At 41.7% G+C, this 72,089-nt stretch overlaps 1 protein-coding gene across 2 annotated transcripts; it reads left to right on the top strand.

Annotated features, from left to right (window-relative positions):
• The first annotated feature begins 38,340 nt into the window (after window positions 1–38,340).
• NLE1 (notchless homolog 1) lies at window positions 38,341–58,988 on the top strand. 2 transcript variants are annotated; one of them, XM_089676622.1, is made up of 13 exons: window positions 38,341–38,473; window positions 40,124–40,268; window positions 41,615–41,832; window positions 42,386–42,465; window positions 45,660–45,736; window positions 47,525–47,622; window positions 48,531–48,723; window positions 51,503–51,638; window positions 54,164–54,210; window positions 54,351–54,553; window positions 54,755–54,914; window positions 55,002–55,072; window positions 56,001–58,988. In XM_089676622.1, exons 2-13 carry the CDS (start codon window positions 40,134–40,136, stop codon window positions 56,011–56,013), a joined length of 1,431 nt encoding a protein of 476 aa, XP_089532748.1. In that variant the 5' UTR covers window positions 38,341–38,473; window positions 40,124–40,133; the 3' UTR covers window positions 56,014–58,988. The 2 variants fall into 2 exon arrangements, with proteins under 2 accessions (XP_089532748.1, XP_089532749.1); XM_089676623.1 differs by having other exon boundaries at window positions 38,353–38,459.
• The last annotated feature ends 13,101 nt before the right edge of the window (window positions 58,989–72,089 follow it).

Below are 72,089 nucleotides of genomic sequence, written 5' to 3'. Positions count from 1 at the left end.
AATACAAGAAGATACACAAATGACTATTCACTATAAAATAAAAGGGAATAAAAGACAGAAGTAAAACTTTACCGAGATTTACCCTGCGACTGGAGCAAGTCAGAAAAGTCCGTAATCCGTTAGTCCATCAACCAGCTCCATACGAAATACCATATCCCAATGCCAGGTACTCCATTTATTGGGATATGGACGTAGGCGGGACATTAGTCCTAGGCCAATTGACCCTGGGGGGTGTTCCTGTACCTGCCCACAGGACGTTCTGGGTGCTGACCTGCCCGAGTTCAATCGGACCAAGACCGACTTGAAACACCAAGTCGGGGATTGGATTTCTGACACCAGCGCATCAGTCCGATCGCGACAGTACCAAACACTGTTTGATTGTCGCACTCCAGCGCCACCTAACCATTTCCTGCATTTTCCTGGCCTTTTACCTATGCCACAAATATGGTTTTATACGTCGGTGTGACGCACAGCGTGCCCCATCAAAAGGAAGTATTTTTATCTCTCTGCAACTAATATTTTAGCTGTTATGAGAGCTGAAACATACTTCTTTGATGTATGTATATTCCTTTTAGAGCTTCCAATGTCAGGTGGACAGTCTGTCTACAGTCATTTCCTTCAAACCGGTTTCCCCAGAAGGTGACAAAACCTTATTAGCCCCAAGGTGTCACTTCCAGAGGAAACTAGGCTTTTCAGACGCTAATTGATGACCATCTGTGTCTGAGTACCTCATTTCCCCAATGACAAGGACTGAATATTTCTTTAGTGACAAGGACTGAAACTACATCTATGATTACATTGCCATATCTTATCTACTCAAAATCTGTACATTCATGTCACATGTACGTTACAGAAGGGTTCCATAGGATTTAAAGGGATGCCTTTTTCATGCATTTTTCCTCTGCTTTTTTAACTGAAAAATTGATCAAAAACCGATTAGTGTGAAAAGGCCCTAACCAAAAATGGGCACCTATATCTGTTAATTCAAACCATTTGTGATAACCAGGGCTTTTACTACTCATCTGTTTTAGATACTAATTTTTTTTTTACATGTTTCTTTGTTTTGTAATCACTATCTTTAATTCAAAAATTTGGAACACCAGTCCAGAGCCACTTGTAATGAATTAATAAAGACACATAAATATAGACAATAAATATCAATTTTATTCATAAGATATTATTCACCAGTGTTTCATGCCTCAATTTATCAGCTATGATATTATTAAACTTGCAATATCCTGTATATAATTTATAATGCACCACACAATTCTTTTACAATGACCTACATATCTTCATGCATTACCCCACTCAGTATCCTGATGCTGAAATACTGTATGTCAACATAAAATCAACCTTAAAGTGTTACTAAACCCACAACAGTAAAATCAGTCTGTATATGCAGCAAAGCATGCTTGTTATACTCACTGTGAAATCTAAGGAGGTAATCCTCTGCATTGTTAATCCTCTGCATCATAAACTTTTACAACTACCACAGGGGCATAAACTAATAACTTACATACCTCTTCCTATTATCCTGAAATAAGCTTTTTCGTTTTCAAGTATATAATTGAAGTGATGACATGTACATAAAATACTCTCTATTTTAAAGTGATTAATTAACTAAAAAGGAATGTTAAAGTATTACTAAACCCACAACAGTAAAATCAGTCTGCATATGCAGTAAAGCATGCTTCTTATACTCACTGTGGAACCTAAGGGGTTAATCCGCTGCATTGTGTAAAAAGGCTGTTTGATCTTTTCTTCTCTGCCCTTCCTCTTATTCAAATGCCCATGCTGATAAGACTGACTGAACCGTCCCCTTTTGCACATGCTCAGTTTAGTGTGTATTACTACAGAGGGTGTTTTTTTCTTGGGAGAGTGCATGTGATCAGCACAGGGCAAATCAGCGCTCTCCAAACAGAGGTCAGGGGATTTCCATCCTCCTACAAGCTTTAACCAGTGCTCTGCTGAAGTCACAAGACTGCTCTAACTGCTGATGAGAAAATGTATTTAGCAGTTTATATTTACTAAAATAATTACATTTCCATTTTCTGTGTACTGTGGGAGGCCAGATATAGTGAATGCAGGGTCCTGGATTTAGTAACACTTTAAAATAAAAAGGTATCCAAAATATGTGACTTGAATATCTCATTTCATTGTTTACAGTCAGGCCATATAGTATAGTCAAATTTGCAATATGCTGCATACCTAAGGGAAATCATTTTAAACCGGGGTTACTATCCAGCAGCAATGGGGTTGATTTACTAAAATTGGCAAAATCTGGTGCAGCTTCCAGGTTTTATTGTCAAAGCTTAATTGAACAAGCTGAAGTTAGAAGCTGATTGGCTACCATGCACAGCTGCACCAGATTTTGCACTCTCCAGTTTTAGTAAATCAACCCCAATGCATGCCTGAATTCACCAAGATACCAAGAAACAGTATCCTTAACTATAATACAGAAAATGATTGGATTCAACAATCACCAATGGAAATATTAAAGAAAACAATCAACCAATTACAATTAAAGTGGTTGTAAAGCCTTAATGTCTTTTACCCTAATGCATTCTTTGTATTGCAGTAAAAAATAACCTTCTGTGCCTGGAATGCCCCCAACCTGAGCCCCATCACGATCCAGCTCTGTGCAGGAGAGCAGCAGCCATCCCGCCTCTGTCCCTCCTCACAGGGCAGATTGACCATTGTCTCCTTATGCTGTCAATCACACTCTGTATCGAGGGAGTGGGGGCCGGGGCCAAGCCATGCTGTCAGTGTCTATGGACGTAAGCAGAGGGGCTCGGGAGCGAGCCAGCACAGGTGCCACCATAGGAAGCTGCTTCCAATGGGAGCACTAGATGAAGAAGAGGAGCCAGGAGCACCAGCGGGGACCTGAGAAGAGGAGGTAAATATGACGTTTATTAAGGATGCACCAAAATATAGGCGGACAAAATGTATTGTCCGAAAATAGTTTTATGGGCATTTTGCCGACAGGTAAAAAGTGGCACTGAAAATGCAAGATTTTGCTGCAATTTTATCACGTTTAGGGTGCATTTTTCATTGGTCATGTGACTCAAAAAAATGCAACACTTGTGCGTTTTTGATGGGTTTTCAATGCATTTCGGCCTGGTTCACACCAATACAGTTTGCGTTTTGTCCATTTTGCAGTGCATTTTGTGTTTTTGCATGCGTGTTTTTGAAACATTTTGTGATGCGTTTTTTAAAAACAATTTTGCAACACGTGCGTTTTTGATGCATTTTTGCAACATTTTCAATGCATTTCGGGCCTGGTTCACACCAATGCAGTTTGCGTTTTGTCAGATTTGCACGCACATTTATGATACGTTTTTTGATGTTTTACATTTTCTTTAATTTTTTTTGCCCAACTTGTTGCTGGGCAGATGAAATACAAAAAAAACACTTAAAAAAAAGTGTGCATTTTTTATGCGTTTTCAATGTATTTCAGGCCTGGTTCACACCAATGTAGTTTGCGTTTTGTCCGTTTTGCGATGTGTTTTTTCATGTGCGTTTTTTGACGCGTTTTACTTTTTTTTCAACCACTTCCCGTCCAGCCCATGTCTATAAACAGCCAGACAGGAACGCTGCTGAAGCATGTTGACGTTTCTAAATGTCATCTGCATTCACTGTCTGTGCGCACTCCCTGGGAGCGCGCGGCACCATGATCTGCAGCCAGAGAGAAATAGAAATTATTGCTTTTACAGCCTTTATGGGTGTAAAAGCAATCAGTGTAAGCAAAGAAAAAAAATCTTCATCACCCCCCACAAGTAGTACAGTGTCTCTATGGTGACACTGTACTGCTAGGGTGACAGTATGTTAAAAGAGAAAAACATAAATAATAATATAAAAAAATAAAATAAAAATGTAAAAAAAAATGATGCTAAATTATAATTTTTGGTTATAAACTAATTTGGGATATTTTTTTTAGTAAAAAGATAGCTGAATACATTTTGACCAAGATTTATGAAGAAAGATTATTTATTTGCACAATTTTATAAAAAAAAACACTTTTTTTCAAAATGTGTGGACTTTTTCATTTATGTAGCAAAGAAATAAAAATCCCAGTGGTGAATAAATACCACCAAAATAAAGTTTTATCTGTCTTAAAAAAATGCTAAAAAAATCATATGGGTACAGTGTTGCATGACCGCGCAATTGTCATTCAAAGTGTGATAGCACTGAAAGCTGAAGATTGGCCTAGGCAGGAATGGGGAGAAAGTGTCCAGACTTGAAGTGGTTAATGTTTGGGGGGTTTTTGGCCACTTGTTGCTGGGCAGAATAAAAATGCAAAACGCATCAAAAACATGGCAAACACGGCAAAAATGCACTACATGCATTTTCTGCAGCATCTCCATTGAAGTATACTGAACCAAAATCGCAACCTTTTGTGTTTAAAAAAAGTCCCTGACCTTTTCCAAAAACGCAGCAGCTCAAAAAAGCATAGATGTAAACGTGTCCCATAGGAAACCATGTTAAATGGACTGTAGTGCGTTTCTGCAAAAAGCCCTAAAAAACACATTGGTGTGAACCAGGCCTCAATGGGGAAGTGTTTTTTTTTTAACTCACCAAATATGCACCAAAAATGCGGCAAGCAGGATTTTTAACACGGCAAGGAGAGCTCAACGGACCAGTGTGAAGACATACATTGAATTTAAAGGGATGCATTTTTCTTGAGTTTTCTTTGTGCTCTTTTTTTTTTTTTGAACACAATGGCGCTGCAAAAACTGCTCAGTGTGAAAGCAGCCTATTGGCCGAAAGGTGCTGAAAATAAATTCATATTAATTTAAATTCATGATATTAATTTAAAAATAGAATATAATACAATTATATATATATAAAAAATATTTTTTTTAAAAAAAAGTGTCCATTTCGGTTTCGGTTTTCGGTAAAAATCCAGAATTTTCAGTTTCGGTCCAAGAATTTTCATTTCGGTGCACCACTAACATTTATTATTTTAATAAAACAAAACAAAAAAACAAAGCTTTACAATCACTTTAATGCTGCACAAAGACAGTTATCTCAAGACAATATTCCCAATGCACCTAACCTTTTAAAATTTCACATAGTCTCTAAACAGGAAAAAATTTTTAGATGTTTTTGGCTAGTGTTTCAAAAACAGGCATATCCAAATGGAATTTAAAACATCGGTTTACTATCCCTTTTAAGTTTATAAAATTTTGGGTACTGCTGAGTAACATGCAGGGTTCAATGTTGATACTGAACAGGGTTGACAACAAAAATAAATACTTGCTTCCTTCCACACAAAAAAAAGCCATGGTCAAAAGGAAATAAATATTGCCAATTACGTTTCCAACCATAATTACAGCTACAAAGATATTGAAGTTGTAGTACATAAAAACGGTTGACTAGTCATAGAAAGGGGAGCCTGTAAATACCAATTCATTATATTATTACAAGTGAATCAATTTATCATATGATCTCATGTCATTTTGTGACATTTGTGCAAACAAATCTACAATCACCTTAATCACCAGTGCCCAAACAAAATGAAAAGGTCAGAAACTTTTACAACTACCACAAGGGCATAAACTAATAACTTACATACCTCTTCCTATTATCCTGAAATAATCTTTTTGGTTTTCAAGTATATAATTGAAGTGATGACATGTACTATTTTAAAGTGATTAATTAACTAAAAAGGAATGTTAAAGTGTTACTAAACCCACAACAGTAAAATCAGTCTGTATATGCAGTAAAGCATGCTTATTATACTCACTGTGGAATCTAAGGTGTTAATCCTATGCACCCTGTGTAAAAAGGATGTTTGATTCTGTCTTCTTTTTAAATTGCATTTACTTTCTGTGTATAAACTGTCAATGAGTTTGTTAGCTCTCACATGGATGCACTGTGCAGGCTACATACTGAGCCATGGGGAGCAGAAAAGAACTGTCAAAAGACCTACCTAACAAGGTAATGGAACTTTATAAAGATGTAAAAGAATATATAAAGATATCCAAAACCTTGAATATTCCATTCGGTACTGATCAATAGCTTATAAAGAAGTGGATCTCTTGATACCAAGCCAAGGTCAGATAGACCAAGAAAGATTGCAGACACAACTGTCAAAAGAATTGTTTGGGATATTTAGAAAAACCCACAAGTAACCTCAGGAAAAATACAGGCTGCTCTGGAAAATGACATTGTGGTTGTTTAGGGATCACAATGTGACAATACTTGAACAAAAATGATCTGCATAGTGGAGTTGCAAGAAAGAAGCCTTTACTGCACCAAAGGCACAATGCCGCCCGGTTACAATATGCCCGATACCACCTTGACACACCTCACTGGGCATTTTCGTGACATTAAAGTATTACTATACCCACCACAATAAAATCTGTATATGCAGTAAAGCATGCTTGCTTTACTCACTGTGGAACCTAAGGGGCTAATCCTCCGCACCCTGTGTAAAAAGGATGTTTGATTCTGAATTCTCTGATCCTCCTCTGCTTCCACAGTCCCCAATCCATCTGCTCATAGAACAGAGCCTTGAAGGCAAGCTGCAGATGCTCAGTTTGGTGTGTACTGCTAGAGAGTTTTTTTCTTTGGGAGGGTGCATGTAATCAGCACAGGGCCAATCAGCATTGTCCAGACAGAGAGTCAGGGGTCCTGCAGTCCTTATAATACAGTCAGAGGAGAGTGAAAACTCCTCCTACAAGCTTTAACCAGTGCTCTGCTGGACACTGAAAGAAGTCACAAGACTGCTGTATACTGCTGATGAGAAAAGGTATTTAGCAGTTTATATTTACAAAAATAATTACATTTCCATGTTGTGTGTACTGTGGGAGACCAGACATAGTGAATGCAAGGTCCTGGGTTTAGTAACACTTCAAATAGCAGATGTACCTGTAAAGAAATGAGTAAATACCTTTTTCTGTTGTGGTGCTGCTGAACATTACCCAATTGAAGAGGAATCACTGCCTTAAATTGTATTCAGGGTTCTTTCCAACTACCCCAACATCAGCAATTCTCTTACACTGAAGCAGTGTTCTGCATCTTGTGCAGAGGAAAAGGTAAGTATTTACTCTCTTTTTTACAGGTAGATCTGCTATTTAACATTTTATTTTTGTAAGAGTTACTTTAACTAGCCTGAATTACTCTTTAATTACCAGGCCATTTTTTCCATTTTTAGTGCTCTGAGAGTTTGAATGACAACTATTCTGTTAGATAACATTGTACCCAAATTAATTTTATTTAATGTTTTTGTGATTGAGCTTTTTTGGGTGATATTTAATAACCATTTTTTTTCTTTCTGGTGAAAAAGGGAAATATGTTTTTACATTTTTGGGAAAAAACAGTTTAACTTACTCTCTATTATAAAACATATAAAAAATGATGCTCCCCATGGCTCATTAGTAGCCTGCTCAGTGCATCCATATGAGAGCTAACAAACTCATTGACAGTTTATACACAGAAAGTAACTGCAATTTAAAAAGCCACAGATGTGGGAAATGAACATTTAATCGCCATTTTAACCTATGTGTGTCACCTTGTGTGTATTTACCAAAGCCAAACATTCCAGGGTATGTAAACTTTTGATCATGGCCATTTGGGTCATTTCTGTTATCATTATGATTTAAAAAGGAGTCAAACAACTATGTGATAATAAATGGCTTCATATGACCACTATCCTTAAATAAAAGGCATGATCGGTCATATTTAAAGTATTAATGCCAAACTTTCATGATTTCTGCCAGGGTATGCAAACCCTTTGAGCACAACTGTAGATGGATACATAGATTTAGCTAGGTGATCACACCTATGATTTTTATTCCTGCCTTTAAGTGCAAAATATTTTTGTCTAACTACTGTCTAAAATAGCATGAAATCTTTTATTTTGTGTGATTATCACAATGCACTCACACAAAAGTATATTTGTTTATGTGTAAAGGTGGAATTATCTACTCTTCTCTGCTTTTGTTTGCTAAGAGATCCATACATCCATATTGGATTTTAGTCATACCATGATGGATTTTTGAGTGTATGTTACACAGACATGTTCACTTGTGTCTACTACTACTACTGAAGCATCAGAATAAAGGGATTTGCATACTTTTGTATATCTGAGGACAGTAACAGTATAGCAAACGCTTGGATCTTTCATGACCTTGTGGCTAATGGAAACTATTACGTAGCAATGGAGTGAGCGGCTAACATCCTCATCTGCTCCTGAACAGGTTGACACTATCAGCCACAAGGTAAATCATTAACATACCAGGGAATAAAGCATTATCCACATTATTTACTGTTTTGGAGGGTTTTTTTTCCTGGAGCATTTGAAATGGTTTTACCCTAAACATATACAGAAATGTAAACATAGCTTTTATTTCAGCTTTAAAAGTTTGTGTATACCATACATATTGATTGTTGATACAATACTTATAATAGCTGAAAACATGGGCTTAAACCGGCCATACATGATTAATTTTTTTTCATTCAACCAGTAGGTAGAATAAAAAGAAAAGAAAGAGCTGATTTCCCCATCCACCTCCCCCCCTCCCATGTGGATGGAAGAATCCTTCCCGCCAAGCTATTGCATTCTCGCAGCCGGGAAACTTCTTCACCATCAGAATACAATGTATTGCCGGATATAGCTGGCGACGATGATCATTTTGAAAAATCCTGACAGGCTGGTTGTATTGGCCAGTCTCTGCTGGACCAGCCAAATTTTGATTTAAAAAATGGCCGGCCTTTAGCCTTCCAGACTTCCATTGCTGATTGGGTGGGTCATTTTCTTATCTCAAGAAAAGGGGCTCTGCTTTCTTTTATGAGGCAGTGGCATACACACTTGTGGTGTCCATACCTCTGGCCTGTAGATGTCACTCCTTTTTGTTTTTAGGTGTACAATACTTTCTATACTCTGTACAAGTTAGTTCTAGTTACTGTTCCTGTTACGGTATACTCATGGATGTGGAGTTTGTTAATAAACCACTCTATAACTACTCTATTCCCCAAGTTACTGGACACAATACAACTGGTGACAAGCATGGGATGCTGTCTCCGCAGTAACCTCCACCTTTTCGTCTACATCCTGATGAGCCTGCAATATATTTTACTGCTTAGATGTGTATGTTTGAGACTGACATACTTACTGCTAATCAGGAGGATCAACTTAGTCACTGCCTAAGAGCAGAGGACAGCATATTTCCTATACACTACCAGCAGCAGATAACACTTATGATACAGCTCTCATTGCTTGCATTAAAGAACTTTAGAAGCATTTACTTTTAGAGAGTTGCTTGTTACCAGTGCGCTTGGTGCTCTAACTGCTGCCCAGGGGCCAGATGCAGCCCTTTGCTTGCCTTTATCTGGCCCTTGGGGCACTATTTCATCCACTGATATCAACAATGGGGCATAATCCCCCCCTCCCTTACACCAATGAAGGGGGCACAATGCCTTCCAATGACACCAGTGATGGGGCACAATTCCTCACAGTAACACCAATTATGGGGCACAATTCCTTTGACTGACACAAACAATAGGGTGTTATTTTTTCCCACTGATGTAGGCACCTTTTCTACTCCCACTGGCCACAGTCTGGCCCTCCTAAAGTCTAAAGAACAGTAAACTGGCCCTTTGTTTAGAAAGTTTGGAGACCCCTGCTCTAACAGATGAAATTATTAGATACCAACTAGTGGAAAATCAAACTCAGCAAACATTAGAGAAAGATTGCTCTTGGAACATGATTTAACTCTAGCAGAGGCTTTAGAAATTTCTATCCAAACTGAAACTGCTGTTGCTGAAGCAAACACCCTCAGTCAGGGGACTACTGGCACCATGAAGCCATTGAATTCAGAATCCATCTCTCATAAGGCACATCAGACCCAATACAAAGATACAAGAGATTCATCTAAACTCCAGAGAAGAGAAGAAAAGGGAATGATAAAGAATAAAGAAAAAAAGAGTAGAAAAAGAGAGAGAGAGTCAAGTCAGGGCACATTAAGGTACAGAAATATACCGAATCCATGAGTCCCGTGTTTTATCAAACTTTTAACCACTTACTGTCCGGCCGTTGTATATAAACGGCCTAACGGTGGCATTGCAGGGTCGGGTAGCCGTTTATAAACAGTTTTCCCGGCCCCCTGCTTGTGCGCGCTCCCTGGGAGCGCGCAGCACCGTGATCCGGTGCCCGCTGTGTCCTCCGGACACAGTGGAACACCGATCGTCGGACGGGACCAATCAGTGATCACATGCAGAGTAGTAAGCAAGATGTCACGTGTGACTTCGTTGCTTACTACGTGTGAAATCTGTGAATGATCACAGAGGTCACATGGTACAAGGCTATTCACAACAGCCTTGTACCATGTGACAAGCTGTGACCAATCACAGCTCACACAGTAGTTCTCAATGGCTGCAGGAATGCAGCTAGAAAGAAGGAGAAATGATTGCTTTTGCAGCCTTTATGGGTATAAAAGCAATCAGTGTAAAAAAAAGAAAAATCTTCATCACCCCCCCACAAGTAGTACAATGTCACTATGGTGACATTGTATTGCTAGGGTGACAGTATGTAAAACAAAAAAAAACATAAATAATATTAAAAAAAAAAAATGTAGAAAAATATGTTTCAAAATTATCATTTTTGGTTATAAACTAATTTGGGTTATTTTTTTTTCACTAAAAAGATAACGGAATAAATTTTGGCCAAGATGTATGATGAAATACTATTTATTTGCAAAATTTTATAAGAAAAATATGTTATTTCAAAATTTTTGGACTTTTCATTTACATAGCAAAAAAAATAAAAATCTCAAAAAAATGCTTAACAATTCATATGGGTACAGTGCTGCATGACAGCGCAATTGTCATTCAAAGTGTGATAGCACTGAAAGCTGAAAATTGGCCTGGACTGGAAATGGGTAAAAGTTTCCAGACTGGAAGTGGTTATGTATTGTTGTGTAGAGTACAGGTGAGTTTGTTGTTAATAATAATCCAATTCAGTTTATTCTTAACATTGTCAAGTGGGATGGCCCATTGCTTCCAATGTCTAACTATAGTGATTCTCGCTGCCAACAACATATAGGTTATCAATTTAAGTGAACATCGTCTGGGAATTTATTATTATTATAATTTATGAAAGAGGGCCGTGTCCGGGGATCTGTGAATATTCACCCCGTCACCAAATACATTGAATTGAACATGAGGATCCAAAATTTGGTCGCTATTGGACATTGCCACAAAATGTGGTACATAGTTCCCATCTGGCTGCAACACCAGAAGCAGTCAGTGAAACAGATGGTGAAGTGGTGAATTTAGCCAAATATTTCAATACATATAACAATGAACAAGTGTTTACCTCTATGAATCCTGCATCTCAGAATAATTTTTTGGGACCTCAAATCTCCAGCTCAAACCTTTTTTTTAGTTTATATGGAGAAGGATTGAGAAAGTTTACATTCTATTATTTTTTTTAGAGATTTCCCCTCACTTTCTTTCACACAAGAAGTTAGAGAAAAATCCTAACAAGGGCAAGGCATAAAAACTAGCAGATGTTATAATCCTTTTGCCCTGCTCCAAAAAGTAGCATTGTTGTTTGTGTCCCACTTGAAGGAACTCTCCTAACCTATTTCTTAAGTGACAACACAAGACGTGAATTGAGATTTTACCAGTGAGGTCATAGACAGCAATTTGCTTGAAGTTGTTACCCTTTCTCACTCTAAAACAGTTTTGCCAGGGATAAGGATTCGAAAGTGCCACTAAATTGGCCTATCGTAGCTGAGCTACAAATCTTAACACACTCAACCACTTGCCCTTCTAAGGATTTACCCCCCCCCCCCTTCTTGACCGGGCCTTTTTTTGTAATTCAGCGCTGCACTATTTCAACTGGCAATTGCGCGGTCATGCAATACTGTACCCAAATGAAATTTATGTCCTTTTTTTCAAAGACAGCATTCTTTTGGTGGTATTTGATCACCTGTACGCATTTTATTTTTTGCGCTATAAACAAAAAAAAGACTGAAAATTTTGAAAATAAATTTTATTTTTTACTTTTGGCTATAAATAATATATAGTAAAGTCAAAGTTAGTCATAAATTTAGGCCAAAATGTATTCTGCTACATGTCTTTGGTAAAAAAAAATCCCAATAAGTGTATATTGATAGCTTTGTGTGACGTTATAGTATCTACAAACTATGGTATAGATACTGCAATCTATGCCATTTTTTGCTATACCCTTTCTAAGACGGGTATGCCTGGCCATGGCAACAGAGAACACGGGCATATGATGAATCAGGTCTGTTGACCAATACAAACGCAATTCATTTTTTTTAGTAATGCCCATGTTGAGGGTTAGGCCCAAAAAACTTTAAATTCGGAAACTGTAATGGGTTTCCATGCGAATGGTCTGTCAAGGTTTGAACTTGGGTTGGGGGTGATAAACTGTTGTGCATATAATTGCTTTGATCCACAATCAATGCATACAGATCTACCGTGAAAAACAGCTCCAAAAAATCAAGGGTAGTAGTTAAATTTGCTGTTTCCACCTGAATTCTGGGTTGGGCAGTGAATGGGGGAAGTACGGGTGCTGCAGAATTTGTGGGCTGCCAATCGGGATTTGCAAGCACATCTGGAAGGATACTATGGGCTCTACAGGCCTGTGTGCAAATTCTTGGTGGATGCGGGACACTATTTGTGTTCGCCACCGCACCAGCTTGTACTGCACTTATCGGACTCACCACGTCACCAAGTGATACTGCAGTGCTGGTATGTATAAGACCAGGATGTACTAGGCCGCTGGTGCTCGCCAGTTCACCAAAAGGTAGTGCGGCACTAGTACTGACACTCTGCTGCATATGAGAGTCATCATGTGATTGTAACATCTCAGCAACCTGGGAATGGGGTCAGGTATGCCTGAACTTAGCAGGGTCCTCTTCTCCATCGTCTGATTTATCTGTCAGGATGCTGCTGCTGTCTACAGGTTCGTATTCTGAGGTTGATTGTGTCAGTGAGTTCCCCTTCACTCTCATCTGACATGCTCAGAATCCTGTAGGCTTCTTTACATTTACATTTTGGCCACTATTTAGCCACTAATAGGTACCTAGTGCGACTCACAGGAAAAAGAGCACCTGGCTGTCAGGGACTGCTTGAACCACTCCAAAAAAAATTATCGGCAAGTGCTAACAGAGATCAGGCCTGATTCTGCTAACACTGCTGTTTTGTGTGCAATGTATCAAGTGACAGTGATCTACTGACACTGCACTTCCTGGGGGAGAAGGGGGGAGAGGAGGTTAGCGTAAGGGCTAAATGCAGGTACTGGAAGGTTTCCGGGGCTGATCCTGCTAACGCTGCATTTTTGGGGACACTATTCTAATGTGAAGGCTTGCATAGTGCTGATCTGATCAAAGATATGGATCCATGCAGACACTATACTAGCAATGGAGGTTTATTGTGTATGTGAGCATGTTCCTGGCAATCAAGGGGTTAAATGTGATTACTGGTGTACTGACGGGCAATCTGACGCTATTTGGGAGGGGCACTAACTGATGCTAACGCTATCTGAAATAGCCGGTGACACTAATACAGTGATCAGCAAAAAATCTGTACACTGTACTAATGACACTGGTGACAGGGCAGTGAAGGGGTTAACTGGAAGAGGGGCAGATCAAGAGGTTAAATGTGTCCTAAAATTTTTTACACTGTAAAAGTGTGCTGTTATACTCACATGTGTCTTGATTCTTCTCTCTCTGGGACAGAATGTGCCAGATTCCATCACTTCTTGTACCTGTGTAAGTGTACACACAGGTACAGGAGGATCCCTGATAGGACAGGGATCGATAATCTGACTTAGGCCGACCATCACTTACCTAAATCGGATGATTGACCCCTAGGAGAATAAATCACGGCACCTGTGGGAGTGTGAATCACGTATATATACGTATTTCTGCTATAGGGTGGTCGGGCAGTGGTTAAAATCTCGGGCATTATTATTAAACGCATGGCATTGTGCACTATACTTTGCTGCCCACTTTTAACTTAATGTTGTAAAATGCTGCTCCTCCACCATGTAATTACAGTAATAATCTAGACATGACACAATTAACACAACTGTTATTAGATCTATGACCCTTTCTATTGGAAAAAGGTTTACATCTCAATCCTCACATGGAATAGGTATTTGTCATCCTTACTCCAGAAAACCTTTGCATGCAGTAACTGATTGCTGTAATAAAATCCCTATGTTTTGGCTTTACTCTCCTTTGAAGGTATATGATAATAAAGTTTGAATTTTAAAACACTACTTAAGTGCAGTGTATGCTGTACAATTACAAGACCATTCCCTACTACAGTCTACTTTACAATTACTACCACTAATAGAAAATGAATTTACCATACCCAAAACAAGACCAGTAGCATGCTATTTTGCTGAAAGGCAAAGAGTTCATTAAAGTATTTTCTTTATTTAGGTTTGCCCTTTAGAAGGCATTTTGTGTGTATCCAAGCATAGTGATTTTTGACCTATGCTCTTAAAAGGCATTGTGTGTGCAGTAAACTTAGCTGGTCAATACAGCTGGGCTTTATACTGGTAACATGATGTTTTACATTGTGTGCATTAGTGACTACCTCAACAACGATTCACATTGTACACAGGGAGAAGGTCAATGAACAGGATACCAAAATAAAACCAGGTACTATAAGCACAATCCAGTACCTATATATAGACACATTTTTTTTCCAAGTAAATATGTGAATCATTGTTATGGATTTGGACAGCCAATTCTCTCAGATACTGACCTGAATAGGGAGAGTATACCGGTCAATTTATTTTTGAAAGTGAACAAGTGATACATATATATATAAATATATATATATACATTTGCAAAAAAACATTTATACAGGCGATATACAGTACACTTGAGGGTTGACTTACTAAAACTGGTGATGCAACTGTACATGGTAGCCAATCAGCTTCTAATTTTAGCTTGTTCAGTAAGTTTTGGCAATATATCCTTGAAGTTGACTGATTTCTATGCAGAGCTGCACCAGATTTTGCATTATAAAGAAGTCAATATGACTTTTTATCAACCATGTTTTAAAATTGTATTGCTTGATTCACTGCCAGTGAATGTTTGGTGAAAGTCAAATTCACTGTTTTATAAATACACACTTAGTTTTCACAGCATGCTGTGATGTCTAATAAATAGCCCAGCATTTCCTGCATGCTTGTTGACTTTGTCAATAAATGATTACCAATTTCATTTCTAGTTTGTACAATTAGATAGACTTTGCAGAAAATAAAATCTTTCTAATTGTACAAACTAGATAGGAAATTGCCAATATTTTTTGGAGTTTGGGTCGTACAACTACCGTCAGCCACCACGGCTGACAGCTTGTCATTCACAATGAGCTGCCAGGGCGCTGGGGGGCACTCTTGTAGTTTATTGATTCCTTTTGCAATTTAGTAACTACCTGCCTGTATGGGAGGTAAGGGCAGATTGTGTACTAAGAGTCTGCAGGAGTCTGGCATTGCACCTATGATCTGTTGATTGCGGGTACAATGCTTTACAGGCTCCAGTGTAAAAAAAAAAATGATAAACTAAGTATATAAATTGCCTGCAAAAAGATGTGCATTTATTCATTTTTTTTAAAAAAGGTGAACTTATCTTTTAACCATAACCACGTATTATCAGGACCTACCTGATCTATCTAATAATTTTGTATCCAAACAGGCAGGCCCTTGCACTACATAGTTAGTCTAAAGGAGATTGTACAGTCAGATTGTTTTGGATAGTTTTAGAAACTGACATAAATTATTTTGCAAAAGGAAAATAAATCATTAATGCTTAGAAAGGGTATCTGATATTAGAAGTCACCAAATTTCCCACCCACCTAATCTGGCATTCAGTGTATGGGCTTAGACATTGGAAAAACACTACATCTGATAGCAAATCCTAATATGTAAATTATCAGATAGCAGGCAAAAGTTAAAGGCTAAAAACCTCCCGTAAATTAAATAAGAGAACACACAGGATTGTACATACAGTGTCTTGAAAAAGTATTCATACCCCTTGAAATTTTCCACATTTTGTCATGTTACAACCAAAAGAGTAAATGTATTTTACTGGGATTTTATGTGATAGACCAACACAAAGTGGCACATAATTGTGAAGTGGAAGGAAAATGATAAATGGTTTTCAACATTTTCTACAAATACAGTAAATATCTGAAAAGTGTGGCATGCATTTGTATTCAGCCCCCGAGTCAATACTTTGTAGAATCACCTTTCCCTGCAATTACAGCTGCAAATATTTTTAGGGATGTCTCTACCCGCTTTGCTCATCTAGAGAGTGACAATTTTGCCCATTCTTCTTTGAAAAATAGCTCGAGCTCTGTCAGATTGGAGAACATCTGTGAACAGCAAAGTTTCCGGTCTTTCCACAGATTCTCAATTGGATTTAGGTCTGGACTTTGACTGGGCCAGTCTAACACACAAATATGCTTTGATCTAAACCATTCCATTGTAGCTCTGGCTGTATGTTTAGGGTCGTTGTCCTGCTGGAAGGTGAACCTCTGCCACAGTCTCAATCCTTTTGCAGACTCTAACAGGTTTTCTTCTAAGATTGCCCTGTATTTGGCTCCATCCATCTTCCCACCAACTCTGACCAACTTCCCTGTCCCTGCTGAAGAAAAGCATTCCCACAACATGGTGTTGCCACCACCATGTTTCACGGTGGGGATGGTGTGTTCAGGGTGATGTGCAGTGTTAGTTTTCCATCACACATAGCATTTTTATAGGGTTTAAGCCAAAAAGTTCAATTTTGGTCTCATCTGACTAGAGCACCTTCTTCCACATGTTTGCTCTGTCCCCTACATGGCTTCTTGCAAACTGCAAACGGGACTTCTTATGGACAGATTCTCTGACCTGAGCTGTGGATCTCTGCAGCTCCTCCAGAGTTACCATGGGCCTCTTGGCTGCTTTGCTGATTAATGCTCTCCTTGCCCGGACTGTCAGTTTAGGTGGACGCCCATGTCTTGTTTGGTTGGTTTGCAGTTGTGACATACTCTTTCTATTTTTGGATGATGGATTGAACAGTGCTCCATGAGATGTTCAAAACTTGGGATATTTTTTTATAACCTAACATTAGTTTAAACTTCTCCACAACTTTATTCCCGACCTGTTCGATGTGTTTCTTGCCCTTCATGATGCTGCTTGTTCACTAATGTTCTCTAACAAACCTCTGAGGGCTTCAGAGAACATCTGTATTTATACTGAGATTTAATTACACACAGGTGGACTCTATTTACTAATTAGGAGACTTCTGAAGAAAATTGGTTCCACTAGATTTTAGTTAGGGGTATCAGAGTAAAGGTGGCTGAATACAAATGCACGCCACACTTTTCAGATATTTATTTGCCAAAAATTTTGAAAACCATTTATCATTTTCCTTCCACTTCACAATTACTGTATTTTTCGCTCCATAAGACGCACTTTTTTCCCCCCAAAAAAGAGGGGAAAATGTCAGTGCGTCTTATGGAGCGAATATGGAGCGGCCGGTCCGGTATTTCCACTGCCGCCATGTCAGAATACCGGGCCGGCCGCTCAGCTCTTCTCTGCAGCAGAACCATATCTGTTCCTCGGTCCAGCGCTGCGTAGTCTTTTTAGTGTGGGCTCTCGGCTCTGACAGCCGTGTGCCCAGTGCACATGCACGAGAAGTGCTGCGCTTTGTGAATGGTACCGCGTATTCTGGGACACATGACAGGTCCCAGAAGACGCCGGACCAATCACAAAGTGCAGCGCTTCTCGCGCATGCGCACTGGGCACCTGGCTGTCAGCCGGGTGCCCACACTAAAGGGAGGACAACTCCACGGAAGTGGGAGCGGGTACCTGTCAAATTCAGGTACCCACTCCCCCTCCCTCCCAAAGGTCAGCAGTCTCTTAGTCATCCCCTTTACTGTCCGCAGTCTCTGGTCATCTCCTGTACTGTCTGCAGTCTCTGGTCATCTCCTGTACTGTCTGCAGTCTCTGGTTATCCCCTGCACTGTCCGCAGTCTCTGGTCATCCCCTGCACTGTCTGCAGTCTCTGGTCATCTCCTGTACTTTCTGCTGTTTCTGGTCATCTCCTGTACTGTCTGCTGTCTCTGGTCATCCCCTGCACTGTCTGCAGTCTCTGGTCATTTCCTGCACCATGTCCGCAGTCTCTGGTCATTTCCTGCACTGTCCACAGTCTCTGGTCATCCCTTGCACTGTCCGCAGTCTCTGGTCATCTCCTGTACTGTCTGCAGTCTCTGGTCATCTCCTGTACTATGTCCGCAGTCTCTGGTCATCCCCTGTACTGTCCACAGTCTCTGGTCATCCCCTGTACTGTCCACAGTCTCTGGTCATCCCCTGTACTGTCCGCAGTCTCTGGTCATCCCCTGCACTGTCCGCAGTCTCTGGTCATTTCCTGCACCATGTCCGCAGTCTCTGGTCATCCCCTGCACTGTCCGCAGTCTCTGGTCATCCCCTGTACTGTCCGCAGTCTTTTGGTCATCCCCTGTACTGTCCGCAGTCTCTGGTCATCCCCTGTACTGTGTCCGCAGTCTCTGGTCATCCCCTGTACTGTCCACAGTCTCTGGTCATCCCCTGTACTGTCCGCAGTCTCTGGTCATCCCCTGCACTGTCCGCAGTCTCTGGTCATTTCCTGCACCATGTCCGCAGTCTCTGGACATCTGCTGCACTGTCCACAGTCTCTGGTCATTTCCTGCACCATGTCCGCAGTCTCTGCTCATCCCCTGCACTGTCCGCAGTCTCTGGTCATCCCCTGTACTGTCTGCAGTCTTTTGGTCATCCCCTGTACTGTCCGCAGTCTCTGGTCATCCCCTGTACTGTGTCCGCAGTCTCTGGTCAGCCCCTGTACTGTCCGCAGTCTCTGGTCATCTCCTGTACTGTGTCCGCAGTCTCTGGTCAGCCCCTGTACTGTCCGCAGTCTCTGGTCATCTCCTGTACTGTCTGCTGTCTCTGGTCATCCCCTGCACTGTCTGCAGTCTCTGGTCATTTCCTGCACCATGTCCACAGTCTCTGGTCATCCCCTGCACTGTCTGCAGTCTCTGGTCATTTCCTGCACCATGTCCACAGTCTCTGGTCATCCCCTGCACTGTCCGCAGTCTCTGGTCATCTCCTGTACTGTGTCCGCAGTCTCTGGTCATCTCCTGTACTGTCCGCAGTCTCTGGTCATCTCCTGTACTATGTCCGCAGTCTCTGGTCATCCCCTGTACTGTCCACAGTCTCTGGTCATCCCCTGTACTGTCCACAGTCTCTGGTCATCCCCTGTACTGTCCACAGTCTCTGGTCATCCCCTGCACTGTCCGCAGTCTCTGGTCATTTCCTGCACCATGTCCGCAGTCTCTGGACATCTGCTGCACTGTCCACAGTCTCTGGTCATTTCCTGCACCATGTCCGCAGTCTCTGGTCATCCCCTGCACTGTCCGCAGTCTCTGGTCATCCCCTGTACTGTCCGCAGTCTTTTGGTCATCTCCTGTACTGTGTCTGCAGTCTCTGGTCATCCCCTGTACTGTCCGCAGTCTCTGGTCATCCCCTGTACTGTGTCCTCAGTCTCTGGTCAGCCCCTGTACTGTCCGCAATCTCTGGTCAGCCCCTGTACTGTCCACACTCTCTGGTCATCTTCTGTACTGTCCGCAGTCTCTTGGTCATACCCTATACTGTCCACAGTCTCTTGATCATCCCCTATACTGTCCGCAGTCTCTGGTCATCCCCTGTACTGTCCGCAGTCTCTGGTCATCTTCTGTAGTATGTCTGCAGTCTCTGGTCATCTCCTGTACTATGTTTGCAGTCTCTGGTCATCTCCTGTACTATGTCTGCAGTCCATTGGTTCAGAATATTTTTTTTCTTGTTTTCCGCCTCTAAAACATAGGTACGTCTTATGGAGCGAAAAATACGGTATGTCCTAATAAAATACATTTATGTTCTTGGTTGTAACGTGAGTATGTATACTTCTTCTAGGCACTGTCGCTTACCATACAGAGCTCAGTGCTGTCAATCTTGACATTAACGTAAAAGCCCCTAAAAATAAATGTGTTTTAAAAATGTGTTACTGTCTCTTGCTCTTTAAGGATTGTTTGATTGGAAATGAAAAATGGTGTAATTTGTGTGACAGTACAGAAGTGGAGTGAAGATGTTTTCTACTTGAAAGTTCTCATGCTTAGTCAAACAAAAAAATATAAAAGTGCCATGATAATAGTTCTATGCTATAATAAATCAAACAGCAGTAAGAATTTTGCTCTGTGAAATTATAACTTTGTGTGTGGGAAAATGATCATCTAATTACTCATCCTCAACCAGATATCATTACCTAAAAGACATTTACGGACAATAAATTCCTTGTCTGGAGGAAATATTGTCTGTCCTCTGAACACATACTCGTGATAAATTAACGAGTGACAGCTATATGGTACAATGGCACATAAAGTGCTGCAATTATACAGACTTGGAAAGAAACCTAACTGCTGAATGCCTCTGTTTTAACTACAACATTCATTGCTTGTGCTTGGATGCGCTGCTGGCTAATCCTTATAGCTGGTAAAAAAAATGCATACCAATTGAATGTTACATAGATGAAAGCATCATTCTCTATGATCACTACAACATAACTTACACATTCCTTAGGAAAGAAACAATGCACATTACAGAATCATATAACAAGAAGCTGCAGTCCCCAGAAGAGCATGAAAATCCAGATGATTCTGACTGGTAAGGATAATAAGTAAGGTTATTAACCATTTCACTGCCACTGTATGTTTAAAGTGATATTAAAGTGTTTCTAAACCCACAACAGTAAAATCAGTGTGTATATGGAGTAGAGCATGCTTGTTATACTCACTGTGGAACCTAAGGGGTTAATCCTCTGCATTGTGTAAAAACACTGTTTGATCCTGACTTCTCTTATCCTCCCCTTATTCCAGTGTCCCTCCTTAATCCCTGATAAGACACATCATATGGAGTCACTCTGCACATGCTCAGTTTGGTGTGTATTGCCAGAGAGTTTTTTTATTGGGAGAGTGCATGTGATCAGCACAGGGCCAATCAGCACTGTCCAGACAGAGATCAGGGGTTTTGTATCCTCCTAGAGCAGAATGAAAACTCCTACAAGCTTTAACCAGTGCACAGCTGGACATTGATATAATTCACAAGACTGTTTTAACTGCTGATGATAAAAGGTATTTAGCAGTTTATATTTACTAAAATAATTGCATTTCCATGTTCTGTGTGCTGTGGGAGACCAGATACAGTGGATGCAGGGTCCTGGGTATAGTAACACTTTAATGATTTACTAAACCCACAACAGTAAAATCAGTCTGTATATGCAGTAAAGCATGCTTGTTATATTCACTGTGGAACCTAAGGGGTTAATCCTCTGCATTGCATAAAAAGGATGCTTGATCCTGTCATCTCTGCCCCTCCTCTTGTTGAAATGACCATCTGATACAGGCTAAACCTGTGGTCACATGAACATGCTCAGTTTGGTGTGTATTGCTAGATTTTTTTTTTTTCTTGGGAGGATGCATGTGATCAGCACTGTCCAGACAGAGGGTCAGAGGTTTCACATCCTCCTAGAGCAGAAAGAGAACTCCTCCTACAAGCTTTATCCAGTGCTCTGCTGAAGTCACAAGACTGCTCTAACTGCTGATGTGAAAAGGTATTTAGCAGTTTATATTTACTAAAATAATTGCATTTCCATGTTGTATGTACTGTGGGAGACCAGATATAGTGAATGCAGGGTGCTGGGTTTAGCATCACTTTAAATGCATTTTTGTTTTTAAATAACAAACATACTTACCTGTTCTGTGCAGTGGGTTTGCCGCGGCTCGGCCCTGTCCCCTCTCTTTCCTCCATGGCTCACTGGCTGTGATTGATAGCAGTGGAACCAATAGTTCCTGTTGCTGTCAAGCCAAGGGAGAGTCTCGAGGCTCTCGCACACATCACTTGATCACGATGGGGCTCAGGTAGGTATAAGGGGAGGGGGGCTGCTGTACACAGAATGTTTTTTACCTTAATGCATAGAAGGCATTAAAGGAAAAACCTTCTGCCTTTAGAGCCCCCTTAAAGAATGGTGGAGTGTTGGACATGTACAGTATTTCTGCTGTGCTGTTTACGTACGGCATTGCAGAAATAAGGCATGGGTGGCCATGCCTTTGAGGGGTCATTGGATGGCTCAGATCAGACACAATGTACTGAGCCGCTTGGATTGGCTCTGTACATTGTGATTGCTGTGATGATCAATCACAGCAATTGCAAACTTAAGTGCTATAGTGTTTTACATTTGAGAGCCCTCCTGTTGCTCGTACAATGGAAGAAAGAGAGGAAGTGAGTATAGGGCAATGAAAATTTGTCAATGATGGGATTAGCAGCAGTAGATGATTCATTTTCATTGTGAGGGGTTGTAATTGACTGTGGGATCATTTTTTAACCATTTCACCCCCTCCTCCCCTACACCTCTCATCTCCATGCTGTCCTGTGATCTGAATATAAACGCTTTCACTTCTCTTAGCCTGCACAATAACTTATCTTCATCTTCCCGCTATATGGGACCTGTACATTAACCCCCTTCACCTCCTCCTCCTCCTGTATATGACCAATACATTACTGATGCCCTGTATCTAGCACACCAATGCCAAGTTTCTTGTTTTAACCACCTTGATACGTTTTCATTTACAAAGAATTGTGGCTAAAAATTAGATTAGATCACCTTGGGGTTCACTTTCCAAAAATGAATAATTTGTATGTTTCTTGCATTTTTATTTCATATATTTTTTAACGTGAAAATTATGTTTTTTTTCTCAAAATGTTTTTCTATGTATGGCAAAAAAAAACCCACCCAGTGGTTACTGAATACCATCAAAAGAAGGCTCTATTTGTTTGAAAAATTGGTATAAAAATGTATTTGTTTACAGTGTTGTATGATGGAATAATTGTCAGTCAAACCTACCTGTGGTCAGCTGCAATGCTTCAGCCAATAACAATATACTGTCAGGGTGCAGTGCATTGTGGGGCGAAGTGGGCGAACAGCCCGCCAAACGCCTAGACCGTTCGTGTGTTCACCGAATTCACTAATTGGGCTGGCGTGTGATGGCCTTTTAGTTGAGACCCGACTAAGGTTCTGGGCTCCACCCCAGCAGACAGAGGAGATTTCTGCCAAGGAGTCAGGAGGGCTCCACTTAGTAGAGAGTTTGAAGCCAGAGCAGCAAGGGGCTGCTGGCTGTACAGACAGATTTGAAAATCTCTGAAAAAGGTCTGTTGCAGACAGACAAGGGCCTGAAGTCTAAGGCCAAAACAGCAGTGCTGCATGGGTAAGTCAGGAGGCTGGTGATCCGTTTTTTTGGAAATCCCTGCGAGGGAAAAATATTGGTCTTGTTTATTGCCCATGCACGTTTCTTCATGCTCCTAGGAAGAAAAAAAAATCACAGTATCTCCCCTTCACTATTTTTTTTTGAGAGTGGGAAAATGGTTCATTAAAAGGTTTTTTCTTATTTCTTTTTTTTATTAAAGAAGTACAAGCAACTGGCTGTAAAAGTTCAGTTGTTGGGTGGAGGTGGTATAAGCTTCTCTGAAGACAGATTGAGGTAGAGAATTCCAGAAGTTAGGAGAGGCTGTGGAGAAGTTATGGAGATGAGCATGGAAGGAGGAGACAAAGGGAGCTAGAGAACAGAAGGTCTTGAGAGGAACAAAGAGGATGTTTTGGGTGATATTTTGAGAAAAGATTGATGATGTAGCTTAGAGCAGAGTTGTGAATGACTTTGTATATTGTTAGTATTTTTAATTGAATTAGCTGGGCAATCAGAAGCCAGTGCAAGGATAGGCAAAGAGAGGTGGCGGACACTGAGCAGCTGGTAAGGTCTGGCAGCAGTATTCATGATAGAGTGAAGAGGGGATAGCCTGTGTAGAAGTAGGCCCATGAGAAGGGAATTGCAATAGTCAGGGTGAGAGATAACAAGGAAGTAAATAAGTAGCTTGGTGGTTTCAGTGGTAAAAAAAAAGGGGGCATATTTTAGAAATGTTGCGGGGGTGAAGTCTGCAAGCTTTTGACTGTGATTGGATTTGGGGCTGAAGAGACAGGTCAGATTCTAGGATTACACCTAATACCCTGGCATGAGGGGAGGGACTGATAGTTGTATTATTGATCTTGATGGAAAAGTCAAGTAAGACTTGGGGTGTGTGGGGAAAGGGGGGGGTGATATTACAAGCTCTGTCCTAGAAAGATTTAGTTTAAGTCATTTTTGCTGATATGTGAGATAGTAAGCTAGTAATGTAAGAGGATGTAAGAGGATATTGAAAAAGTGAGGTGAGGAGTAGAGATATAGATCAGAGTGTCATTAGCATAGAGAGGGTATTCAAAGCTATTATCAAGTGGAGATGTAGATAGAGAAGAAAAGGTGTCCAAGGACAGATCCTTGGGGTACACCTACAGAAAGAGGAAGTAGAGAGGAGGGTACAGAGTTGTAAGTAACACTGAAGGAACACTGTGATAGATAGGAAGAGAACTAGGAAAAAGCAGAGTTTTGGAGGCCAAATGGAGTGGAGCTGGTGGTCTCCAGTATCACTGGAAGCACAAAGGTCTAGTAGTAAGGGTATGGAGTAGTGGTTTTAGCAGTTAGTAAATTATTAGTGAGTTTTAGTAGGGCAGGTTCTGTTGAGTGCTGCCAGCAAAAACCAGACTGTAAGTGGTCAAGATGGTTGTTATTAGTGAGGAGGCATTACAGTCAATTTTACAATAGGCAAAAAGTTTAGAGGTAAATGGGAACAAGGAGATGGATCTTAAGTTGTTCAAGCTGGCTCTAATGAGGTCCAGTGAAGGCTTTTTAAATATAGGGGGCATCTGTGCATGCTTTAGAGGGGAGGGGAAGGTGCCAGTAGAGAAGGAGAGATTGAAGATGTAAGAGAGCACAGGATAGAAGAAGAGGGTGACTGTAGTAGTTGTGAGGGAACAGGACTGAGGAGACAGGTGGCTAGGTGGCGGATTGAGAAAGGTTTGGTAACCTCTTCTGTAGTAGACAAAAACAGGAAAGTACTGAATGTGCTGTTAGACAAAGTATGTTAAAGTGGTTATAAACCCTCACATATACCCAGTGAAGTGAATAGACTCAGGTGATACACAGAGATGAAACAAATCCTCCTACATAGGTTTTACTTGTCTATCCCTTCAAAAGTGCTGATTTTAGATAAGATCCTTCTGAATTTGTCAGTATCACAGAGGTGGGAGCAGGGAGCTGCAGTTGGAGCTCTGTGAGAGCTGATTGGAGGAAAGGGACACACACACACAAACACACACACAGTACACAGGAGCTATGTTGTGAATAGACAAGCTGTCTGCTGAGCTCTGCCCCCCCCCCAACATAAATCTATCTCATGTGTTGGTAAAACTTGTCACAAGTGATTCTGATAACAGAGGAATGAAGCACCAGAGAGAGAGACAAGTAAACACTACAGATACCTGTGCTTTGCTAAGATTCCATGACTGAGGTTTACAACCACTTTAAGTGGAAAAATGTCTGTAATAGTGGAGATGTCCTCACAAATTGCATCAATCTTGTTTTTGAAGCAGTGAGTGAAGGTGGTGGGGGACAAAGTAGAGAGTGGTAGAAAGCCAACAAGGACTGGATGACAGAATATTAATAAGGGACAACAGTCAAAAACTTTTCTTATGACTATGAAATATTTTAGATGGTAATATACATAAAAAAAGAGTTGACAGACTGGAAAATTTCAAAGGAGAGACAGAAGTCATATCATAGTTTTTATCGCCATACAAGTTTTGTATTCTGCTTACCTGTTCAATTCATAAGCTAAGAACTACAAAATGTGAGGTAGGAAGCTTTGACTGTTGTATAGTATATATCTTGCAGAGTGATAAATGTCACCATGTGATGTGTACTTATGAGCTAATAAATCTGAGCAGGGCCTCTTCTTCAGTTATTTTATTCAGTGACTAAAATGTCTAAACACGATGAGAAAATTGGATAAAAAATACCGCTTTCGGTGTGCTTGTCCGATAATCTGTTTGTTAGTACCTAGCTTTCGAGAGATGATCACGACAATTCATCAACAACATCTGAAGGGACAAACGTGAACATTTTTCTCGTACGATACCAGAACTAATGATTTTTGTTTAATCAGTACAGTAGCAGTCCGAAAAAAATCGGAATTCCAAGACCACAGATGCTCAGAAACTAAATAATACATTATAACACATTACATCACTTCCGAAGTTGTATTCTGTCATACAAGAATTTTTGTAACTTTAGTAACCTCTTCATTTTCGATATGAGACAAGCATGTGAAAAAAAACGGATGATCATTTGTCTGATATTCTCATCGAGTGTACGAGGTTTTAGGCAGTATTAATAATTCTACTCCCATTTGCAGCCTACTTTAGGCTAGCTTCACATTTCTGCAGATGCGGAAATGTGTGCTATATTGGCACTCCCACATGTCTGAAAATGCAGTGCAGGTGGGTTTTTTTAGAATAAGATTCGGGAATTGTTAAAATCTATGCATTTTGATCAGCACTTTATTAACCACATCTGTACCATGCTTTAGCCGAATTATGGCTACAGCGCGGTTGTCCAGTTCTGGTAGGGCACCATATGACATCCTCCCAGAATAAGCCCTCCCGTGCCCCCAGCAGCGCGCATCCATGATTACTGTGTCCTACAGACACAACTGATCACATGATGAGGTATAAGGCCAATCACAGCGGCCTTTTACAACATGATCAGCTCTGTCCAATGACACAGCAGATCACAGAGTAAATACAGTTGCCGTTTATCGGCAGCACTTTCCTCACACTGCCAAAGCGTGAGGAAAGTACTGCCGGTAACCGGCAGCTGTCACAGAGCAGATCGGCACAGATGATCAGTGGTCTGCAGTGCCACCCACCAGCGCCCAGCAGTGCCACCCACAAGTGCCCATCTATGCCCAGCAGTGCCACCCAGCAGTGCCCCCCATCAGTGCCACCCAGCAGTGTTGCCCATCAGTGCCACCCATCAGTGCCACCAGTAAGCAGTGTCAGTCAGCACCGCCTTTCAGTGCCGCCTATCAGTGCCCATCATTGTTGCATATCAGTGCAGCATCATCAGTGCCTCCTCATCAATGCCCACCAATGCCGCCCCATCAGTGCCACCTCATCAGTGCAGCCTATCAGTGCCCATGAGTGCTGCCTATCCTTGCCACCTCATCAGTGCCCATCAGTGTTGCCTATCAGTGGCCATCAGTGCTGCCTATCAGTGCAGCCTCATCAACGCACATCGGTGAAGGAGAAAAATTACCTGTTTGCAAAATTTTATAACAGAAACAAAGAAAAACATTTTTTTTTCAAATTTTTTGCTCTTTTTTTGTTTATAGTGCAAAAAATAAAATACCCAGTGGCAATTAAATACCACCAAAATAAAGCTCTATTTGTGTGGAAACAATGATAAAAATTTCATATGGGTACAGTGTTGCATGACCGCACAATTGTCATTCAAAATACAACAGCACTGAAAGCTGAAAATTGACCTGGTCACGAGGGAGGAAAAGTGCCCAGTAGGAAAGTGGTTAAATACATATGGCTTGTTCAATGCATACACAAATTTTCTTTACTTACTGCAGGACATGCACAGACCACACATAGCAAGTTATACTGGATGTCAGATTTAGGAGATAGGCAATATTGCATATTAGCAGCTCTGGGTGTGTGGGACAAAATTTGGTAAAAGAAAAAGAAAGTGGTTCTGAGTCAATTTTATTTTAATCTATAACTTTATCAGTTTCTGAGTCGGTATTCTGATACACTTCAGTTATTCAGCTTCGTCAACAACTCGCTTTTTTAATAAATGAAGACACTATAAAAATACTTTCACTGGTTACATTTTGAGATGTAAACATCTTTGACATTAGAAACTATGGAAAACCTTTTGGTTTAGAGCCCAAAACACAAAAGGCCAGGCTAAATTTTAGGCTTACATTTTTCCTTCAACCCATCAGTTTAGCAATATGGTGTCTCTGGGTATAGTTTTGAAGGACTGACAGCAATGATATATTGATATCTGTCTGTATGGGGAAAAAAAGTGGACGCCGGCAGCTTTCCGCACCAACCATAACTGATGATAAAATGGATAGAACATAGTATGAAAGGGCAGGGCCTCATACCAGGGGGATTCTGGCACATAGATGAAATGTTGCCCAATGGTCCATATGTGCTGTGAAATCAAGCTGTACTCACCACAGAACAGTTATGTGGTGTCCCTGACATAAAGTAAAATAGGCAGAGGTATAACTAGAACCTTCAAGACCCTGATGCAAGAAACCAAGAAGGGCCCCCTTACCCCTGGCCAGGGCCCTTCCCTCCGAGCCCAGGGCCTTTCCTTCCGAGCCCAGTAGCGGAATGCTAGAGCCTGGTTGCAAGGGCGACCTTTGTGTGTAGTTCCGCCACTGGTGCCAGTAGTTGTTTTTTTTTTCTATTTTTTACCATTTTGTTTATTTATTTATTTGTTACAATTTTATTTTTTATTATTTTTTACAATATTTGTTTTAGAAGCCTCGTTGGGGGTTTTGGTGGTATAACAGGGGTCTGAACAGACCTCTGATGTTCCACCTTAGAGACAGAGAAAAGAGTTAGAGGACACAGTCCTCAAATCTCCATCTCTGCAGCTTCAGCAGCACAGAATGAATGGGCAGGAATAGCTCTGTACAGAGCCTCCTGTTCATTCACAAACTGAAGCACAGTAAACACAGTCTACTCAGTTATGAATGAACAGAGTCAGTGTGGGGGGGGGGGGGTAGGGGGGCCAGGGAGCCACAATGGGGCTTGGGGGCAGCAGAAAGAAGAGGAAGATGGATAGGAGGGGCAGTGGGGCAGCATATAGTAGAAATTATCCACTCCATTTTCCTCCTGCAGCCGCTGAATGCCTGCGAGAGGGAGAGGAGGAGAGGCAGGCTTTTAGTGGCTGCAGGAAGAAGATGAAGGGGATTGATTTTTCTATATGCTGCCCCACTGCCCCTCCTATTCAGGTATACCTGAAGTCATGCTGGCAACTGGTCAACCTTTTGACTTTCCTGGGCAGCATTGGAAAAAGAGGAATTTTCTTGGGCCACACATAAAAACACTAACAATAAGGATAGCTGATGAGCAGAAAAAGTTGGGCAGATCACAAGTTAACGATTACTAATATAGTGATATAGATAAGGTACCAATCTGAGTAATAAAACTTTAGTTTTTGTAATATTGTTTATTATAAAAGTAAGAGGGCAACATAAAACTAGTGTGATATTTGATACTGTTTTTAATAAACAAATGTATCAGTAACTGGTTCGATAGGTTGCAATTCTCAATGAATTTTCAAGATGCTTATCAGATATTTTCGTTCCAATTTTGCCCTTCGTGTGCTTCATCCTTAAAAATAGCTGCTCACAAATATAGGTGCTGCTGAAAACAGATGACATGAATAAGGCGTGTTTGTGAAGAGAAGGAGATTTCTCTTTGGGAAGATAAAACTTATAACAGTCCATTAACCGCCTCCCGCCTGCTATATAAGGAAATGACGGGAGCGCAGAGGTTCTCTCGTTCTGGGAGGACGTCATATGACGGGGGGGGCGCGCAGCGTGATGGTCGGTGGTGCGCTGTGTCCCTGGGACACAGCGGATCACCGATCATCGGAAAGAGCCAATGACTTCGGCTCTGTCATGTGATCAGCTGTGTCCAATCACAGCTGATCGCATGTAAATAAGGAAATGCCAGTTATCGGAATTTCTCTCCTCACGAGCTGTCACGTTGAGGAGAGGAGAGCCAGTAATCGGCATTCCTCAGAGGGGACATCTACACTGATCATCAGGGCACTGATGATCAGTGCCCTGATCATCAGTGTAGCCCCATCAGTGCCACCTGTCAGTGTCCATCAATGCCACCAGTCAGTGCCCATCAGTGCACATCAATGCCACATATCAGTGTCTACCAGTGCACATCAATGCCACATATCAGTGCCCATCTGAGCTGCCTTTCAGTGCCAACTATGAGTGCCAGTCAGTGCCAGTCAGTGCCGCCTATGAGTGCTGCCAATCAGTGCCACCTATCAGTGCCCGTCAGAGCCATTTATCAGTGCCCGTCAGTGCCACCTGACAGTTCTAGTCAGTGCCACCTAACAGTGCCAGTCAGTGCTGCCTATCAGTGAATACTGCCTGTCAATGCCCATCAGTGCCACCTACCAGTGCCTCCTCATCAGTGCACATCAGTACCGCCTATGAGTGCCCATCAGGGCAGCCTATCAGTGCCCATAAAAAACCCAGTGGTTATTAAATATATCCAAAAGAAAGCTCTATCTGTCTAGAAAATTTTTTAAAAATGTCATATGGGTACAGTGTTGCATTACCGTGCAATTGTCATTCAAAGTGCTGAAAGCTGAAAATTGGCCTGGGCAGGAAGGGCTTGAAAGTGCCCTGTAGGCAAGTAGTTAAAGAGACACTATAAATTTATTGTTCGGCTGCATGTGTTCGCTAAGTATAAACGCATTTTTACAAAAAATTCCCCCCCAAAAATCAACATTATTTTAGGTAAGTTTATGATTTTGTGTTGGGCTGCATGCGATCCATGGGCCACCCGTTGGACACCCCTGCAGAAGGTCAACATTTCTAGATCATTTCTACCCTGAAGTGGTAAGAAAACTTCATTAAAAATTACTAAGGACAGAACATATCTGTGCAGTGCACTTTTTACATTCATTTTAGGTGTGTTGCCATTGAACATGCATTTTGATTAAAGTGCATCAAAGATGTAGCATGGAGCACACCATACCTAAAAAGCACATAAAACACAAAGTTTACATGGTTACATACTTAATCAGGTGGATAAAAGACACTATCAACCAATATGTTCAATCAATAAGAAAGAATAAATTAATAGAAAAGGTGTGAACAGGGTCTTCCACACCTAATAGGAGATGCAATACAAGTATATAAGTATGTATCACTATCAGAGAACTGTTCAATGTAACTTTTTAGTTGTCTTTAAGTGACCTCTGGTGGTTAAAATGTAATTTTATAAGCAAAACTCATAACGTATTGCATACACTAGACCCTGCAGGTTTGCAAAGTGACGGAGTCTTCTATTTTCTGTTCAATGCTGCTTCAAGACAGGGCGCCCAGTCTTTTCAACCAGGATGCCCAGGCACTCTGGGGTTCCTTATGGTTTGCCCAAAAATTGTATTCAATGCAGCAGTTGAAGCAAGCCTGCCTTTTAGTTACACAAAGCCAGAGGTTTTTATTGTGTACCATTACATCCTTCTAGCCGCCAGCGACGCAACAGCAAATTATGTTATTGATTGATAAGAAGGATATGGTGCACCTGCACAGCATCCTTGTGTGCCCCTCCTCTGCCCCTCGCCATCTGCACTGGGGTCACATTAGCTGAATGAGGGAGAGAAACTGAGGGAGAAGAGAAACATTGGAACACTAGTCAGTACCAGTGTGCAAAGGTGTGTTTGCTTTGGAAGCAGGGGCGGACTGACAACTCATGGGGCCCCCGGGCAATAAGGGATCATGGGGCCCCTGTGTCCTTGCCCAAACTCAAAAAAGCCAATGAAAAAGGTACCAGGGGCATCTCATGGGGCCCTCTACTGACCGAGTTTCCAAATGGTCAGTCCGCCCCTGTTTGGAAGAATAAATCACCTCTAATGTTGGGTGTCCTATGTGTGAGGATATTGCTGCGTTCTATAAAACTATTAATTACGTTTTTTAGAATGGGGTGCCTCAAGATTTTTCAGAATTTTAAAGGGTGCCTTGATTGAAAAAGTTGTAAAACACTGGAATAAGATGTTCAGCTAAAGTGACACTAAACTCTGGTTTTAAAAAAGAAAATTTTAGTCAAGTATGTGTTCTTAAAAAAACGGTATGGAAGTCAAAACAAAAAAAATTATATATTGCAGCCTACCAATCAGATGTGGTAGCTGCATTAGTTTTCTTTTTTAGGCTTCTTTCCCCCTTTGTTTTCACTTTGTGATCTGGCCAGTAACACACCTTCTGTATTAGAGTGCCCTTGATGAATTAGCACAGGGACAACTTTGGACAACGGGAGGGGAGTGTTAGATGTACTAGCAGATTTAGTTACACTAACAAATTGTAGTCAAACTCCAGATCATTGATCATCCTTCTAATTACTACAGTATATCTGCAAGAGATATTGTTCATTCATTTCAAGGGGCTGCCAAATGCAAAGGAACATGCTAAAAGTAATGCAGGCACTACTATTACAAATCGTGTTATACCAAACCACATGGTTCTGCATTATCATGTGGTTTGGTGTTCGCAAACGCGTTGCATTTGCTAGATGTGTTTGGGGTGACATTACCATATACATTGCGATGCGAGAGGCACTCAGGAGCTATGAATGCTTATTTCTTTATTACAATGTGCTAGCACCGGAGATCACCAACCTCTAGAACAGTGGTTCTCAACCTTTCTAATGTCGCGACCCCTTAATACAGTTCCTCATGTTGTGGTGACCCCCAACCATAAAATTATTTTCGTTGCTACTTCATAACTGTAATTTTGCAGTGGGAGGAGTAGTGCCACATCATTGGTGTCAGTGGAAGGAGTAGTGCCACATCACTGATGTCAGTGGGATGAATAGTGCCCCATCGTTGGTGTCAGTGGGAGGAATAGTGCCCCATCACTGATGTCAGTGGGATGAATAGTGCCCCATCGTTGGTGTCAGTGGGAGGAATAGTGCCCCATCGTTGGTGTCAGTGGGAGGAATAGTGCCCCATCGTTGGTGTCAGTGGGGGGAATAGTGCCCCATCGTTGGTGTCAATGGGGGGAATAGTGCCCCATCGTTGGTGTCAGTGGGGGGAATAGTGCCCCATCGTTGGTGTCAGTGGGGGGAATAGTGCCCCATCGTTGGTGTCAGTGGGGGGAATAGTGCCCCATCGTTGGTGTCATTGGGAGGAATAGTGCCCCATCGTTGGTGTCATTGGGAGGAATAGTGCCCCATCATTGGTGTCATTGGGGGGAATAGTGCCCCATCGTTGGTGTCAGTGGGGGGAATAGTGCCCCATCGTTGGTGTCAGTGGGAGGAATAGAGCCCCAACATTGGTGTCAGTGGGGGGAATAGTGCCCCAACATTGGTGTCAGTGGGGGGAATAGTGCCCCATCATTGGTGTCAGTGGGGGAATAGTGCCCCATCATTGGTGTCAGTGGGGGAATAGTGCCCCATCATTGGTGTCAGTGGGGGGAATAGTGCCCCATCATTGGTGTCAGTGGGAGGAATAGTGCCCCATCATTGGTGTCAGTGGGAGGAATAGTGCCCCATCATTGGTGTCAGTGGAAGGAAAAGTGCCCCATCATTGGTGTCAGTGGGAGGAATAGTGCCCCATCATTGGTGTCAGTGGGAGGAATAGTGCCCCATCATTGGTGTCAGTGGGAGGAATAGTGCCCCATCATTGGTGTCAGTGGGAGGAATAGTGCCCCATCATTGGTGTCAGTGGGGGGAATAGTGCCCCATCATTGGTGTCAGTGGGGGGAATAGTGCCCCATCATTGGTGTCAGTGGGGGGAATAGTGCCCCATCATTGGTGTCAGTGGGGGGAATAGTGCCCCATCATTGGTGTCAGTGGGGGGAATAGTGCCCCATCATTGGTGTCAGTGGGAGGAATAGTGCCCCATCATTGGTGTCAGTGGGAGGAATAGTGCCCCATCATTGGTGTCAGTGGGAGGAATAGTGCCCCATCATTGATGTCAGTGTGGTGGAGGGGGAAATAGTGCCCCAGCTTTGGGGTCAGGGGGGGGAATAGTGCCCCATCGTTGGTGTCGGTGGGGGGAGGAATAGTGCCCCATTCTTGGTGTCAGTGGGGGGAGGAATAGTGCCCCATCGTTGGTGTCAGTGGGGGGGAGGAATAGTGCCCCATCGTTGGTGTCAGTGGGGGGGAGGAATAGTGCCCCATCATTGGTGTCAGTGCGGGGGGGGGAGGAAATAGTGCCCCATCATTGGTGTCAGTGGGAGAAATAGTGCCCCATTGTTGGTATTAGTCACACAAATGATGGGGCACTATTCCTCCCACTGACACCAATGATACTTACCTTGCTGACCCCTGCTCCAGCCTGGGCTCGCTCTCTCACTTACCTGTCAGCTGTCTTCCTTCTCTGGCCGCTCTCCTCTTCACTTACTCCGGCAGTTCCCTCGATCTTCTTAGATCTACGCGCGCTGCCGCTCGGCTCCTCCTCTCCAAGCTCCACCTCCTCGCCGGTGATTGGCCGCCTGTGTGCCTCTCCTGAGCTACAGTTCCGGTGGCCAATCAGCGGCGAGGAGGCGGAGTTGTTGAGGGATCCCGGAGGTGTGGCCAGGTGACAGGGCAGCGTGTCATCCCGCCCACACATCGACTGAGTCAGAGGAGCGGTGTCTCGGTTCCTAAGACCATCGGAAATATGTGTTTTCCGATGGTCTTAGGCGACCCCTGGGAAATGGTCGTTCGACCCCCAAAGGGGTCGCGACCCCCAGGTTGAGAACCGCTGCTCTAGAAGAATGTAGTCTCTGTGTGTTTTTTTTTTGTTTCCAACTCTTCCTCCATATGTTTATAAACAATCAGTACAGAATGCATATCTAAATGGATCCCTGATGCTTTCCTTGGTTTGGTCTTGATGCATGGTCTTTATTCTGTAGCTAAATGTTTGGAAGATGTGCCTGCGTTTAACAATTTTTGTCTCCAGTCATTGCACTGCAGTATAGAAATTATTATAGGGTGTATTTATAAAAAAAGGTTTGCAGAGTTATTTGGCCTACAAAACTGCATATATGCTCGTTCTGTACAAACGCTGAAAAAATTGAATGTTGTTAGGATCAGGAAAATGCATTTCAAGGTATGTCCCCTTCTTCAAGGTCCAAGCAAGGTCCAAGGAGTATAGGGTTGCCACCTCATCTTTTAAACCCCAACACATATTAATGACACAGGTTCTGTGGCTGATTAAGGTGGTAATTAAACTCACTTAGTGCTTTATCTGCATTAAATTAGCCTCTGAACATGTGTAATTCATATGTGTTCAGTTTGGAGGATATCTGTACTGTTCTGACATTCTTGGACCTCAAGAAATTAGATCGGCTGTCAGTACTTCAGGATTGATCCATTTTCAGATCTATACCATAGTTTGTGAACTCTATAACTTTCCTACAGACTAAATAATACATCCTAATTTGGGTTATTTTCACCAAAGAAATGTAGCAGAATACATCTTGGCCTAAATGTATGAAGAACAGTTATTTATTTGCAAACTTTTATAACAGAAACAAGGAAAAACGTGGGAGGTTTTCAAAATTTTCTGTCTTTTTTGTTAATTTAGCAATAAATAAAAACCCCAGTGGTGTTTAAATACCACCAAAAGAAAGCTCTAGTTGTGTGAACAAAAATAAAATTTTAGTCTGGGTACAGTGTTGCATGACCGCACAATTGTCATTCAAAGTGTGAGAGCTCTATAAGATGAAAAATTGGCCTGGGAAGGAAGGGAGTAAAAGTGCCCTGTGTGGAAGCGGTTAAAGGGATGAGGTGGCAACCCTATACTCCTTGGACCTTGAAGAAGGGGACATACCCTGAAAGCTTGTCCTGAAAACTGTATGTTAGTGCACATAAAAAAAGTATCACGGACAGTACTCAATTGTTTCTGTCCCAAGTGCACTAATACGGCTACAATCACCTCAAACACAAAAAAAATTATTAAAACGTAGTTTGTGTACAGTGTTGCATGACTGTTAGGGCTCGTTAACACTTTACTTTATTTCTAACTCTTGCCAAACACCCCTAAAGCGTTTGACAGGCATTTGGGAAGCATTTTTACCTCTCCTCAAATGCCCCATGTGCTGTTTTGAGGCAGTTGATAGGCATTTGCCAAGCATTAAAACCGCACCACAAATGCCTATAATGAAGTTAAATGGTCCTAACGCTCCGCAAACACCTCAAAACCGCACCGCAAACGCCTATAATGAAGTTAAATGGTACTAACGCTCCGCAAACACCTCACAACCGCACCGCAAACGCCTATAATGAAGTTAAATGGTACTAACGCTCCGCAGACACCTCACAACCGCACCGCAAACGCCTATAATGAAGTTAAATGGTACTAACGCTCCGCAGACACCTCACAACCGCACCGCAAACGCCTATAATGAAGTTAAATGGTACTAACGCTCCGCAGACACCTCACAACCGCACCGCAAACGCCTATAATGAAGTTAAATGGTCCTAACGCTCCGCAAACACCTCACAACCGCACCGCAAACGCCTATAATGAAGTTAAATGGTACTAACGCTCCGCAAACACCTCACAACCGCACCGCAAACGCCTATAATGAAGTTAAATGGTCTTAACGCTCCGCAAACACCTCACAACCACACCGCAAACGCCTATAATGAAGTTAAATGGTCCTAACGCTCCGCAAACACCTCACAACCGCACCGCAAACGCCTATAATGAAGTTAATGGTATTAACGCTACACAACCGCCTAGCAACTGCACCACAAATGCCTGCCAGGCGTTTGCGGAGCAGCACTATAGACTTGAATGGGAGGCTTCAACTCCTCCTGACTCGACACGAGGCATCAGTTTTGCCGCGATGCAACGCAACGTTAACGTTTCAGTGTGAACAGCACTGTGTGCTGCCATGTGCAGAATTTTCATAGGCTATTGAGAAGCCTTAAAAACGCTTCCCAAACGCCTGTCTGACGGCTGCTGACAAAGCTAGTGTGAACTAAATTGTAAGCTCCAAGGAGCAGGGACCTCCTAACCAGGGGCAGACTGACCATTTGGAAACTCGGGCACTGGCTGAGGGCCCAGGGTCAGTAGGGGGCCCCATGAGATGCCCATGGTACCTTTTTCATAGGCTTTTTTGAGTTTGGGCAAGGACATAGGGGCCCCATGATCCCCTATTGCCCGGGGGACCCCATGAGTTGTCAGTCCGCCCCTGCTCCTAACCCTCTTGTATTGAACTGTATTGTTGCTGTATTGTCTCCTGTTATATTGTAAAGTGCTGAGCAAACTGTTGGCACTATATAAATCCTGTATAATAATAATAACTAGAAAAGCTACAGTTTCTGGGGAAATTGTGTGAAGTGTTCTTGCCTCCACCAGTAGTCTACAACTGGAGTGGGTGGAGTAACTGGGTGGAGTGGCTTGTCACTCTGCTGCCTGCTCACACACCTGGGTTCCTATAGCAACTCACTCTACAGCAAGGGCAGAGAAGAGCAGTTAAAAACAAACTGCTCCAACGTGCTCACTTCACTGGCGCTTGCCATCTTCAAACGGTTGTAGTGTAAAAATTATAAATCCTACAGCAAAGAGATTTATATTGTGAGAATCACAAGACCCAGACCTACATTTTGATGCATAGTATGTCTCTGAGATATTAAAAATGAAGGCACAGTCGCAGTTTAGAAATTGCCCTTCAAATTTGAGGTGGCTAGAGTGGAGTTTCAATGAATGTCAATGGGCAGCGTGAGTTGCAAACAAATGGTCATATTGTGAAAACTATCAGGACTATGGCTTAGCCGTGGACATTTTCAGTGGCAGCAGGGATAGCTGAACAAATAAATTATTATCCCTAAAAACAAAAACAGCATGTGCATATATATCAATTTTTAGGGAGCGCAGCACAATAATTTATTTATTTACTATTATATACACTATTATATGAGTTGGGTGTGAAGTGTTTGGGAACCAAATTATTTAAGGGATAGCTGAATGTTTTGATATAAGATTTGTGTAGGTGGGCTTGAAAATGAGGGAGTGATGGCAGTTTAGAAATCATGTCCTGATTTTTCATCTCACACTCTAGCTTTGTCAGCTCCCACTCTAGTTTTGAACATTCCACCATTCATTCCTATGGGACCAATTTCACCACAAAAATGCCGGTATTTCGTGAACCATTCGGCGAAACGTTCCACAAAGTAATAGCACACCAATCAGGAACAATCCGCACGTTTCGGTATATTACTGTCTATGTAGTGTAAACTGTGGGAGGAGTTAGGGTGGTAAATGTGGCTATAATAATAAGAACATATATGTGAGATAACAGTAAGGGGTCTGCCATGCAAGAACACTTAATGACTGAGCCTAATTGTCATTCTCAGTGTGAGAGCGCTGAAAGCTGAAAATTTGCCTGGGCAGGAAGGGGGCAAAAGTGCTCAGTTATGATGTTTCTAAACATGAAATTCTTCAGAAAACTGATTTTTTCCCTTCTTCCTCATAGTTAATATTGGATAGTGTAAATTCTGAATGATTACACTCGTCTGATTGTAGAAAGTTTATGCAGGGACTTGTCCAGGAGTGGCGCTCTACTTACCTTCAGTGGCGATTGTCCTGAAGAATCTCTATGGTTGGTCATGCCCATGGATGACGTCATCGGCTGTGCGTCTCCGGTAAACACGTGTGTGCTGCTTCCATAGCAGAGAAGTGAGCGGTGGTACTTTGTGAGCGATCGCTAATCAAAGCTACGGCGTGTGAGTTTACATCGGTACGCGCCGCTGTTTCGTTATTCGTGTCACGTGTGGTCTAGCTATGTACATGTATTTACCAAGGCGGTGACAGTGCAGCAGTGTAATGAAGGGGGACCCGGCTTAGCAGTGACAGCTTGTTTTCTACTTTTAGGAGACGGCACATGGAATCTCATTTCAGGAGTTTATTAGTGGGGTTGTCCTATAGCATAGATACTGGAGCTGTCAGCTTGTACCTCTTGTAGCTAGGGTTGCCACCTCATCTCTTTAATATTGGTGTGATTCTGAAACTGAGATCAGACGTTTTTAACCACAAGCCTACAGGGCACTTATACCCCCTTCCTGCCCGGCCAATGTCCAGCTTTCAGCGCTGTCACACTTTGACAATTGTGCGGGTATTCAACATTGCACCCATATGACATTTTTATAATATTTTTGTGACAGAGCTTTCTTTTGGTGGTATTTAATCACCTCTGGGATTTTTATTTTTTCTTAAACCAAAAACCACTGAAAAATTTGAAAAAAAAAAAGTTTTTTCTTAGTTTTTGTTATAAAATTTGTAAAGTGATTTTTCTCCTTCACTATGTGCTAATGAGGCTGCAGTGATGGGCACAGTGTGACAGAGCTATCTGTCACAAAAAAAAATGATAAAAATTTCAAAGTGTGACAGCGCTGAAAGCTGGAAATTGGCCTGGGCAGGAAGGGGGTATAAGTGCCTTGTAGGTGAGTGGTTAAATGTATTTTACTTTATTGCAATCACAAGGGGGCTAACAAGCCTCATGTGTGGTTAGCATTGCCAGACAACAGGTCTTCTTTATGGTGGCACTGGGGAGTAGAGGATTATTAGACCCCCAGAGGGTCCCCTACCCCTCAATGTAACTATTCAAACATAGATAGCTACATTACCCAAGAAACAGCTGTGACCCCAAAAATGATGTAATACAAGCCACCTTCCTGTGGAAAAGAAGGGAAGCCGGTATCAAGCTCACAGCTATTGCAAGCTTGACTTAACCAGTTGTCCAACTAACCACTTGTCTACCATGATCTTTTTAAACATACCTTAGTAGACAAATGATTAAGGAAAAACTAGACTCTGTAATACCTCCACTACAGCAATACAACATCTTTTTCCCCAGGTGTCAACTTTTTTCGGCTGTTTTTAGTGTCAGGTGCAGGATTACGTAATTCCAATCATGCTATGGAGTTTATTCATTCATACACCAAGGCTCCATGGCAAAAATGTACCCTGAGCTGCGATTGCACAGCTCAGTGTACATTATAAGGGTGACTACAAACAGACAGGTAAGTTTTTTTTATTTATTGCAGAAGGGAAATAGCATGACTCTTCCACAATAAAAAGTCTGGCTGCTCACATTTTATAAAAACATTTTAGTTCCATTGTAAGGAGAAATCTTCTCAACAGGGCACAGACGACAAGTAAAACTTGACAGAGGTTGTATTCCTTTTCTATGCTTTCAAAATGTAAAGAGAGAATGGCAAAGGTACTACTCCAAATTGTGTATTAAAAATGTGTGTGTGTGTCTCTCTCTCTCTCTGTGTGTGTATGTATATATATATATATATAATGTATATCTATTTATGTAAACAAATTGCAATAAACAGCCCAGTGAGTGACTACTGAAGCGAATGAATATTTGTTTCCCTGTTAGTTTTGCAGCTATGAAGGAAGACGTGGGAAGAATTTTGATTCAGTTTAAAAATGAAAGTGGAGAGGTGCTGGGATCTTCCTTTGATGTACCCGTGGATATAACACCTGACAAACTGCAGCTGGTCTGCAATACTCTGTTACAGGAGGTACAGTCATCTATGCTTGACAATAATTAAATCTACATCAATAAAGCATCATTTATAATCTTTGTGTTTTATTATTGCTGGATTAAGCAGTTGTGTTATTTTGTTTCTGACTTTTTTGAAGATTCAACAAATTGGTTGTAAAGGTTTCATGAGCTAGGTAGATTGAAGAGTGTGATGAAAGATGTACAGCACAAGTTCACCCCTTTATGCTAGTCAAAGCCAACACTTTAAATGGGTTTTGAAACCCAAGGCCAGTAGGAGGGGATCCTGATCTCTCTGTACTGTGATTGGCTGCACAGTGCTGATCCCTTTGGGATCCCATCCTACCAACTCCTGATTGTGTATGACTGTGAGCTGTCAGTGACAGATTAGTCACAAGTCTAGGGGCTCAATGGAGTACTCCCCAGAACTACATAGCAGTGCATATGTGGCAGCTGGCTGTTAAGGCCCATTCACCCTGCCACCACATAGATGCGAATCGCAGTCAGGGTTAAACAGCAGCTCTATAGGGGGAAAGGTGGGCAAATATAATAGCAAAACAAACATATAAAATTACTGCTTTACCTTTTGAAAAATGTGTAAATGAATTGTGTAATTTCCCATGTTTTGTAGAAGATGAAGTTACAAGACTTTTCAGAGCCCAAAATTATGCAAATTCTGAGTTATACCCATCTTCTCTGGATAATTATGGAAAATGCTTGCATGGGGCACCGACCTAAATTCTTCCTTTGTCCTATAAAATGGGCAGTCCCACTGGAAACCTAACTTCAGCTTTTAGCTGGCCTGTGGAAACCCAGTAGGAAAAAAAAAACAAAAAAAACTTCATGTTCTGACATCTGTCAAATAGTTATGTTTGAAAATAATACCTCGCCTCTCTTTTTGTCTGAAAGTCACAGAATGAAATGAGGAGATATCCCCCAAATGGGGACATTGCAGTTAACAGTTGACATGTTTTAACCTTTGTACATTCTGTCCAAACTAAACAAAAACGTTTGACTGGAGTTGGGCCTAACAGATGCTTTCTTCCTGCAAATAAATGTGTTATTCTCTAAAACTGGAAAAAAAATTAAAGTTGGATGGGTTGTCCATTGGATCTTACCAGATTTCCAACTCCTTTTTTTCTGGTAAGAAAATGAAAGCTAAAACATTGATTTTATGTTCACAGCTACTCTCCTTTTGTCCTGGCTCTAGAGAGTAGTCTCCCCACTGGCAAAATAGTGCTATGTGGCTCCTTTGCTGGGACTTGTGGTAGATGGTACACATTTTTTTTTTTTTTTTTTCCATTTTGTATTTGTTGTTATTTCAGCTATGAAGTAGATTTTCTAAAAGCAGTATGTTTGTTTCAGGAGGAAGCTGTGCCACTTGCCTTTTTTGTCCATGATGTGGAGATTGTGACATCTTTGGAAAAAACCTTGGAGAAGCAGACTGTGGAAACAGAAAAGGTTTTGGATGTAATTTATCAACCACAAGCTGTGTTCAAGGTCCGTGCAGTAACACGATGCACCAGTTCTTTGGAGGGGCATTCTGAAGCTGTGATCTCAGTTGCATTCAGCCCAACTGGAAAGTAAGCATGTTTGCAAAATGTTTGAAATCAACTTTGTCATTATAGAATAATTTGTTTTGGTTGAATGGTTATTGGGGCATCGAGTGTTCACAATTTTATTTTCTGCTGCCACCATATTGTAAAGATGGATAAACCGCTGATTTTCTGCCTTTTGCTAACAATGGGGGAGATTTACGAAAACTGGTGCACTCAGAATCTGGTGAAGCTGTGCATGGTGGCCAATCACCTTCTAACTTCAGCTTGTTCAATTAAGCTGACAATAACTGGAAGCTAATTGGCTTCTATGCAGAGATGCACCAGATTTTATACCATGCTGTTTTATTTAATTACCCCCAATGCCTGGCTGAACTAAATGTAAAGTCAATTGATCTCATTGTGAGGCTTCTAAAAGGCTAACAGGCACAGCTGAGGGAGTGGAGTTCTCTTGGCTCCAACAACAGGGCTCAATAAGCAAGCATAGCTTCACTTAAAAACTACCTTTTTAACACCCTTTATTCAAAGAAAAACGATGACGTTTAGAGTAGAGCTGATGTTTCATTATGTTTGCATGCAGGTACTTGGCCAGTGGGTCAGGAGACACCACAGTACGCTTCTGGGACCTCACCACAGAGACACCACACTTTACTTCCAAGGGTTAGTAAGCCAGACTATTTCTGTTATTTCACCTTTGTGGCTACAGTGTACTTGTATTTGAACACAATTTTTTATTAGTCTATACAATCAATGTTAGATCACTTTTAAATGGTCAGTCCACCCAAAATTGATATTTAGCTTTATAGCAGATGCTGGAGAGTTAAAGTAGAACTCCAGGAATTTTATTCGGAAAGTACAGCAGTAGGAAAGTGTAGGGTGTAAATTACACGTGGGTACTGTCTTTTGACGATGCAGCTCACCAACAAATATTAGGTGCGAAGCAGTACTGTTGGTTCAGTGCTTATGTGCCCTGTCCCTGCTGTTTTATGAATGGAATTAGTTGCTGCCAATCATGACCACCAAAGATTTTCATAGCAGCAACCATTTTTTTTTTTTTTTTTTTTAAACTAGCCTGGATAATAAATAGGGAGTGCGCTGACCAGGAGTATTAAACCTTTTGGCAATGCTGTATTCCATGCACCGTTTTCGTGGAGCCATATCCTGATTAGATCAGCATGGAGTTAGTGTTATTAAGCCCAAATCTTTATAAACTGACAATACTAGCTATATTACATTGTGTTTACGCTCACTTTGCCACTAGAGCATTCATTTTCTGTAGATTGCAAAAAACCTGGTTGATCCTTCCTTCTGTTCACTGCCCCTCCCTCCTTGTTTGTGTCCCAACTGCAGCCTGAGATTGTGTGGACCAGCCGTTGCCAACTTTACTGAGCATGTTCCAGTTCCTTTTTTAAGCTGGTCATTTCCTCTTTTGTCTTACCTCTGCAGACTACATAACTATAGAGTCACACGTGGATGTATACACAGTGGTAAATGACTCTCCTCCCTTCTCCACCATGCCCTCCTCCTCCATGCCCTCACATTGCTAAACACTATGTGGGCAGGATATAAAATGTTAATGGATGGAGGCTTCACCTTATTGTTAGTCCCAGCACATACACTCACCGGCCACTTTATTAGGCACACCTGTTCAATTGCTTGGTAACACAAATTGCTAATCGGCCAATCACATGGCAGCAACTCAATGCATTTAGGCATGTAGACATGGTGAAGAAAACTTGCTGAAATTCAAACTGAGCATCAGAATGGGGAAGAAAGGGGTTTTAAGTGACTTTGAACGAGGCATAGTTGTTGGTAACAGGCTGGTCTGAGTATTTCAAAAACTGCTGATCTACTGGGATTTTCATGCACAAAATCTAGAATTTACAGAAAAAGGTCAGAAAAAGAGAAAATTTCCAGTGAGCAGCAGTTGTGTGGAGGAAAATGCCTTGTTGATGTCAGAGAAGAATGGGCAGGCTGGTTGCTACGACATTCAGATGGTAGGGTCAGAATTTGGTGTAAACAACATGAAAGCGTAGATCCATCCTGCCTTGTATCAACGGTTTAGGCTGGGGGTGTAATGGTGTGGGGGAAATTTTCTTGGCACTAGCAAGGTGTACCTAATAAAGTGGCCGGTGAGTGTACACACCATAGACACAATCTGGAGGGGCGTGACAGCCTGTGATTGGCAGAACCTCTTCCAGATATCTTTACAGTGTGAACAAACTGAAAACTATTGTCAATCAACTTGGCACTGAGAGCCTGAGCCAGACGCTCCTGCCCCCTCACAGCCCAGTGCTCACTGGAGGATTAGAACAGAGAGCAGTAATTGACAGTCACTACTCTCTGCTCAGTGAAGACCAAGAACTGAGTGATCAGTGGTCATGTGATCGCTCAGTTCTCGTCTTGGAGCCGGCGAGGGACAGCTGCAGCATCCGACCAATTTTGCAGCCATATATGTGAGTATGAATGTGTTTTTTGTTTTTAATTCACACACTGACAAAGCATTTATCTGCTCCAGGTTCTATTACAGAGTACCTTGAAAGTTCCTTAATTTTCTCAGCTATATATACTGTACATCTCGCTGTTCTTTCCAAATATAGCTCCTGGAGCTCTCCTTTAAATCACTGACATTTTTATATCTCTGAGTGATTTATACAGATTAGGCATTATAGAAACAAAACCATTAGAATTTATTTTCAGTTCTGTAAAGTACAAATGTGGCCCGAATATGGACATTAAAATGGTTACTTATCCTCAACAAGCAGTAAAAAAAAGCTTTAAAATCTTTCGCTGAACTGCAGTTACAGCCGCTATGAAGTAGTTTGTCTTCAAAGTTCACAGTTGAAGCAGTGAAGTCCCTGCAGGCAGTGGCATCCCAAAACGGGGATGCGGTCCGCACCGCGTGACACCGACCGCACGGGGTGACACCGGACCCGCTCCACGAAAAGGTAAGTTGTAAAGCAAGCCGACGATCCATCCTGCGGGGATTGTCGGCTTTTTTTTTTTTACAACTTACCTTTTCTGGGAGTGGGTCCGGTGTGACCCCGTATAGGTTGCATGCCGATGATCCTGCGGAGTCAGATCCATTATGCTCAATACGCAGATCCGATCCATTCTGGGGGGATCATCGGAGGGGTGTCACCAAGTGTTACCGCAACGGGTGACACCAACCCTAGGGACGCCTCTGCCTGCAGGTGCTACAGGTCTCAGCACTTTTTCTCTTCTCTTCCCGTGCTCCTGATCTGTATTTACAATGGAGAGTAGAAGGTTGGCAGAGGGAAACCTGCAGTTACCGAGGTCAGTCAGGGTTTGTTTTAAAGCTCATTTTACTTCTGTACATTTTTATATGTCCATACTCTAGCAACATTTAGTTTTTAATTTTTTTTAAATCTCCATTTACCTGATGCCAGGTTATCATCAATTCAGACTCTTACCCATTGTTCAGATACAGCATTTTCCTGTTGTAATCCGAATCTGCCAATGCTTAGGTCCCATGCCACCATCTTGCTTTTTATGAAATTGGGAGGAGACTGTCTTTTCTGGGTTCAGGCAGTCACTTTATGACTCTGTGCCACCAAGCCCACCCTATGCCTTCTGGGATATGTGACATGCATTTATCATGAGGCATAGGGAGCATAGAATGTCATTCTTGTCTAGGCACAGGCATGTAAAATAAAGAAAATAGAATAAAATCAAACAAAAAACGGAGGTTGGGAAGCCAATTCTCATGTGGTTGAATGGGGGGGGGAGTTTTTGAGAAGAGTTTATTTTTAGTGTAAAGGCCTGCTTTAATTTTTTTTTTCTTCTTCTGTACACGTCTATACATGTTTATCATATATATCTCTGTATCACAGGGCATACACATTGGGTGCTCAGTATTGCTTGGTCACCAGACGGAAAGAAACTTGCATCAGGCTGTAAGAATAGTCAGGTGAGTTATGAGTTCCTAATGAGTTTGGCAAGGTTCTCTTATCATTTTTTCTTTTGCCCTCCTACAATAATATAGTCGACTAATGTTTTTGGTGATATATTTTTTTTGTAATTTCTTTTACGGACTACTCTAATATGTGTCTATCTTCCCAGTAAAACTGCTGTGCAGTATGGAGGCTTCCTATATTTTAACAATTACATTTTTCTACCCATTTGCAATGTAAATAAAGTGGTTGTAAACCTCTAACATGAAATATATGAACAAAGCATATCCCTCTATAGCAGGGGTGCTCAACCTTTTGAAGAGCGAGAGCCACTTAAGTGATTTGGTAATCAGTCACAGGCCACAATGAATTGAAATAGATTAGATTTTTTTATAGCATAATGAACGTTCCCTTCCTTCAGCCGCTGAATGTCGGCGGGAGGGAGATGGAGAGAAGTCGGCTTTCAACGGTTGCAGCAGGAAAATGGAGAGGATAGTTTTTTGTATGTGCTGCCTGGAGCGTGGGGCAGGAGTGGTAAAAACACATCTTAACTATGGGTTTTTATTGTCCCCAGATAGCAAATGTAAAGAAGTCCACACTGTCCTAAGCGCCCTATAAGGCTGCTTTCACAATAACTCTCTGAATTTTAACTTTACCGCAGTACACTTGCGGCTTACCTGCTGGCTTGCTGCGCTTTGCTATAGACCTCTATTTATTCTTTCGGGTGTGGTGCACTTTCTGAAAGTGCACCCTAAACTCTTGTGTTCAGGAGTTTTGGTGCGCTTTCAGAAAGTACACCAAACTCATAGGATATAATAGAAGTCTGTGGCTCAGTGCAATTACCCCCAGGTACACTGCGCTGTACCCTCAGATCAGTGTGAAAGCAGCCTAATAGTATTTAACTCTTTTATAGGTGCTAATATGCCCTTTGCAAAAGTGCAGTGTATGTGCTGTTTAATATACTAACCATTTTTTTCCTCTTCCAGCTTCTGGCATCTCTCTTCTCCAGGCTGCTACAAAGGTCCCAGGCAAGGTGCACTTAGTGTCACTCTGCCTGCGACAGGAGCTGGTGCTGAAGAGGAAGCATTAGCTTATGCAGCTCCTGTTCTCTCTGCTGCCGTTTGCTTCCTCTGCTGCCAGGTTGATGCTCTGGGATGGCAAGTCGGCAAGCCCAGATCACGATCATCAGGTTGTCGACCCCAGGCATACACTTCCCTGGTTTGAAGGGGAGGGCCATATCAGAGGGATTCAATGGCCACAGGTTGAGCACCCCTGGACTCTGTTGAGTACGTGTCTCAATCCAGAGCGCTAAGTGTAATTTCTGTCTGCTGCCTCATTCATTGTGGAGGGAGCTCTACCATGCAGCCTATGATTGACAGGGTGTGTCCCTTCCCTCCAATCAGCTCTCACTGAACTCTGCAGAGTGTACCTTTAGCTCCCTGCTTTCTGAAAGCTCAGACAAGCTGTATAAATTCTGAACTTTCTTCAGCTGCAAAGAAGGGAAAACTGAAGATAAACAGATACAATATTTGTAGGAGGATTTGTTTCACCTCTGTGTATCACCTGAGGCCAGTTACTGCACTGGGTTATATGTAAGGATTTACAACCACTTTAACCTACATATTGTCAGCCAGCATTTGTGACAGTATAAAGATCATATGGAAAAATGTATACCAGTTATCTGGTTTTTGTGTTATTTTGCTTCTCCGTGCACATGGTTAAATGATCTTCAAAATTTAAAGTAACCGTTTTGAATTTGTATTCATTGCATCAACATTTGGTAACTGCTTATTATACACTTTCAGATTTTTATATGGGACCCAAACACTGGAAAGCAGATTGGTAAAACACTGATCGGACACACAAAATGGATAACGTGGCTAAGCTGGGAGCCTCTTCACTTGTAAGCTATACACCCCATTTTCTTTTTTTATAGTTGTATTTTTATTGAAAGGTTTAACAAGTACATAATATAGGCACATAGAAAAATATTAGGCAAAAGATAACTTGACAATTAAATCTCGAGAAAAGTAGTTATGTTTTCCAAATGGAACATGCCATAAATGTGCCCAACAGAGACATGAAAAGATACAAAAGGAACATTAAGGTGGTGTAACAGGTTTTAGACCAAAACACTAGACATAACCGTATGTAAATGAGTCTAAAAGGAAGTTTCTTAGAAGGAGGATACTTATAGGTAGAGGATGCAAAATAATAAAGGTGTCAGTTAAGGTCATAGAGAGTTATAACTACTTTAGAGAGAGGGAAGAGGAGAGTGAATGTAGAGATGTCCCATGGCTCCCATACAGCCTCAAAGAGAGAAATGGGATCACTATTAAGGGCAGTCAAATACTCCATTCTTCTGACCTCAGCTGTGACTGTCCCTGCCTGGAGAACACAGTGATTATTGCTAGCGGCTATAGCAACCACTAGCAGTAATCGCATCTAAAATCCAGCAAGCTGGTTGTACCCAAGTTGATAGATTTAACTTGGGTACATTCAGCCTGCCCATTCATGGTTCGAATCTTGGCCGAGATTCAAACCGTCTATGGCTGGTTTAAGTCTATCTAAATTGTGCTGTCTTCCCAGGTGTTGACGCTCACCTAGGTGAGGAGGAGATGTATGATCCAGAGCAGTTTGCTGTGTCTTCATTTTCTAATAGCAAAATTAGTTAATAGATGCCTGCATGTCCTTTTTTGTTTTTCATTTAGCTTCTAAAAAAGCATGTATTCAGTACTGTTATGTCTTTTTTTTTTTTTTTTTTTTTTTACCACCATGGAAGCTGTAAAGTATTTGGTCTTATTGTTGTAGGAATCCAGAGTGCAGATACCTTGCCAGTTCATCCAAAGATTGTAGCGTGCGTATCTGGGATACTGTCTTGGGCCAGTGCCAGAAGATACTTACCAGCCACACACAATCAGTGACTACAGTGAAGTGGGGAGGAGATGGTCTGCTTTATTCCTCTTCACAGGACAGAACGATAAAAGTCTGGAGATCAAGCGATGTACGTTTTTGGCGATACTGCAAAGGCAATTAAAATTTTCAGTTACTAGCTGTTTCAGGAAAATTACAGATAAATAGTTTACTTGGAGTTAAAAGTGGAAAAGTGTCTGCCTTACCCAGGGCAACAGGTTATCATCGTTTTTTAAAATGAGGGGGGGTGGGGGAGAAGTAGAAGCCAGTTTAGCAAAAAAAAAAATAGGAATGACTCACTCAATCCCTATTTATTGCAGCCGTGAAATGGATGCAAATATTACAAAGGATTTGTAGCACGTATTTAGTCTCAGAACTTACTAGTAACTGTTAATGAAATAACACCCAGGTACTTTTAAGTTTATAAATGCTGTATAAATGTAGGCAAAGGTTAAATTGTCCATTAAAAGGAACTTACTGCTTTAAATAAAGCCGACAAACAAATGATTCAGAAAAATACATGTGGCTTGTGGTGCCTGCTATTCTCTGTATTTTGCATCGGTTCACACTGGACCCGGCTTTGAAATCGTGTGACTTCACTTGAAGTCGCATACTTTCAAAGTCGGATGGCAGTGCGACTTCAGGTGATACTTGATAGACATCTGTGCGACCTCATGCACAGATGTCTATGCAAGTCGCACCCCAAATTGGGAAAAGTAGTGCAAGAACTACTTTTCTAAGCGCTGCAACTCCAATTTTGATTAGAACAGTTCCATTTCCAATCATTGCATGTGATTTAAACGGTCAATCGCATCAGCGTGAACCAGGGTTTAAAGAACTCTAAAGCCAAAACGTTTACCTTTTGGTAGTGGGGAATAATTAAAAAGCCAGGTCAGGTTTTTATTGCTTTGAATGTTTAATGTAGAACTAAGGGTGTGAGGTTTTTCAGGGTTGAAAATAATGCTTTCTTGTCTGTAGCCATGTTAAAACGTCAATAAAATGTAGTTGAGTAGAAAATAGAACTATAGGCAAAACTTTTTTTTCTTTTCATTCTTGGATAGATTAGGGAAGGGTTTTATCCCCTGTCAGATTTTTTGTGTCCAAGTGGATAGATTTCTTCACTTCCTGTCCCATAGTCAATACCGGAAGTGAGAGGAAATCCCTCCAAATTGAGGGAATCCCTAGTTGTCACTAGAACTAGTGTTCCCATTGGAAAATTTCCCCTCTATTACTATTCTGGTGACAACGCAAATTTTGGAATTTTCCTTCACTTTCTCTGATAACCGTAAACAGGACAAATAGAGAGGATGAATCTCCCTAATGGGAACACACAGTGGTAAAAACCTGACAGGTGTTCTAATCCCTCTCCACTGTATCCAAAATTAAAAAAAAAGTTTTGCCTTTTAGTTAGACTTTTAAAAACTTTTATGTCACATCACATGCAAATATAGCCCAGCTTGTGCACGTAGGGGGTCCTGTCTGCTACCCCACCCAGATTTTAGACATAATCTTGGTTACTATCAAGCACAATAATCCTGGTCTACGTTTTTCTTGGGCTGGTTATGAACTTGTGCCCACTATATTTTACATTTGTTTTGAGAAGATGCGTGGCCATTGAAAGTCAGTGGATTTACAATGCTTAACCACTTGCCTACTGGGCACTTTCACCCCCTTCCTGTCGAGTCCAATTTTCAACTTTCAGTTCTGTCGCACTTTCAATTACAATTGCGTGGTCACTAAACACTGTACCGAAATTAAATTTTTTTTTTTTTTTTTTTTTTTGAGACAGTGTTTTCTTTTGATGGTGTTTAATCACCACTGTGTTTTTGTTTTTTAAACGAAAAAAGACAAATGTTCGGTTATAAAATTTTGCAAATAAATAATTTTTCTTCTTCAACGATGGAGGCTGCACAGATGGCCACTAACTGGCAGTGATAAGCTGCACAGGTTGGCACTGGTATGTTGCACAGATGGGCACTGATTGGGCCTATTGTACAATGATGTGAACTGATTAAAGTGAAATTCCAGCTTAAATCTAACTAGCTATACAAATGTCCCTTTCTCACACCTATGCTGACTAATCCATGTAAGAAAGATGTATATACTTTCTTATTTTCAGGCCGCTCCTTTCCATTCATGTGATCCCCTGTGCCAGCCAGTGGAGGTTGCAAGGAAGAGACGAGAGCGCTCAACAACAGCTGGTTAAGCTTGGAGTGGTGACATCACCCATAGACTCCCACGGCCTATCCATTGTTGGCGCTCCCTCCTCTCCCCTGAACCCGCTGCTGGCTGACACAGGGAAGCAGGATCAAGTGATCGGAATGGAGCAGGCCAAAAATAGGTAAGTATTTGTATCCTTTTGTTATACAGCTGTTCGCATAGGTTTTAGGAGGGAGGAGAAGACTATTTTAAGGCTAGTTAGGTTTAGGCTGGAATTCTACTTCTAGCTTCTCCTGTTTTGTTTTCAGAACAGAAAGTGAAGGGAAATTTCTTTATTGGGACACTGATGGCAAAAAGACCTGACAGGTGTTTCAAGCACTCCGATTCCAAATACTTTATTAACCAGGGAGCCCTTTTGCCCCAGGACCATGGATACACATGCTAAAGCCTCTATTGGTAATTTTGGATCTTGCACTTGGCTTGTTGAATTATTGGGGTGGGGGGGTGAGCTTTGTCTCAGATAAGAATGTGTCCTAAATAAGGAGTCCTCCCAGGTACACCAGAAGGATTAACGGAAAGGTACTAGCAAGTGTGATACGGTGTCTGCCTTTTGAGTGTATATTTATTTATTGCTTTTATTTAAATGACTGAAAGTTTCACTGTAAGAATGTCAATTTTTTATTTTTTAACATTTTGCAAATTTCTTGCAGGGAGTTCTTTGCCGCACTCTTCAAGGTCACGGTCACTGGGTTAATACAATGGCACTAAGTACAGACTATGTTCTCCGGACCGGGGCCTTCAACCCTGCTGAAGCCTCCATCAATCCCCAGGACATGCAAGGCTCCTGTAAGAGCTATTAATGAAATCTAAAATTAAGTAGGCTAGCTCACTCTCAGAGAAAAAATATCCTCTAAATCTTTAAGCAAACCTTTGCTGAGGACTTTCAATCACTGACCAAAGCAAACCTGCAGACAAAGGGGTCATATCTGCATTCTTTCGGGTCACAAACTCTGTAGAAATGAAATGCATTAGAGCAGCATGATGATCAAAAATGTAATATAGTGCAGCTTAGATGCAGTGACTGAATTGATTTTCTTTTTCAGATTTTTTTTTTATTTCTTTTTTTTTTTTTCCTTGGTGGTCCAGACAGCAATACACTTCTTGTTCTAGGATGACAACCCTCATATTTTTGTTTCTTGGGTTTTGGAAACGTTTTAAAGCTGGCCATACATGGATCAAAATTCAGCCAGTTCAGCAGGGATTGGCCAGATTTTAATCCATGTATGGGCAGGCTGATTGTTCAGAAGTTGATCTACCGATCAACTTTTGTACAACCAGCCTGTTGGAAAATTTCCGCATGATCTGCACTGCTGGCTATAGCCGGCAGCCCTGATCAGTGTGTTAAGACAGTTGGGAAAGTCTCTCTGCTGTCAGAATACAATACTTCAGCGAGAGTGATTTCCCCCATCCACATCTAGTGTGTGTGTGGATGGTGAGTTGAGATCGAAGGACTCTTCATATCAGACGGAAAATATCCACTGGATCTTAATGGCATTTAATAAAAACTTTGCAACTAAAACTTGTCTTCACTTAGTGAAGGGATCCATTTTGCTTGGGTAAATTTCCTAAAACTGGTGCACTCAGAATCTGGTGCAGCTGTGCAATGTAGCCCATCAGCTTCTAGCTTCACCTTGCTCAAATAAGCTTTGGGTTAAAACCTGGAAGCTGATTGGTTTCTTTGCAGAGTTACACCAGGTTTTGCACATTCTAGTTTTAGTAAATAACCCCCTGTGGGTTCAATCTTTTAGCTGCCACTGATGTAAGGCTTGCATTGGTGGTGCTTACACATACTCCCAGCAGCTGCAATGGCTAGGAATGTGTGTGCACTTTACAAGTCAAATGTTGACTTTCTCCTGAAAGTGGTTCAGACTGCAGTAAAGCCACATGATCACTTTCACAGGCACCGGAACACACTCCCTATTTGCCTATGGATGGATTTTGGAAGTTTGTTACCGTTTCATGGTCTCGCACAATAGCTTGACATGTCTGGTATCTGTTTACTCCATCCAACCTCATCTTTTGTATTTTACAAAAAATCTAATATATTGCGTTTGTGTGCACTAAAACTAACTTTAGTGTATTTTTTTTTACTGAAAAATAAGTTTGATAAAATGTTATGCTAATATTGTGTGACATTTTTCCAGCGTCTCTGCTTTCACAAAATATGTAATGTTTAGGGGTTTTAACTAGTCTTCAGGCCTAAAATTTGCATTTTAACTTGTTTGCAAAAAAAATGGCTGAAATGTCCCTGACCGCAAAAAGGGTTTATCAGCTAAAGCTCCACAGTGCTTCATTCATATCAGCACATTCTTCAGCAATCACCAGAAACTGAACATATAAAAGTGCAGCGCTAAGGGATCAATTGTAAATTAAAACATGATATAAACATAATATGTGCTCATGGATGATGTATATAACATCTATATATGTGAAAGTCCCAAGTGAAATGTACTGAGTGAAACCAAAAATTCCTCAGTGATACGGTGTGATGACTAGTAATCAAAACAAATGTGTCATCCGTGTGGGCACAAAAACCATCCGTGACAGTCCTCCACCACTATGCACTCACCAGAAATAAAATAAACCAGACTTGGAGCAGAGCAATCCCTCCAGGCAATGTAAAGCTCCTCCGCTGTAGGAATCTCATATGGTGTATCAGAAGTGGAATAGAACAAGCTCTGCACAGAGAGATCTCTCCAAGCAATAAACCGCTCCTCCGCTATAGAAATCTCATCTAGGAGGCGAGTCCCTTTGAGAACATGTGTCTACAAGAAGCATAGTGGTGGAGGACTCACAGATGGGTTTTTTGCCTACACTGATGGTCTGTTTGTTTTGATTACTGGTCATCACACCATATAACTGAGACATTTTTGGCTTCACTTTGGACTTTCACATATATAGATGTTATATACATTATCCATGAGCACATATTATGATTATATCCTATTTTAATTTATAATTGATCACTTAGCACTGCACTTTTATATGTTAATTTTTTGTGGATGAAGGGGTTCATTTCTTGTACTAGCTGCTTTTCATTGGCTCTTTAGCGCTCACTTGTATTCATATTTAAAAGGTATTGTAATATGTTAACTTATTAGACAAACAGTTTTACCTGCCTTGTAGAAAGTGGAGTGTTTAACTGTCTCCCCTTTACTACATTTTGCTAGTACAAAGACAAAAACAGATTCATGTGATTTTATGCTTTTGGATTTTAATTAAATTTTCCTTATTAAGATGCATGTCAACCAAGAGTTAATGCCATTTAAAGCTTCCTTTCAGTATAGCATGTTTTTCTTGTTACTTTTCAGTGGAGGTACTAAAGGAAAAAGCCTTGCAGCGATACAATCAAGTTCGGGTGTGTATACTATGGCTTCCATTGATTTTGATTTCTATACTGTAATTACACACATTGAGTCGCACTTTGTGCAATTTGCACTGCTGTGGAAATTTTTATTATTTTATTTACTTTTTTTGGTTGATTTTGCTCCAACACAGGGAAACGCTCCAGAGAGACTTGTGTCTGGCTCTGATGATTTCACACTCTTCCTCTGGGCTCCTGCTGAAGATAAAAAGCCTTTACAGAGAATGACTGGACACCAGGCTCTAATCAATGAGGTCCTTTTTTCACCTGACACTAGAATCATCGCCAGTGCTTCCTTTGATAAATCAGTCAAGCTGTGGGATGGAAAAACTGGAAAGTAAGTGTTGTCAAAGCCTTTGGATCTGTAACTATTTGTTGACCTAAACAGATAATTTTTACGAATTGCTTTTCCTCATTTTACTTACGTTTTTCTAAATTGATGTATTTTTGTAATCAATTGTCTGTCTGCTATTTCTTGCACTAACTCATTCTGATTTATATAGTAAAATGTGCATTTGTTTTTCTCATTGAATTGTAGGTTCTTAGCATCTTTACGTGGCCATGTATCTGCTGTGTATCAGATTGCTTGGTCAGCAGATAGCAGGCTGTTGGTCAGCGGAAGCAGCGACAGTACACTCAAAGTCTGGGATACTAAAACCAAGAAGCTGGCTGTGGATCTCCCAGGGCATGCAGATGAGGTACACAAATGATTTTGTTCAAGATTGGCAAAGAACAGTCTGAGAAGATATCTTTGTAACCATCATTTAAACTCTTTCTTGCTGTAGGTCTATGCTGTTGACTGGAGCCCCGATGGGCAAAGAGTAGCCAGTGGAGGGAAAGATAAATGTTTGAGGATGTAAGTACTATGAAATGTAAGCTATATTATGGGGATGTGTCCTATCAAGCAAATAGATATGGATGTGTATGCTTGCTAAGCCAATTTGAATGTAGTTATTAGTGTAATGTTCTTCTCTCACTTTGGTCAGATGATTTAGAGTTTGAGGAATAAAAACGGAAATGGATTTAGTGGTCTTTGCAGGAGACTGTGATACAAATATATATAAAAAAAAACTATTCTAGAATTGATAATAAAATATGTATTGGTATTTAATAAGATGGAATCGGTAAGAATCACCTGACAGGCATTGAAAGCAATGTGTGAGCAGCTCTAGCTGCATGCATTGTATTGCTGTATTCAACATATTAGTCTTTGCCAGGTGACAGATGTACTCTTAAAAATATTGCAGTGTTGCCTCCTGGGATTGGCCAGACCTGTTTGAGCAGCTGTAGTCCTCTACATTGTATTGCTGTATTCAGATTAATAGTCTTTACTTTTAAAAAACATTGCAGTGTCACCTTCTGGTCCTAGCATGTGATTGGACAATGGGGGAACAGCAGACATGTGGTCCTCTTTGTAATGATCTCAGTGTTCAATGTTACACTGGCAGCATTGTGCAGTGCAGTAGAGCATGATTGGACAGGGGCTCCTTCCTCTGGCTTGACTTCTCTTGTGCAGGGGATATTAGATGGCTAACATAAAAAACAGATTTCATCTGCTAGCCATATATAGAATAACTTCTTTTTTCATTTTATTTTCATATATCTGAATTAATTTATTTTTATATATATATATATATATATATATATATATATATATATATATACACACACACTTTTTTATTTGTTTTAATTTTTTTTGAAGTTCAGCTCTAATGCATTATAATTTATATTTTTTTCTGTTTCACTATTTGATTTATGTAACGTTATTCACATATTTTCTACAGATGGAGAAGATGAGCCTACAGACACAGTGATATGATTGGTGAAACAAGGTGTACATTCACTGAAAAGATGAAGATCATGCGGTTTGGTCTATGCCAGCTTGAGCAAGATACACCGTTCCTGATATAAAGAAGACCAACTATTGAAAATTAAGCTGTATGAATAGTTAAAATGTACAGCATTGCGCACTGTTGAGGTTTCTTCTGGTTTTTTTATTGCTTTAAGGAATCTACATTTTTGAAAGAATGCTTCAGTCTACAAAATTTTTGATATGGACAGAACAAATATTTCTAAAAATCTTCTGTTCTATGTATATGTGGAACAGCCACCCAGAAAATTTTAAAACTGAATTCTATTCTCCCATCAGAACATGTTAGCTACCCAGCAGTGGTAGTTTTCTTTGTTTGAAAATGTAATAACCATACCATCAAGTGTTCTGTCCATTCACCTTTCAAAGAAAGTCTCAGCAAACTTTTTATGAGCTCTACTGTCCCCCAGGTACCGAGTGCATGTAGCACTTTGTCCCGTTTGTCTGCATGGTGTGGTTGCTGAGCTAGCGTAATTGATCGGGCGCCCCCCACAACTGGCCAACCACACTGCTCACAAGAAGACTAACATCTAATGAGCGCTGATTGACAGTGCTTGCCTCAGGCACCAGGCAAACAAATGCCATCATCTGAAATACAGTGAGTGGAGGGGGAAAGGTTGCTAACTTACATTGTTCTGTAATATAGCAAAAATCCATAACCGTGCAGGCAGTTCCCAGCCAAACAGGCACTGAGTGTATTTCCTGCATCTAGTAGCTAGACTGGAAGGAGAAAAAAACTTTTTGGCTGCTGATTTACATTGTTCTCCACAGTGAAAATCCTTCACCTGACAAGCTGTACCCAGCCAAAACAAAGGCGCTGAGAGTTCTGCAAGTAGCAGAAAAAATGTTTTCTGCTGGTGCTTCACACAGCGCTGTGTTCACATGTGCACACATGTGCTATGGGTAGCTTTTGGGTATCTTCAGTGTGAATGGTGTCAGCTTGACAGGGAAGTTCACAGACCTGGGGTGGCACTGGATCTCACCAATGGTAATGCAAAGAAATCAAACTTTTAGCAGGGGGGAGCTCACAGGCAGGAATGGAAGAACTAAAGTAGGGTTTTTCTGTACAATGCATTAGCATTTCATTGGAGAAGCAAAGAAAGGTGTTTATAATTTAATGTGTGGACAGGTATTTCGTTTTTCAATGCTCGTGAGAGTTCTTTAATACTATACAAATAACCTGCTTTATATATCAAGTTTTAGATTTACACTTTTTGTTTCTTGAAATTCTTACGCTGTACACAACTCTGCACCCGGTGGCTTCCTGTTATTGCACCCGTTTCCTATGTCCCTACCACTAGTTTAGGTCAGGTCTTGCTCAGGCTATGGACTAAATTGAACGTGCAAGAACATCAGCCTTTGGTCCAAATTATAAGTGAGCAACCAAGGTCAACAAAGTTGCTGCTGTATAGATGAACAATCGGGGGGACCATTGTCATCCCAGGACAATTGGCAAAAACTAGAACAGGAGATTCTTGGAGGAAGAATCGCCAGGTAAAATAAAGGAACAAAAAGCATGGAGCCCCAACAGCTCAGGACAGAAAAGCTGCAGTATATTTAATTTTTGTCCTTGGATTTACATAAAGAGGTAGTAAAGTCTTATGTGACATTTTTACCTACAAGTAAGCTTATAATAAAGCTTACCTGTAGGTAAAATGAGTATTTTCTAGCAAGCAACAGTCGGTGCCATCACTGGCGCTTACGATCTGAAGAAACATTATACACATGCTGTTTTGTTACTTCAGAGCTCTGTGCTGTGCCCCTGGGGCTTCCCCTTCATGACCAGGCCATTTTTTGCTATTTAGCACTGCGCTACTTTTTATATCTTTTTTTTTTTTCACACAAATAGAGCTTCCCTTTGGTGGTACTTGATCACCACTTTGGTTTTACATTTTTGCAATATAAACGAAAAAAAAAGACCAGAAACTAAAAAATAACGTATTTTCTTTTACTTTCTGCTATTAAACATCCGATAAAACATTTTTTTAAAAAACACATTTCTTCATAAATGTAAGCCAAAATGTATTTTGCTACATCTCTTTGATTAAAAAAAAATCCCAATAAGAATATATTGATTGGTTTGCATGAAAGTGCTAGCGCCTACAAACTATGGTGTATATATACTGGAATGTTTACTTTTTTTTTATGGTGTTTATCAGGGACTTACAATGGGACTGCAATAGTGCCGTGGGCAATCTGACACTAACTGATGTTGGGAGAACTGACTGCCACTGACATCACCAGTGCCATTAATACAGTAATCAGTGATATTATACGCTGTCACTGTATGAATGACACTGGCTGGAAATGGGTTAACATCTAGGGTGATCAAGGGGTTAAATGTGTGCCTAACTATGTGTAATGTGTGTAAAGTGTGCTGATTTTACTAAGAGATCTCTTAAGTTTCTCATCTCTGCTTTACAGGGATGAGAAACAGAGATGTTCTCTCTGTACAAAGCTCTGTGTTGATTGTCAGCATAGAGCTCCGGGCTGTGATTGTACACAGCTGATCAGCAGGTCCCGGCTATGAATCATTGGCTGAGACTTGTTGACAGGCTCCTGCTGTGTACAATCACAGCGAGTGCTGACCGTGGGGACTCACACGCATGCACCATAAACCCTGATGCATTATTTGCTGATGTTTTATACTGATATGATGGACTTAATATAAGAAGCAGAAGCTTCCTGTGAACCCATTGGGAGTACCTCCCCTGGCCTTGGAAATAACGTGCTATAAAATATTTGCCCTTTTGTGGTTAAATGCAGAATACATTGCATGTTTTTGTTGCATTGTGAAAAAAAAACATCCACTAGATATGTATATAAATTATATACGTGTGTGTATATATAAAATAAAATGAGTTGCTTTCAAGGATTTGAAAATAAATATATTTTCATTGTTTACTATGTTTCCTTTAAGAGTTAAATACTTTTTATAAATACTGTTATTGAAAAATGTTTAGATGGAAATCAAAGAATATGCAGTAATATACAGTATGTGAAATAGATCTAGAAAGCTAAAATTTAACCACAGAAGTCTGTAGTATGCAATGCAGAGTGCAGGAATGAGTAGCCCATAGGTTTGTAGTATGTAATACAGAGTGCAGGGGTAAGAAGTACTGCAGAGGTCAGTAGTATGTAATGCAGAGTGCAGGGGTCAAGAGTAAATTATCAGTAGTTAGTAATTCAGTGTGCAGGGGTCAGGAGTAAATACTGCAGAGGTCAGTAGTATGTAATGCAAAGTCCAACAACACAATAACCTCCCCCTCCCAAGTGTCCCCTTAGCTGTGTCAAAACTAAGGAGAAGCCTAGGACTTTACTTGGCTCTGTGCTGCTCTGATCTGAGGTCTGAGAGGCAGCAGCCAGGGTTAGGAGCTGACTGCTGGTAAATCAGGATCATGGTATATCATCAAATGGCATTGATAGAGGAGTAGATGGCTCCTGACAGGTTGCCTACCCCCCCCCCCCCCTCTAAAGCATCAATTGTCCTTATGAATTTTAAGGTGGGGATTCAGGCTATTGTATTGCTATATAGCGTGTGCTAAATGACTGAAAACTGGCAAGGTGTAGTGCAGCTGATTGATGTTTGCATGCAATGGCTAGATTGATTCATTTTTTTTTCTTACAGCTGGATGCAAAAAAGAAAAAATATTGTTTAATAGGTGTATATGGATAGAGGAGCTGGAAGTTTTTGTTTTTACTTTCTACTGAGAAATATGCAAAAACAATTGCATAGAAATGAACTTTATTCTCCTTTTTGTAAACCCAAACATTGAAGTTTATAAGTGATCTACACCTACTGGCCTGTCTTCTTTGCAGATATTTGAAATTTATTTATGCCTTGTATTAGAACATGGAAAATTGAATAACAGATACATACCATAAGTTTCCTTTCCTGATGAGCTCCACGTCAGCACAGCTGGGTAAGGGCCCCGCCCCCCCCATGCTTTCAGAACCTAACTCATAAATTTGAGCCCACCTGAAGCCCCAGCGTTCTGTAACTAGTCCTACCAAGCTGGTGGGAATTGTGCTGACATGGAGCTTGTCAAGAAATTATGGTAAGTATCTGTCATTCAATTTTCCGGTTTCCTGACAGCTCCATGTCAGCACAGCTGGGAACTAACTAGCCCCACAGGAGGGATAATGCTACACACTCCTTAATTCTGGCTAAAAGCAGAAGCCAGGATGCTTCTGCTAAGTTCAACTGTCATTAAGACTGCTTCTATACAGTAATGAGCCATTAACACACATATATATATATTTATTGACACCCACGTGGCTGCCTTGTAGATAGTGTCTGGGAACACTCAACCTGCTGCCGCTCATAATGTCAAGACTCTTTGAATGGACAGTGATTCAATTCCCCTGGCATAGTCAACCCTTTCAACTTGTAGGCCAAGGAGATGAGCTTCACCAACCAAGAGCCAATAATCTTATTGGAAGCCATGAAATCATTACACGCTCCACCTGGAATGACAAACAAGTTCTCTGACTTCCTGATGCCAGATGTCACCTTGATGTAACATTTTAAAACTTGGCCCACATCTGATGGGCTAACTTCTTGGATACTCCCCAAGAAGACGTAGGATGGACAACTTTGTGTGATATGGACTCTGAAGGCCACTTAGGCATGATCTTGAGCATCAGCCTAAGTAACACTCAGTCCAGGAAGAATGTAAGAAATGGTTAATTAAAGCACAGGGCTGCTAATACGGATACTCTTCTGATTGATGCAATTGCAACTAGGAAAGCAGTTTTCAGCAAGAGGTACTACAGGAGGCCACTTTGAAAACAAACACCAATGGGAGAGCCCAGTTTACAAACAATCCCTTAGGTAGGTTTGAACCAAGTTGCTGCTTGAAGAACAGTATAACTGAGTGTTGGATGCCCACTGTATGCCAGTGAAGGCAGAGATAGCTGAAATGTGGGCCCATCGCATATACAGTTGTGTTCAAAATAGCAGTCAGACATCACTAACCTGATCAATCACTGTTTTTGGTAGAAATGATATTTCTACATGGCAAATAATTTACTAGCAGGTGTAGTAGAGTAATAGAAATCCAACAGACCCAACAGCCATGACATGCATGCTGCTGATTCTGTGTAATTGAATCACTAATTGAAAGGGGCATGTTCAAAATAATAGCAGTGTGGAGTTCTATTAGTGAGGTCATTCATTCTTTGAAAAACAGGTGCCAATTATTGCCCTTATTTAAGGAAGGAAGGCAGGAAATGTTGTACATGCTGGTTACAGTGCATTTCTCTCTGACATTCTGAGGAAAATGGGTCATTCCAGACATTGTTCAGAAGAACAGCGTACCTTGATTAAAAAGTTGATTGGAGAGGGGAAAACATATAAAGAAGTGCAGAAAATGATAGGCTGCTCAGCTAAAATGATCGCAAATGCTTTAAAATGGCAACCAAAACCTGAAAGACGCGGAAGAAAGCGAAAAACTACCATTGGAATGGATAGAAGAATAGCCAAAATGGCAAGGACTCAGCCAACAATCAGCTCCAAGAAGATCAAAGAAGGTGTAAAGTTACCTGTGAGTACTGTTACAATTAGAAGACGCCTATGTGAAGCCAAGCTATCTGCAAGAAGCCCCCGCAAAGTCCCACTGTTGAAATAAAGACGTGCTGAAGAGGTTACAATATGCCAAAGAGCACATTGACTGGCCTAAAAAGAAATGGTGCAACATTTTGTGGACTGATGAAAGTAAGATTGTTCTTTTTGGGTCTAGTGGCCGGAGACAGTTTGTCAGACGACCCCCAAACACTGAATTCAAGCCACAGTACACTGTGAAGACAGTGAAGCATGGTTGTGCAAGCATCATGATATGGGGATGTTTCTCATACTACGGTGTTGGACTTATTTATCGCATACCAGGGATCATGGATCAGTTTGAATACATCAGAATACTTGAAGAGGAAATGCCCTTGAAATGGGTGTTCCAACAAGACAACGACCCCAAACACACCAGTAAACGTGCAACATCTTGGTTCCAGACCAACAAGATTGACGTTATGGAGTGGCCAGCCCAATCTCCGGATCTTAATCCAATAGAAAACTTGTGGGGTGACATCAAAAATGCAGTTTCTGAGGCAAAACCAAGAAATAGAGAAGAACTGTGGAATGTAGTCCAATCATCCTGGGCTGGAATACCTGTTCACAGGTGCCAGAAGTTGGTTGACTCCATGCAACACAGATGTACAGCAGTTCTCAGAAACAGTGCTTATACAACTAAATATTCATTAAGTGATTCAAAGGAAAGCAAAATCTTCAAACATTTTTCAGTTTATATAGTGAATGTTTGAGTTTGTAAAGAATACAAACACTGCTATTTTTTTGAACAGTCTAATATTCACTTTTCTTCAATTTTTTTAGAGGAACAACACAAATTTGATATATTTTTCTTCATGTTTTGATTTGGAATAGAATGTGTAGTGTTCCCAATGCATTTGTGTGTATGGAAATAAAAGCTATTAGAAGGATTTTGAGCTTTATTCACTTTTTTCAACACACTGCTATTATTTTGAACACAACTATATAATGTGCATTTTGTTGAGTTGGCAACAGGTATTAACAAGGCTTGGTCAATTGCTGTTAACCCTATTCCCTCTGAATTATAAATGCAAAAACACATTGAAAATGTGAGTCAAAGCACAAATCAACACACAAAGTCTAACAATACAAAAAAAATAATGCACCTGTACACACATGCAAAGATCTAATTTGACCCTTAAAAATTACAGTGGTGCTACTAGATCTTCCACTAGATGGCAACCTCATCCCACATTTTATATGACTTACATTAACTTTAAAGTGGAAGCAAAATCCTCTGTGTAAGTTGTGCCTACAGGTAAGGCTGTATTAAGGCTCCATGTACACGGAACACTTCCAGGGGTGGACTGACAACTCATGCGGCCCCTGTGTCCTTGCCCAAAACTCAAAAAAGCCTATGAAAAAGGTACCAGGGGCATCTCATGGGGCCCCCTACTGACCCCGGGCCCTCAGGCAGTACCCGAGTTTCCAAATGGACAGTCCACCCCTGGACACTTCTGAACGATGGAAACTGACTGCTGCAAAACTTAGGTTAAAAAAATCTGTTTAGCTGCGTTTGCATACCGCGTTTATGCGCGTTTATGAGCATTTGCGTTTAGAAGCGTTTCTTAAAGATAACCTCATGAGACCTTCCAAAATGCCCAGAATGCACTGAAAAACAGTAAAAAATAACTATTTCATACATTTTGAGAGAAATAGAGCAGAAGCAGAGAGATCAGTATTTGTTGAGATTAGTGGTCTTTTTTTTTTTTGTGGGGTTTGGATGTGTTCCAGCTCATTTCTTTGCAGAAATTATTGCAGCAGTGTCTAACATATTTTCTTTCATGCTAAACCTCAAAGTATGGTGTACCAGGTCCATTTGGTCTGGAAAAATGCTTTGCATACATTTTTCATGATGAAAAAAGGCTCTGGACAGCATCTGGAAATAGAAGAGTTAAAAAAAAATTCCAAACGCAAACACTTATAAATGCGGTTAGCCACGTTTGTAAGCATTTGGCGTTTGAAACGCTGATAAAATCTACTCTTGAACGCAAATTTGGCGCGTTAAAAAAAATGATTGTAAACTCAACTGCCTGTAAATGACATAGTGTACATGGACACATAGGAACACATTAGGAAGTCTAGTGTCAATAGATGCACACAGCCTAGCATGGGATTGAGTGCCCCCATAGCAAGCAGCCTGCTATTGGGGCACTCAGAAGGGAGAAAGAGCTGAAAGTACCAGCAGGGGATCCCAGAAGAAGAGGTTTGAGGCCTCTCTGTGCAAAACCATTGCACTGAGCAAATAAGTATAACATGTTCATTATTTAAAAATAACATACCGTTACAATCACTTTAAGATGGCTAAATTAAAGAGTAACTCCATTTTTGTTGTGAAAAAAATCATTCCCATCTGGGTGATCAATGTACATTAGAAGGATTTTAACAAACTTAGTTGCAAATTCCTGTTTGCCTGTGTCCATGTGCAGAGTGAATCTGTACGGAAGTGATTTTATAATTATCTTACTCTTTAAGATCCTTTCATTTCTAACTAACTGTGTTTGTGATATTGAAGCGATCAGCCAGCACACTTTATAATCTAGTTACAGAAACTGAAATGATTCTATGGTTTATCAGTATGCTTTGGTAATGGAATATCCTAACAGCACTGCGGTATTGACTTGTATTCCATAAACTGTGGAGTTCAAGTTGGACTAAATACTCCTAAAGTTTACATCCAAGGAAGCTGCCATCTTAGCCTCAGTTTGATTGCCAATTGCCATGGTGCTGCACATGTGGTCAGTCATGACACCAGACATTTGATAGTTTGACAGTTGTAGATTAAGAACACAAGCAACTTTGACAGTTATCATTCAAGGCACGCCTTGAATGTACCTGTTTTAGGAATTAGTTAAACCAGTTGGTTTGGTTCAACTTTAAAGCCCAAGTGCCTAGTTCACAAATTCTCAGTAACCTACAGTAGAGCCAGGATGAGGCTAAGGGAGAAAAGACACATGCCTTGGGTGCTGTGCTAGGTTGCCACCTCATCCATTTAAACCCAAAGACATATTAATTATACAGGTTCTAAGGCTAATTTAATGCAAATAAGGCACTAAGTGAGTTTAATGACCAGAACCTGTGTCATTAATATGTGTTCAGGTTTAAAGGAATTATTATTATTATTATTACTTCGAGTTTATATAGCGCCAAAGGGTTTGCTCAGCGTTGTACAATAGAGGGGGGGACAATACATGGCACAGTACAACAACAACAAACAACGTATGAGGGGTAAGAGGGCCCTACTCTTTCGAGCTTACAATCTAGGAGGGAGGGGGTAAAGGTACAGTAGGAAGTGGCTGAGGGGAATGAGGGGTGGGAGGAAAGAGGGAGAATGGCTGTTAGGTGAGGGTGGGGTAGGCTTCCCTAAAGAGATGGGTTTTGAGGGAGCGCCTGAATGTGAAGAGGGAAGGCGACAGTCTGATGGATTGGGGCAGTGAGTTCCAGAGGATGGGGGAGGACCTGGAGAAGTCCTGCAGTCGTGCATGGGAGGAGGAGACAAGGGAGCAGGATAGAAGGAGGTCCTGTGAGGAGCGAAGGGTACGGGTAGGGCGGTACTTGGGGATCAGGTTGGTGAGGTAGTCAGGGGCAGTGTTGTGATTGGCTTTGTAGGTCAGGGTTAGGAGTTTAAATTTGATGCGTTGGGCAATCGGGAGCCAGTGGAGGGAGAGGCAGAGGGGGGTGGCAGAGGTGGAGCGGGTGGTGAGGTGGATGAGTCTAGCCGCTGAGTTCAGGGATGGCAACCCTAGGTGGAGCCTCTCCTGCTTCCCAATTATGGGCCATTATCGTGCAATGTGTGTCAAACCAGTAACATGTAGAAGAAATGAAATCCCATTACTTTGGAGAGGTTTTCTCTCACCTCCTGTTGATCTGTCAGCTTCGCCAGGCTTCAACCTCCTGGCCATGTCATCAAGGTTGGATTCACAGTTTATAGCCTCACCTGCCTCCTTGAAGGTCTTGGCTAAAGCACACTTAAAGCAACGTTTGGGTAGATTCTTCCTTTATTCCTAAGTAATTAGGAATTGTTGGATAAATCTACCTCCTGACATAAGGAAGCCATGGACAGCCCTGTTCAGGGGGTGAATGAGACCCTCATGGAAATGACCCCAGTTCAGGGCACAGCTAGCAATAGTTAGTCACATTCAGCAGGACATGTTCTGTAATGTCTAAAATGTTAAAGTTTATCAAAGCAAATTCTTCCGGTTCAGTAAGTGTGAGCAGGGCTGTGGATAAGGGGGTACCACCAATCCGGCAAAAAATGGGAACCAGAAGGTAGAGCCCCACTGGTAGAGAACATACTGCGGCAGAGAACATACTGCGGCTTAAAATTATCGTATTATTGGCATAGTAATGACACAGTACAAAAATTGTTACAACACCCTCCACCTTTCACATGTTAAAACCATGACAATGTTGCCATAATGGAACTACATGTGCCGGGATCCTGGTCCAGATCTCGCGCACGCGCACGCGCACACACAACTTGCACACACAATTTGCGCACCCAATCACCAGGTCATAGCATATGGCCGCTAGGATCATGGGATATCAGGAAAATATAGAGGACAGTCATAAAATAGTGGGGATAGATGAGGTGATATGCAGATTATTGGCAGGATCGAGTGAGGTAACTGGAGTGACAGTTCGAATATATGGAAGTTAGTACAGATATGGATGATAGACAATCCTCAAGGCTCCCACATACTGTAGGTATTCTTGCCTGTATTGTTGACAACATGTGCGACTCTTATATAGGCCGTATAGAGACCACCCAAACAGGGTATATATATGGCATAACTTGATCTGTGCACTAGGTATGGCTAAGAGAGGCAGTCAGTGGTGATGTGTTGACCATACAGTTCAGTCCTGAGTACCGCAGGCAGACATATGAAGATTGTTTTAAGCTGCAGTATGTTCTCTTGAGGACTTCTTTTCCAGTGGGGCTCTACCTTCTGGTTCCCATTTTTTGCCTGAGTGTCGCTGGTCCTGAGGACACCACCCCAGGACTTGGGTGAGTCGGCACATGTACTGTACATTTATTTGCGATTTTATTTGCAGGGGATCCCATTTTAGTCTTTTTGCGGTACCACCAGTCCTCCTGTATGGGGCCCAAGCAGCTGGGTGAATCGGATGTGGGCAGGGAGGGTGATTTCTATGGTGGGAGGGGCAATTACTGGAAACGATCCCCTGAATGGCTCCCTCTGCAGCAGCTGAAACCTGGCTACTTTTCCTCTCCCTTCTGTTTGCTTTCATCTGTTGTAGAGAAAGCCATACAGAGGATTGGTTCTAGTAATTGCCCCCCTTGCTGCACCCATTACCCTACCTATGCACCATACATTTCACCCTGATAGCTTCTCCTGTGTGCCCCCACTCTCGCAGTTCTGCCGGATTCCCTCCTCTCCTTCCCACCAGCAGCTACAAGCACACAATAGGATCCTTCAGAATGGAGAGTGGGGGAAGGGTGCAATAAATAAGTCATATTTCCAGCCCCTTACTTTCCTGAATGAACACGAGTGATTTGTACCAATCACTCACTGTGTTCATTCATAAATAAAGCATAGTGAACTGTTTCTAACAGCAGCCCTGATTGTGAGGAACATACACCACCATTCATACTCATATAGATACATCCTCTCACCATGGAATGTGTCAAGTTACATAGTTATAGTGAGGAACAGAAGTATTTGAACACCTTGCGATTTTGCAAGTTCTCCCACTTAGAAATCATGGAGGGATCTGAAATTCACATTGTAGGTGCATTCCCACTCTGAGAGACAGAATTTAAAAAAAATTCAGGAAATCACGTTGTATGATTTTTAAAGAATTTATTTGTCTTGCACTGCTGAACATAAGTATTTGAACACCTAAGAAACAGCAAGAATTCTGGCTCTCAAAGACCTGTTACTGTGCCTTTAACAAGTCCACCTCTACTCCACTCATTAATCTAACTTAGTAGCACCTGTCTGAGCTCTTTAAAGACACCTGTCCACCCCACAGTCAGTCAGACGCCAACTACTACCATGGGCAAGATCAAAGAGCTGTCAAAAGACACCAGAGACAAGGGCTACGGGGCAACTGCCAAGCAGCTTGGTGAAAATAGATCAACTGTTGGAGCAATTGTTAGAAAATGGAAGAGGCTAAAGACAACTGTCAGTCTCCCTCGGACAGGGGCTCCATGCAAGATCTCACCTCGTGGGGTATCACTGATGAAAAGAAAGGTGAGGAATCAGCCCAGAATTACAAGGGAGGAGCTGGTCAATGACATGAAGAGAGCTGGGACCACAGTTTCAAAGGTCACTGTCGGTAGAACGCTATGCCGTCATGGTTTCAAATCATGCATTGCACGGAAGGTTCCCCTGCTCAAGTCATCACATGTCCAGACCCGTCTGAAGTTTGCCAATGACCATCTGGATGATCCAGAGGAGGCATGGGAAAAAGTCATGTGGTCAGATGAGACCAAAGTAGAACTTTTTGGTCTAAACTTCACTCATTGTGTTTGGAAGAAAAAGAAGGATGAGTTGCATCCCAAGAACACCATCCCTACTGTGAAGCATGGGGGTGGTAACATCATGCTTTGGGGGTGCTTTTCTGCGAAGGAGACAGGACGACTGCACTGTATTAAGGAGAGGATGAATGGGGCCATTTATTGCGAGATTTTGAGCAACAACCTCCTTCCCTCAGTCAGAGCATTGAAGATGGGTCGTGGCTGGGTCTTCCAACATGACAACGACCCGAAGCACCCAGCCAGGATAACCAAGGAGTGGCTCCGTAAGAAGCATATCAAGGTTCTGGAGTGGCCTAGCCAGTCTCCAGACTTAAATCCAATAGAACATCTTTGGAGGGAGCTGAAACTCCGTGTTGCTCAGCGACAGCCCCAAAACCTGACAGATCTAGAGGAGATCTGTGTAGAGGAGTGGGCAGAAATCCCTGTTGCAGTGTGTGCAAACCTGGTCAAGAACTACAGGAAACGTTTGACCTCTGTAATTGCAAACAAAGGCTTCTGTACCAAATATTAAAACTGATTTTCTCAGGTGTTCAAATACTTATATTCAGCAGTGCAAGACAAATAAATTCTTTAAAAATCATACAATGTGATTTCCTGAATTGTTTTTTTTTAAATTCTGTCTCTCAGAGTGGAAATGCACATACAATGTGAATTTCAGTCCCCTTCATGATTTCTAAGTGGGAGAACTTGCAAAATCGCAGGGTGTTCAGATACTTCTGTTCCTCACTGTATTTTCCATGAACATGATGGGAGGTATGAAAGTCTGGTAAACCACTCTATTCTAATGACATAGTCGATAATCCAATCAGCATGGTACCATGACATCTGCTACAAAGAATGTTTTGGCTTGAGTTACACTTTAGGGCTCATTCACATCAAGGTGTGCCATTCATTTTTAATTGTGCCCCAATGCACCACCAAAATACATGTGCACTGCAACGAAGCAGAACATACAATGTCCTGTGATGGGATATGAAAAATGCCGTTTGCCCCATATTTGACTTGACTGTTTTAACAACGCTTGCCAAACGCCCCTATAGCATTTGGCAAGCGTTGGTCCAGCCTTTGCGGAGCGTTAAAAACACTCGGCAAACGCCTATAATGAAGTTTAAATGGTGTTACCGCTCCGCAACCGCGCCGCAAACACCGGCCGGGCATTCGCGGAGCGGCACCATAGACTAGAATAGGAGGCTTTAACGCCTCCTGACTCGACCAGAGGCGTCCGTTTTGCCGCGACGCAACACTAACGCTCCCGTTAGAACAGCACCATATGCTGTAATGTGCAGAATTGTCAGAGGCATTTGGGAAGCAGTAAAAACGCTTTCCAAACGCCTCTCTGCTGCCTGCACACAACGGTAGTGTGAACGTAGCCTTAGGGCTCGTTCAAACTTGACTGTTTTACCAACTCTTGCCATACGCCCCTATAGCGTTTGGCAAGAGTTGGTCCGGCGTTTGTGGAGCATTTTTTAACGCTCGGCAAACGCCGCATGCGCAGTTTAGCATCGGTTGCTAGGCGTTTGCCGAGCATTAAAATTCTCCGCAAACGCCTAGAATGAAGTTTAAATGGTGGTACCCCTCCGCAACCCAGCCAGGCGTTTGCGGAGCGGCACCATAGGCTAGAATAGGAGGCTTCAACGCCTCCTGACTCGACCAGAGGCGTCCGTTTTGCCGCGACGCTAACGCTCCCGTTAGAACAGCACCATGTGCTGCAATGTGCAGAATTGTCAGAGGCGTTTTGGAAGCGATAAAAACGCTTCCCAAACACCTCTCTGCCACCTGCACACAACGCTAGTGTGAACGTAACCTTAGTGTGTTGAGGAACTTTTCAGCATACATTTTGAACAGGCTGTTTAACAAAGCATGCCACAGCATGCGTCCAGGCACAAGTTCTGGTGTAAATGGGCCCTTAAGGAATTTTCTCAGTTGATCTTTAATGCTGGCAAATGTTTGTTATTTGTTTTCAGCTATTCAATAACTGTACTGTTTTAGCTGGCATGCATAACATAACATAAATATTGTCTTGGCTCCAGACACACCTTCCTGTTTTTCCACAATGGAATAGTGACGTCTCGCCAATTTACATGGTATGTGAATGTGAAGCAATGTTGATGTTTATGTCCTACCTGTGCCCCAAGTTTAGAGCCTCACGGGGAGAGCTTATGTCAATGATACATACATGTAATGTGGTACATGGTTATATAGATACTATGCATGTGAAATACAAATGAGTATGCACAACAAAAGAACCCAACAAGTATATACATATATGCTGCAAGCACACAAGTGTGAATAGTAAGAATGAACTCAATATGTGATATTTTTTAGGTTCAGATAACCGTAGAAACTTATATACCACAGAAGGCCAATCTCTCTAGGGCTACAGGGGGACATGGACTTAGATATTCTCTGTAGCAATGGTCCCCAAAATGTGGCCCTTTGTTTACCTTTAACTGGCCCTTGGGACTACTCCTCCTCAGGGGCGGACTGACAACTCATGGGGATCATGGGGCCCCTGTGTCCTTGCTCAAACTCAAAAAAGCCTATGAAAAAGGTACCAGGGGCATCTCAGGAGGCCACATACTGACCCCGGGCCCTCGAGCAGTGCCCGAGTTTCCAAATGGTCAGTCTGCCCCTGCTCCTCCTACTGACATGGATGATGAGGCAATATTCCTCCTACTGACACCAGTGTTTAGACACTATTGCTCCTACTGACACCAGTGATAGGGCACAATTCCTCCTACTGACACCAGTGATAGGGCTGTGAAGTGAAACAACAAGAAGCGCACCAACCTTGTGCATTACCTCAGTAACCAAAATTTATTTAATAAAGGAATGGTACTCACAAACAGCGAATAAAAACAGGCATATAAGTCCACCCAGGGACTTCAAAGGCAAGAGGCCAGCGTGAATCCCATCAAGGGTGTAGATACTCAGTCCAGCTGACGCGTTTCGAAGGTCAAGCCTTCTTCCTTCAGTGATAGGGCACAATTCCTCCTACTGACACCAGTGATAGGGCACTATTCCTCCTACTGACACTAGTAACTAGGCACTAATCCTCCTACTGACACCAGTGATGGAGCACTCTTCCTCCTACTGACACCAGTGATGGGGCACTATTCCTCCTACTGACACCAGTGATGGGGCACTATTCCTCCTACTGACACCAGTTACTAGGCACTATTCCTCCTACTGACACCAGTGATGGGGCATTATTCCTCCTGCTGACACCAGTGATGGGGCACTGTTCCTCCTACTAACACCAATAACTAGGCATATTCCTCCTACTGACACCAGTGATGGAGCATTATTCCTCCTACTAACACCAGTGATGGAGCACTATTCCTCCTACTGACAGAAGTGTTTGGGCACAAAGTTGTCCTACTGACACCAGTAACTAGGCACTATTCCTCCTACTGACACCAGTGATGGAGCACTATTACGCCTACTGACAGCAATGACAGGGCACTATTTCTCCTACTGACACCAGTAATGGGGCACAATTCCTCCTACTGACACCAGTGATAGGGCACAATTCCTCCTACTGACACCAGTGATAGGGCACTATTCCTCCTACTGACACTAGTAACTAGGCACTAATCCTCCTACTGACACCAGTGATGGAGCACTCTTCCTACTACTGACACCAGTGATGGGGCACTATTCCTCCTACTGACACCAGTGATGGGGCACTATTCCTCCTACTGACACCAGTAACTAGGCACTATTCCTCCTATTGACACCAGTGATGGGGCATTATTCCTCCTACTGACACCAGTGATGGAGCACTATTCCTCCTATTGACAGCAGTGTTTGGGCACTATTCGTCCTACTGACACCAGTAACTAGACACTATTCCTCTTACAGACACCAGTGATGGAGCACTATTCCTCCTACTGACA

The sequence above is a fragment of the Staurois parvus genome, unplaced genomic scaffold (assembly GCF_062004578.1).
Source record: "Staurois parvus isolate SC_StPar_1 unplaced genomic scaffold, SC_StPar_1.0 ptg000172l, whole genome shotgun sequence".
Classification (NCBI taxonomy): Eukaryota; Metazoa; Chordata; class Amphibia; order Anura; family Ranidae; genus Staurois; species Staurois parvus.
This window is presented reverse-complemented; position numbering and strand designations above follow the sequence as displayed.

What these genes read in the sequence shown, in the direction of transcription:
- NLE1 (XM_089676622.1), top strand. Translation starts at nt 40,134, where the DNA reads ATGAAGGAAGACGTGGGAAGAATTTTGATTCAGTTTAAAAATGAAAGT. An exon ending in ACCACACTTTACTTCCAAGG is followed by an intron (nt 42,466 to 45,659) that starts GTTAGTAAGCCA and finishes TCTGTATCACAG; the next exon opens with GGCATACACATTGGGTGCTC. An exon ending in AGCGATACAATCAAGTTCGG is followed by an intron (nt 54,211 to 54,350) that starts GTGTGTATACTA and finishes GCTCCAACACAG; the next exon opens with GGAAACGCTCCAGAGAGACT.